At 42.9% G+C, this 61,228-nt stretch overlaps 2 protein-coding genes across 4 annotated transcripts in view; one reads left to right on the top strand and one right to left on the bottom strand.

Moving 5' to 3' along the window:
• The first annotated feature begins 17,536 nt into the window (after window positions 1-17,536).
• On the top strand, window positions 17,537-44,566 carry ITPRIP (inositol 1,4,5-trisphosphate receptor interacting protein). 3 transcript variants are annotated; one of them, XR_010794142.1, is made up of 2 exons: window positions 17,537-17,662; window positions 34,088-34,138. XR_010794142.1 is itself a non-coding variant. In XM_066621825.1 (2 exons), exon 2 carries the CDS (start codon window positions 42,686-42,688, stop codon window positions 44,333-44,335), a length of 1,650 nt encoding a protein of 549 aa, XP_066477922.1. In that variant the 5' UTR covers window positions 17,537-17,662; window positions 42,673-42,685; the 3' UTR covers window positions 44,336-44,566. The 3 variants fall into 3 exon arrangements, 2 of the variants coding, with proteins under 2 accessions (XP_066477922.1, XP_066477921.1); XM_066621825.1 differs by lacking the exon at window positions 34,088-34,138 and adding an exon at window positions 42,673-44,566; XM_066621824.1 differs by lacking the exon at window positions 17,537-17,662 and adding an exon at window positions 42,673-44,566 and having other exon boundaries at window positions 34,132-34,197.
• A 6,861-nt stretch (window positions 44,567-51,427) lies between these two features.
• Window positions 51,428-61,228, bottom strand: part of GSTO1 (glutathione S-transferase omega 1) — a 13,672-nt gene continuing 3,871 nt past the window's right edge. Inside the window, exons 3-6 of the mRNA XM_066620374.1 lie at window positions 60,223-60,445; window positions 56,865-56,966; window positions 55,687-55,793; window positions 51,428-51,894 (exon numbers count right to left, since the gene is read on the bottom strand). Coding sequence (XP_066476471.1) covers window positions 51,741-51,894; window positions 55,687-55,793; window positions 56,865-56,966; window positions 60,223-60,445 — 586 coding nt within the window. The 3' untranslated portion in view covers window positions 51,428-51,740. The remainder of the gene's footprint in view (window positions 51,895-55,686; window positions 55,794-56,864; window positions 56,967-60,222; window positions 60,446-61,228) is intronic.

Raw genomic sequence — 61,228 nt, forward strand, 5'->3', positions numbered from 1 at the left:
CCTTCCATGCTGAGCCACACCTGCCAACATTCCTTCTTCTAGACAGTGGTTAAAGGTATAGGCACTCTGTCCTCCATTGTATTTGGTCACCCTCCTACCATCTAATATCAATATTTTATGTCAGATGCATGGATCGTTTTAGCAAGGCCTGCCAAGATTTTGGACTGACGATCAGCCTAAAGAAAACACAGGTCATGGTTCAGGATGTGGACTCACCTCCCTGCATTACAATCTCTGCGCATGAACTGGAGGTTGTCCATGACTGTGTGTACCTTGGCTCAACGATCTCTGACACTCTTTCTCTCGATACTGAGTTAAACAAACGCATCGGTAAAGCAGCTACCACGTTTTCCAGACTCACAAAGAGAGTCTGGTCCAACAAGAAGCTGACAGAACATACCAAGATCCAGGTCTACAGAGCTTGCGTCCTGAGTACACTTCTGTACTGCAGCGAGTCATGGACTCTCCGCTCGGAGAGGAAACTGAACGCTTTCCACATGCGCTGCCTCCGGCGCATTCTCGGCATCACCTGGCAGGACAGAGTTCCTAACAACACAGTCCTGGAACGTGCTGGAATCCCTAGCATGTATGCACTGCTGAAACAGAGACGCCTGCGTTGGCTCGGTCATGTCGTGAGAATGGATGATGGCCAGATCCCAAAGGATCTCCTCTATGGAAAACTCGTGCAAGGAAAGCGCCCTACAGGTAGACCACAGCTGCGATACAAGGGCAGGAGGTCTGGTCTAGAGGGTAGAGCCTCCGTCTGCCTGAAGATAACATCCACAAGGTCGCCAGTTCGAGGCCACCGGCACTATGCGACCTTGAAGCAGCTGACAAGCTGAAGCCGAGCTATTCCATCTGCTCTGAGCGTGGGAGGATGGAGGCCAGAATGTGAAGCCAGATCGGAATGAAACACCTTGAATGTAGTGGTTCTTGAAAGAAAGAACCTTCTTTCAAATTGTAAAAATCCCTATTTAATAAGGAATTTAAATAAAAGCCTGCCTATGTAAACCGCCTTGAATAAAGTCTTGAATAAAGACCAAGAAAGGCAGTATATAAATACCTGTTATTATTATTATTACAAGGACATCTGCAAGAGGGATCTGAAGGCCTTAGGGATGGACCTCAACAAGTGGGAAACCCTGGCCTCTGAGCGGCCCGCTTGGAGGCAGGCTGTGCAGCATGGCCTTTCCCAGTTTGAAGAGACACTTTGCCAGCAGTCTGAGGCTAAGAGGCAAAGAAGGAAGGCCCATAGCCAGGGAGACAGACCAGGGACAGACTGCACTTGCTCCCGGTGTGGAAGGGATTGTCACTCCCGGATTGGCCTTTTCAGCCACACTAGACGCTGTGCCAGAACACCTTTCAGAGCGCGATACCATAGTCTTTCGAGACTGAAGGTTGCCAATACAATGTCGGATGCAAGGGAGGGCACCAGGATGCAGGTCTCTTGTTATCTGGTGTGCTCCCTGGGGCATTTGGTGGGCCACTGTGAGATACAGGAAGCTGGACTAGATGGGCCTATGGCCTGATCCAGTGGGGCTGTTCTTATGTTCTTATCAAAAAATATATGTCTGCACTTTGTACAGATTGCTTTTCTTCTTAACTTATTGGTTAATTATTTAGACTCCTCTCAATAGTTCATTTCATTTCTCTCTTATTCTCAAATTCAGATTATTTTTGCATTGTGTTGTGGCCGTGCTTGCAGCAGCACTTCCACACTAACATGTACATGGGGGAGGGGTTCATCACCATGTCACTTTTTCCCATCATTAGTTGGCAGGGAGCCCAGTAGCCATGAAAAGGTGAATTATCCCCTCTCTGTTTTCTTCCCAGTGTCTCTCCCCAATGAGGATTTTAAAAATAGTGTTTGGGGCAACTTTCAAAATGGAGCTTTTGCAAAGGAACAAGATGTGCAACCCACAAAATCATCATGTAAACAAATAAGAAGAAAATACACAGTCCTACAAAATTGAGGGTCAGAAAAGTTTTCCCCAAACTTTATGGTGGTTTGATATCAATTTGGGGTGCCGATTCCAAAAATGGCATCCATTTTGCCCCATCACATCTAGTTTTGGAGACACGGCATAGCCTCTTTAGTGAATGGTTCAAGCAGCTTCCTCATGAGGAAGCCATGGTGTAGACTTCCTCACAAGGAAGCTGCTTGAATCATTCACTAAAGAGACTATGCCGTTTCTCCAAAACTAGACATGATAGGGCAAAACAGATGCCATTTTTTAAATCAGGACCCCAAATATACCCAGGAATTGGTGTAACGTTTAAGGAAGCAAAATGTGTGTTGGTCTGTGATATTACACAACTAAATGCTTGAAAGTACACCTGTTTTACAAATAAATGTTTTTTAAAGGACCACAACTGACTGAACCAAAATGCACCCATCAAAAAAATAAACTTTTTAAGGTACTTAAAAACCTTGCTTCTGCATTTTTTTTAAAAGACCTGAAATAGGCAACAAAGGAAAAAGGGAAAAGCAAAGGTGAGCTCGAGTATAGAAGTAGATGGGCATTTACTTGCATCACCTAAAGAAAACATCATTGCACATGCACAAAGACATGCTCAAACACACTGCAAAACAGCAGTACAAAGGAAATCCACACCTGTGGTGATTGTGCAGCTGTTGTACTCCTGAAAAATGGGGTTTTCCATGCCAAAGAAAATGGTTAAGCCGACTTTGAACTATGCTCCACTAATGATATATAAACACATCACCAAAAGTGACTGTACTGGCAAACCAACACTAAGGTTGCAATCCTATACCCATTAGTTCCACTGACCTCAATTGGGCTTACTTTTAAATAGACATGCATAGAATTGTGCCGTAAACAATCAGTCTGGAAGAATCCATTGCCTTACATTTCTTCCTTTGTCCAAAAGGAAGTGTTCTGGACTCTCCAAAAGTGTCAGTGTTTATTTTCAGACTTCAGAATCTTCTGACATAACAAAATACCATATCAAAAGCTTGTTTAATTACTGTAGTTTGTCATCTAAAATTAGCTGATTGGTTTGTGCTGATTTGATGCAAGTGACATGACTGGTCTACAGTACATCTTCCCTGCATTATCAGAATTGAAAATATTTGGGGACCAGCTTAGGCACTGCTGTTACCCCACTGAACCTTAAATAGGATCAGTCTGAAGAGGGGAGAGTTCTGTGCTTCAGACTGAAGCACAAGAATGCATGCAGGCAAAGCTGAGGCCATTAACTCTTACTTTTCTGTCTCTCTTGCCCAATTTATGAGCAATTTCTGGGTATGTGTTCATATAATAATAATAATAATAATAATAATAATAATAATAATAATAATAATAATAATAATAAATTTTTAATTATTTTAAAATTATTTAAAAATTTAAAAATTATTTAAAACTATTATTATTATTATTAATATTATTATTATTATTATTATTAACAGTATTTATATACCGCTTTTCAACAAAAAGTTCGCAAAGCGGTTTACAGAAAAAAAATCAAATAACTAATGGCTCCCTGTCCCGAAAGGGCTCACAATCTTAAAAGATGCAACACCAGCAGGCAGCCACTAGAAAAGATGCTGCTGGGGTGAGGTGGGCTAGTTACTCTCCCCCTGCTAAATCAAAGAGGAGCACCCACTTGAAAAAGTGCCTCTTAACCAGTTAGCAGGAGTTTTGTATTGTATTATTCCATTATTCACATGTGAGAGGGCTGAGATATATGCCAGGTAAGCATACCTTGTCTCTCAATGTACAGCCCAATTGTTCTGGCATAAAGCAATGCAGGCAGGCACATCTATGGAGGTAACTAGTGAAAAACAGATAACAGCAAGCATTTATGTAGAGCTCCTGGAGTGTTCAAAATGCTTCATGTTCATTATCTGGATGTTATCCCCATAGCAAGCTTGTAGGGTGATTATTTTATCCCCATATTGCAACTGCGATTGAGAGCTGGGGGGGAGGGCTTGCTGCAGAGTTCATGGTAGAGGTAAAATTTGAGCTGAGAATGTTCTGATTCACAGTACTGCCTCTTTGTCCCTACAGGATAGCAGCTCAGGGAACAGCAAATGATGCAAGCTAAGTTTCTTTCAAATGATGCAGACTACAAGCTCAAAATGTTAGGCATATGTTATCATGCAGATGCTGCCAAAAAACTTTAAGCTGCTGGGTTATAAAGAGATTTTCTTTATCTGTTCCATAATCGCAGCTCTGCAGCAGGAGTTGAATGAGTCCGCTGAATTGCAGTGGCACTGAAGTGACAAATCATTAATAAGCTTCATGGCCCATTTTTAAGATAAAATGAAGCCTTGCCACAATCCTGCCTATAAATCTCTGGGGAGATGATATATTGCCTAGGTCCCCAAAAAAGCACTTGCTTATGCATTATTTTCATAAAGAAAACCACAAGGTGGCACTATAGAACCATAATATTATCAGCGAAGCTTATTGAGTGCCAATGCCTTGATGTAAAATTTGCAAACTACATTAGACAAATGGAGAAGACCTCCTTTGTGTATTTGCTACATTTACATGCTTTGCTAAGCATGAATACATGCTTTGCTTATTCATGAATGCAGGAAAACGTCAATCAAGAGGAATGTAAATGTCTTTTACAAGGAGCAGAAACTGTAACTCATTGCTTGCTTCATCTTCTGTCCTCTTGATCCAAAGCAGGGTAACAAAAAATTAAACTCTTCAGATCACGAAGTAGCAGTTCCTAAGAATATATAGGCATATGCAGTTTCTCATATATCTAAATAAGTAGGGTTGCCAAAAAATGATAAGTTTACAAATTATTCTTTACAATTGGCGTCATTTTTTATACACTGCCTGATCTTATGCCTTTAAACAACAGCCTGATGCTGATAAATCATAGCATGGAGATATGGTATCAAGTCTGCTCACCAAGCTGTTGTTAAAGGTATAGTTGGCAACTCTAATTGAATAGCCTGCATGAACTTTTTTTCAGATGGGGGCTCTGCTTAGTGGCCAGAAGCATTTCTAATCAGTTGCAGTTGTTATGCCACTTACTCTCCTTCCTGGATCTGGATCTTCACCATTCATGCTATGTAAGTGAAGGATTGACTATTGTGAATTGTTCTATGTAGGATTGCCATTGTAGATGGTTTAGAAGTTGCGCTGAAAATTGAATGCTCAAGCCCACCTGCTGGTGAGAGCAGGAAAGCAAGGCTATACCCATTAACTTCTCCATGGAATGTACTATCAATTCCTATCTTGGCTCAATTCAAACTTTCAGACTACTGGTTTTGATCTCTGAGGTCTTGGGTTCAACATGTTTGAAGTGACATCTGTTATGAGACTCTCCCCTTGAGATTCTCTGGAGTCCTTTCTCAAAGTCCTTTCTTTTTCAAGAAGTAGCATCTGCTAGGGAAGATTGTTGTGGCCCTAACAGTTTGAAGAAGCCCTCCTAAACCCACCTAAAGTAAGCCCACCTAAAGAAGCAGGCCTCCTCGGTCCAAATCCTATCCAACTTTTCAGTGCTGGTGCAGTTGTGCCCGCAGGGCATACACTGCATCCTGTGGTAGAGGAGAAGTCATGGAGGCCTCCTCCCAGTAAGGAAAGTTTTGTTCTTTTACATCAGAGCTCCATTGCAGCGGCACCAGCACTGGAAAGTTGGATAGGATAGGGCCCTTAATCTGTGACAACTCTTCTGTTTAGACTAGGTTTTCTAAGGAGAGATGATAGCTTCAGGACACTGAATTTCATACCCTTTGTTGTGTTTTGTTCTATTTTATTAATTTTGCCTTACTAGATTTTATTGATAACTTGTTTGAATGGGAGGAAAAAGCAGAACATAAAGTCAAGATACGAATGGTGAAAATACACCTAAGTGACAAAAGCCTATAACCATTTCTCTTTGCTAGACTCTCATATCTTGATTTCCTACAATGTGCTTGATGAATGGACTCTCCCACCTACTTATCTGCTGATTTAATATGAAACGTCCTCCACCGTCGCTTTCCTTTTTCTATTATCACTTTACAGACTTTCGTACACAGAGTGAATACAGTGCTTCTTATGTCTCCTAATTCACGACCTTGAAATCTTTTTGAAACTATCAATTTGCTTGACACTGCTCAGGATGTAGCGTTCAGGTCCCCCTGAGGCATCCTGTGAAGAGCACTTCTACATTTAACACTTAAAGAATATAATGAAATCACAGCAATTGAAGATGATTAAAAGGTTCAGATGAAGGTTGAAAGAGGGAATGCCAGATGGCCAGCCTGAAGTGAAAAAGGTGACTTAATTTTATTCATATGTTATCTGTGAAAGAATCGCTAAGGGCCTATCCATGCATTCATTTTGTGGCTTCTGAAATGAATCTGCTTCTATGGATATAATCTGCATCCCATATGTACTTTCTCCCTGCAGCACTTCCCTGACTGATATTCCCCCGCTTTCCTGTTTCTATAATACTAAGGCTGCAGTGTTCTGCATGCTGATTTGAGAGTAAGCTCCACTGAATTTTGTGGGACTTGGTTCTGAGTAAGAAGGACGTGCATGTTGTTTACCTGTGAAAAGCAAGTGTGGTGGTCAAGAAGAAATACTCCTGGCAAAACCAGAAAAAAAAATTATTAAAAGCCAGTCAGGTCTCAAAGCATTCCCATTATTAAAAACAGTGTGGATTACTATACTTGTGTCATGTTTAGCCCTTTCTTCTTCTATCCCAGCAACTAGTAGAGTACCTTCCACATCCTGCCAAGAGCCAAATAATTTTGAGTTAAAGAATGTGGTGTGGAATTGACCAAAATTTCAAATCAGTGGCAGGGGAAACCCTTCCCTTTTAGAAACCACATGCCAGAACAAAACTTCTAAATCCTATGCCAGGACAACTACAGTGGCGAAATATTGGCAGCTTGTTTACTTTCCTCCTTAAACCCCTTTAACTCAGTGTTTCCCAAACTATGGTCAGGACCCACCAGCGGGTTGTGAGCTGATTTTTTTATGGGTTGCAGAAAGTTTTTGAAACATTAGGGAAGAAAACCTTTGCAAGGACCTTTGCCCATTAGCTGAAGAAAATTGTTAGCTGGAATTCTAATCTGTGGTATGAGGTAATCTTCATACACTCATTAAAATGTCACATTTTCCCATTTTCTCAAGTAATTGGTATAATAATAATAATAATAATAATAATAATAATAATAATAATAATAACAACAACAACAACAACAACAACAACAACAACAACAACAACAACAGGTATTTATATACCGCCCTTTCTTGGTCTTTATTCAAGACTTTATTCAAGGCGGTTTACATAGGCAGGCTTTATTAAATCCCTTATTAAATAGGGATTTTTACAATTTGAAAGAAGGTTCTTTCTTTCAAGAACCACTACATTCAAGGTGTTTCATTCCGATCTGGCTTCACATTCTGGCCTCCATCCTCCCACGCTCAGAGCAGATGGAAATTGCTCGGCTTCAGCTTGTCAGCTGCTCCAAGGTCGCATAGTGCTGGTGGCCTCGAACTGGCGACCTTGTGGATGTTATCTTCAGGCAGACGGAGGCTCTACCCTCTAGACCAGACCTCCTGCCCAAGCTGTTGGTATGCCATAGATCACGTGTGAACTGTTTCAGCCTTTTGTCTCTCCTGAAATTCCTTAATCGCATCCTGCTCTCCAGTTCAGCCTTTATACCCTGAGATGACTAAAAGTTTGAGAGAACAGTCTTTGAACTCAATTTCTAGGGAGAGTATAGCAAATTTCCACACACATATATTATATGCAAGGTCTCTAGTAGCCCGAGGAGCACAGGACCCTGATTATTATTAATATTTCTTTCTATATCTCTTTTTTTTGTCTAGTGGGTCATGATAGATTGTCATTGGCAGTGGGTCCCGGTGCTAAAAATTTTGGGAAACACACTGCTCTAACCACCTTAACACATCTTTCTGCTCATGCAGAGGTTCTCAAACTGGGGCATCACGACACCCTAGCCTGAGAAGCTCTGCCTCTGTCCCCTTAAGGGGTGGGGAAGGGGAAGTCAGCAGCACGATCCCCAGACTTGGAAAACAGGAAGTGGGTTTTTATTTTTTTTATTTTTTAAAACTTTTTTAGAGGCTTGGGGGGGCTCTGCAGAGCTCCCCACACCCCCAGGAGGCAGGAGCTGGTAAGTGACACTCACCCCCAGTCAACCCTAGCAGCAACACAGTCCTGGGGATTGTGCTGCTACCTTTGCCCTGTCCCACCACACACTTACCTTGCTTCTCAAACTCCCAAGGAGTTTGAGAACCAAGATGCTCATGTATCTAAATGCCAGTGATAGGTGGACAGGATAGGTCATATTCCTGAGGACGCTTGTTTGTACTTGCAAATGTACCCTTGTATCTTACGGCTACATTGTGCTGTAGCTGTTCCTCCCTAGCACCAGCACAGGTGCTTCACTGGCTTTCAATCCCATTGCAGAGGCCACAATCCATATGCAAGAGCTAGGAGCATCATGGTAATCTTCTATATATTTTTCTTTCAGAGAGAAAATATTAGAGGAAGTGGTTAAATCTAATATTCAATGTGACATAGACAGTTATGCAACAGAAACAGATCTTGCATCAAACTGTGCAGTTAGGGAGAACTGAAGCTCCCTAGTACCAGGTACCTGTATATTCTAGTAATAGTTCCTGGGCCCTGTCCAATATGCTCCTTTTACTCCTACTAGTAGATTGCTGAGAGTAGGATATACTGTTCATTTTGTAGAAATAAGGCCTTGATCTTCTGAAAAAAAAGAATCTTGTAGCACCTTCAAGCCTAACCAATTTATTTCAGCATGAACTTTCTTGGTCTGCAGTCCACTTTGGAAGTGGTCTGTAGCCCCCAATGCTTGGGCTGAAATAAATTGGTTAGGCTTTTATGCTGATACAGAACTCTTTTGTTGTTTTCACTACACCAGATTAACATGACTGCCCTTCTAGAAATTGATTCTTTGAATGTACTGGCACTTTTAAAACTGTCCCTGTGACAATTTCCAGCAGTACAGATATTTTAGTTGTCTCCAGTGGTACATAGTAGCAAATTTGGAAGTGCAAGCACTCTCATTACACCCCTAATAGCCAGGGCCCACTAAGGGCCCAATCTGATCTAATTTTCCAGTGTCGGTGCAGCTATGCCAATGGGGCATGCACTGCATCTTGTGGTGGGGCAGCAGTCACAGAGGCCCCCTTAAGGTATGGGAACATTTGTTCCTTTACCATGGGGTTGCATTGTGGCTGTACGGGGACTGGAAAATTGGATAGGATTGGACCTTATTCAACACCATAAATCAACTTTAAATTTCTTCATTAGAGTATTTCCTTCTCCTGCCACTTCTTCCTACTTTGACATTTGTTATATTTCATTAAAAGATCTCTAGATTGTTGTTCCTGATGTAAGAGAAGGAGCTCCACCCCACCCTCCCACAACACCCCTAGTTGTCTGATATGAGCCAAGCCACACTGTGTTTATTGCGGTTATGTCCTGCCTGCCTTCTGTCATGGATTCAAAGCAGCATATACAGGATGAAGGGTGTGATCCTAACCCCTTATGTCAGTGCTTTCCAACACTGGCATAAGGGCAATGCAGCTCTGAGGTAAGGAAACAAACATTCCCTTACTTTGAGGAGGCCTCCATGAGTGACACCCAACTGCAGGATGCAGCACATGTCCCATTGGCTGGATTGGCCCAGTGCTGGAAAGCGCTGACATAAGGGGTTACGACTGTGCCCTCAGTCTCCCATGTTGATACTAACCAGACTGAGGCCCAGGGCTAGCCCATCCATAAGGCCAACTGAAGCAGTCGTCTCAGACAGCAGTTTGGTGGGGGACACTCATCTCTGTCCACTTATTTGCCTTATTTTACACTGCTCCCCCTTTTTCTTCCACATCCTAGATTGGAAAAGGAAGGGGGGGCAAGTAGGAAGTGGAAATGTGGAAGGGAGGAGAGTGCTGAAGTGAGAACATTGGAGAATGGGAGAAGAAGGGGTTGGCACATCATTGGCTAAGGCAGGGGTCTCCAAGCATTTTGGCCAGAGGGCCGCATCAAATACCTGACACGGTGTTGAGGGCAGGAAAAAAAATTTAAATATAAAATTTATATAAATAAATTAGAGATAGAACTTAGATGAGTGAATAAAAGAATGAATGGGCTCATTCTTTCAACCTCTTTGGCCCTTAGAACACCCTCCAGACACAACCAGAGCATAGTTCCTCTCACGTTTGGCCAAGCGGGCCAGAGGCTTTCAGGGGACAAGAGGCTGGCCATGGGCCGCATCTGCCCCCCGGGTCAGGGTTTAGAGATCCCTGGGCTAAGGAGAGAGCCTCAGGTCTTGGGTCAGCTCTGTCTATACTTGCTTAACTTCAACAAGCTGGCTATATTGTGTGCCTTCAGACTATGATCTGGGACGTTGTCACCTCTTGTCTGTTGCCTTTCCTTCTATGTCTGTTCCCACTTAACACAATGATACATGGCACCCAGGTGAGCATAGTTTTTACCTGTTATGTTGCATATCCATGTATTTTTTTTTGTTTTGATTTGTTATTGCTTAAAAAGTTCCATCTGTTCAAACAATGTGTTCAAGTGAGCATTTTCAGTATTGATATGGTGCATTGCACACTTCTCAGAGAGATTAAGGTTGATCTTAGCTTTTTACTACACCCAAAGCCACCCAACCATTGCTGCCCCCTCCCTTGCATGCTGTAGTGAATACACGCTTGCTTCTGTGACAGTGAGAAGAGTTAATGGCACCACACTGAGCAGATGCCATAAAATAGTCATCTATGCATTTGTTACCATCATGAAGGTAATGTTACCATCACTGAAAGCCACTGAAAGCATGCCTGTGGCCTCACCAGGAGAATGTTGGATCCGATGCCAGTGCAATTGCTCTGGAAGGCATGCATGGGTGGCAACATTTGGAGAGATAGTTATTGACACCTCACTGCTCCCATGGTAAAATGCACGTGGACACCTTTAAGGAGCATAATTATTGTTGTTGTTGTTGTTCAGTTTTTCAACCAAAAGTTGTTCATTAAAAGATTTACATAGCAAAATATATTGGTAAGAACAGCTGTCTGAATGTGCCATCCTTAGACTATTTTAATTTATTTGAAGCATTTCAATGCAGCTCTTCAACCAATAAGTTTTCCAGAGCAACTTGAATAAAATTGAATGAAGTCATCACACTGGAAAATCATGAGTGTCTTTTCTCCCTCCATCCAGCTCTTCACAGGGCAGTTGATGATAATACAGCCTACAGCCTGATCCTATGCAGAGAGATGTAACTAAGCTCACTGCTTTGCTCTCTCTACAGATATACTATGTTAGGTATTGTTAGGGAACAGGCTACTAATCAACTGCCTGATGCAGCAGACTTGCCGCGCAGCCCTTGAGGGAGATTATTCTAAAACAGGGGTCTCCAAACCCCAGCCCGGGGGCCAGATGTGGCCCGCAGCGAGCCTCTATCCGGCCCACGGCCTCTGGCCCACTCAATTGAACATGACCAGAGCTGTGCTCTGATTGTACCTGGAGGGTGTTTCTGAGGACTGGAGAGGCAGAGTGAATGAGCCCATTCATTCATTTATTCATTCATCTAAGTTCCATCACTAATTTATTTATTTAAATGTTATATTTAAATTTTTTTGCAGCCCTCAGCACTGCGCCAGATATTTCATATGGCCCTCTGGGCAAAAAGTTTGGAGACCTCACAAGAGTGAGCTAAGGCCAACATAAATACATACCCAAATCATGCATCCCTGGGGATTTACCCTGGTGACACAGGGCCCAATCCTATCCAACTTTCCAGCACTGATGCAGCCACAATGCAGCCCCGAGGTAAAGGAACAAATGTTCCCATACCTTGAGGAGGCCTCTGTGACTGCCTCCCCACCACTGTATGCAGTGCACACCCCATTGGCACAGCTGCACTGGAAAATTGGATAGGATTGGGCCCACAAACTGGAACATGGTGCTTTTCTGCAACTTTAATCAGACTATAAGACTCTTGTCCCTTTAACATTCAACCCTTGAGCAGGGCTTATTCCTAGCCTTTGTTTGATTCTGGATACCTGCTTATGCCTTGCCAGAGCAACCATATGTTTTGTTCCTTCACTGAATGAATTGTAATGTTGATGCTTTGTATACAAAGAAGATTTTTTCACATGCCTTAGGTCATGCTTTTTGGCCTGCCTGTTGTGCCTCTAACATCTGCTTACAAAAGTTACTCAATTATTTAGACCAGAGAGTTGAAACTGCTTCTATTACAACAGATGTTTTAAAAACATCTGTATGGTTTACAGCACCGAGTGCATTGTTAACCTAAAAAAAATTAAAACAAACAGTAGTGACGATACTTCTAGGCTGAATCAAAGGAAAATGGAAAACTTCAAATCCTGTTGGAAGATTCATATCTGACTTTCTTGGTGAGTACATATTGGCCTATGATCTCTTACCACTTTCCCCTGGGTCACTTACACTGGAAATGACCCTTAGAGGATAACAGTGCTATTATATATATATGTGATGAATACAAATCAAGCACAACTATGAACCTTCCTTATAACAAGCAGATCAATGGTTTAGTTAGCCCAGTACTGTGTACTCTAGCAGTGGCTACATACAGTATATATATACACCGGGATATTTCTCATCATTTGCCATATGACCTTTTTTAAAGGGGAAATGGTGGAGGTTGAGTCTGGGACCTTCCGCATACCAGCAGCAGGGATTGGAAAGAATTAGCAGGCAAAAAAAGAGTTAAGCACATCTAACCACACAGAATTCTCCCCTGCAAATCTCACTCTCCACCAGCTCTACATCTCCATTAACCAGCGAACATACAAACCTGATGAAGGGGGGCAGAGGGAAGATTCCCAGGGCCTGGACTCCCAGGGGCCCAGTAATTTGTACTAAAAAAATTTAGTAAAGGGGGACAATCGGGCATCTTGTCCCAGGCCCAATGCCAGCTCTCAGCAGCCCAGCGAACGTATGATTGAAAAATGCATGTTTGCTGAGGGAGAGTATAGTTCCACCCTAACTAACAGTGCAGATACTATGCCAAGTTAGGCACACCTACACTGGCTGAATTCCAGATACAGATCAGTCATTACTCTTATTTAATTCCCTTATATGAAAATATTGAAGACAATATTTAAATATGCAAATATGTCCTCATTCCTCCTCTTTTGTGCATCAAGTAGTTTGTTTGATTTCAGCACTCTTTGGGCTCTGTCCTATCCAAATTTCCTGCACTGGTGCAGCTATGATGCAGCCCTGAGGCAAAGGAACAAATGTTCCTTAACCTTGTGGAGGCCTCCATAATTACCCTCCTATCATGGGATGCAGCGCACACCCCACTGGCATGACTACACCAGGGCTGGAAAGTTGGATAGGATTGGGCCCTGTGTCTCATGTCATAAGCAACACACCAGCTTTCTGAACCTTGAAACCTATAAACTTTGGGCCTAATTCTACCAAATTTTCCAGGGCTGATGTAGTCATGCCAACAGGACATATGCTGCATCTGCGGTGGGAAAGGCAGTCATGGGGGCCTCCTCAAGATGAAAACAATTTTTTATCTTACCTCAGGGCTGTGCTGTGGCTGCATTGGTGCTAGAAAGCTGGATAGGATTTGGTCCTTACTTGGAAACCTTCTGGCTGGGCTAAAAAAATTTCTCTTCCATTTGGCACCCCCCCCCTCCCCAGCCAGAGCTTTTTGCTGTTTTTTAGTTGCTGTTTCATTATTGCTAGTTGCTCTGTTTTTTTCTTTTTTTCCTTCTGCTTTTAACTGCTTTTTAAATTATTTATTGTTCTGTTGCCTTTAGTTCTTAAATGATTTAATTGTAATGTTTGAATTCTTGTTATTAGCCATCTTGGGCTTCCCATGTTTTGCGAGGAAAGGCAGGATATAAATATTTTAAATAAATAAGTCCTATTAAAGCCCATTGGACTTACTTATAAGTAAAAAATATACATCTGACTAAGCTGCACTTGTCAGTGTTGGAAACACCAGGCACTACGCTAAAATGTCTATATTGCAGATCTTCAGAATTTAAACAAAAAGGATACCAAGTCCTTTTTTTATGTGAGTTCTATCTCAGAATAGTGTCTTTGTGGTTCTTAGGCAGTTGTTGTCTAGGTCAGGGCTGTCAAACACAAGACCCATGGGCAGCATGTGGCCCCTAGAAGCTCTTTATCTGGCCCCCATGATAATTGGGCTCTACCAGCATCACCTTTTCAGCAGTGCCACTTCTGCAGAGACTCTGGGAGGAAGAGATGGAAGGTGGTCTCAGAACACAAAGAACGCTATGAGGTAAGGGACAGACTAAAAAGGGGGGGGAGAAGAAGATGCTGCCAAGGCTCTAGGAGAGCCCAATTATCACATGGACTGCCACTTCTGCTGAGGCATCACTTTGCACTGACACTGCAGCAGAAGTGGTGCTGCTGAAAGGTAAGCCCAGGTGATAATTGGTCTTTCTCAGCAGGATAATTGGGCTATCTCATATCTTAAAAATATGATCAACATTTGCTCATTTTCTTTTGTCATTTGCAGCTAGTGAGTTTCTGTGTGAGAATAAAGTGTTTCTTTCTGGACATCAGCTGCTTAATTACATCACTTCCTGCTTAATGATGTCACTTCCAGCCCTCATCAAGCAGCATGACTGATGACCTGGACCCACTATATGAAATGAGTTTTGACACACATACCCCTGTAGTTACCAGGTCAGTTTGTGATATTTCCACTGTATGGACCTTTATGTACCATTCTCTTGGCTTACTACAGCTTGGGAGCCAGGGTGGTGTAGTGATTGGAGTTGTTTGGTAGGCCTTATATCCTTATTTTTGCTTCATAGATGGGGAGGGGGGGATAACAACCAATGCTGAGAAAATGATTTGCCCCCTGGCCTGAGCAGAGCTAATCAGTTCAAGGTAGTCATGAGACTTGAGACACTTCCTCATATTTTACTAAATCGTAATTGTTACTCTGGTTTACAAAGCTACTACGAGGGTCGCCCAGAAAGTAATGCACCACATTTTTTTTCTCAGCCTACAGTAATGGTATGAATGCGAAACTTTAGGTATACATTATTTGAATTTTCAGGAGTGCGCACACAAATTTTTGGTTTCTTCAGACAGATAGCGTAGCTGCAGCAGTGTTTCGAAATGGCGTCTGTAAGTGATGTACGTTACAAGCAGCGTGTCGTCATTGAATTTCTCACTGCGGAGAAAAACTGTTGGGAACATTCACAAACGTTTGTGTACAGTTTATGGAGAATCTGCAGTCAACAGAAGTACGGTTAGTCGCTAGGCACAGAGGGTGAGGCCGTTAGAAGGCGGTTCGGCAGAGCTCCAAGATTTGCAGCGTTCGGGGCGGCCATCCACGGCTGTCACACCTGACAAGACGCAGCTTGCTGATGTGCTCATTCGCGAGGACCGACACATAACAACTAGGCAGTTGGCGCTGAAGCTGTCAATCAGCAAAGGAAGTGTGGATGCAATCATCCGTGCTCTTGATTACTCAAAAGTGTGTGCACGATGGGTTCCGTCCGTGCTGTCTTACGGTGGACCACAAATCTCTTAGAAAAAACATTTCTTCTGAGTTGCTGAAACGTTTTGAAGATGAGGGGGGAGCGTTCTTGTCCAGGATTGTGACAGGTGATGAAACCTGGGTTCACCATTTTGAGCCCGAAACAAAATGACAGTCGATGGAATGGCGTCATCCTCAATCTCCACAGAAGAAAAAATTCAAAGCAACTGCTTCCGCCGGTAAGGTCATGATCACTGTGTTTTGGGACTGTGAGGGCGTCATACTCATTGATGTGATGCCAAGAGGCAGCACCATTAATTCTGAAGCTTATGTGAAGACATTAACCAAACTCAAGAAGCGCTTCCAGCGACTTCGGCGCCATAACAACCCAAGTGAATGTTTGATTCAACATGATAACGCTCGGCCTCACACAAGTTTGAGGACTTCAGAACACATCACTAAACAGGGTTGGACTGTGTTACCCCATCCACCCTACAGCCCTGACCTAGCTCCCTCAGACTTCCACTTGTTTGGGTCATTAAAGGATGCCATTCGCGGAAGACATTTTGAGGATGACGAAGAGGTGATTCGCACAGTGCAGAAATGGCTTCGTGACCTGAACAAGGAGTGGTACCGACAGGGCATACATGCCCTTGTGTCTTGCTGGAGGAAGGCCATAGAACTGGACGGAGATCATGTGGAAAAATAGGGAGTGTAGAAGAAACATCATTCTTTCTTGTGTGTAAGTTTCATTGTGTTCAATAAATAATTGTTGAAGAAAAAATGTGGTGCATTACTTTCTGGGTGACCCTCTCGTATTCCCTTTTAAAAAGTCATTTAATGGATCTGGAATTGACGTGGTTCATAACTGGCAAGAATCAAATTTTGTCAATCATTATGGCAAAGGACCTTTACTGTATTTATACAAGAATTGTTTCAAGAAGTTGAGTCAAATTAATGTATGATATAGATATTTTTTGTTTAACACCCTGGCTTTATTGTTTATGCCAACAGAGGTTTTTGATTTGATCTGATATGCTTTTAACAATGATAGTAATAAATGGGACTTACTCCTAGGTAAGTGTGGGTAAGATTGCAGCCTAGAATTGTTAAAAATGTTCTTGCTTGATGACGTCATTTCTGCTCATGACATCATTTCTGCTGCGTCCTGACTGATTCTCATTTTAAAGAGTGGGTCCCTCCCTATGCCAAAAGTTTGAGAACAACTGTCCTATGTACATTGTAGCCTACAAGTGTGTCAGTGCTCTCTCTCCCTCTGCCCAATACTAGGCATGTCTACTCAGACGTAAGTCCCAGTGCTTTCAGTGGGATTTACTCCCAGGTAAGTGTGGCTAGGATTACAGCCTTACACTGTTAATGTGAAACCTTCTTAATTATAGTGGTGCCTTGCCTGCCCGCCCTGCAAGTCGGAATAGCGTTCCAGTCTCCCAGTGCAAGCTGGGCTGGGCGGAGTGACCGAAAGCAAGCCCCAGGAGGGACTGGAAAGTGTCTTTTGACCCACCAGGCTTGAGTGGAGATCAGCCCGCAAGAGCTCGCGCGCTCCAAAGTATTCCATCAGAAAACCAGGCGCCCGTGCGGGAGACCTGCACCGCCGCTTGCATCTCGTCTTGCAGGACCACAACAAGCTCCGCGGCGGGGAACCAACTCCGGAAAGTTGTCGCTTGACTCTTTCCTCGCGAGTTGCGCAACAGGCAGCGTTTTTAAGGCCGTCCAGTGTCATCCCTGCCAAATCCTGCCTGAGGACATCATCAACTCGCTTCCTGTGGCTCTTGGGTTGAATTTCCCCCCAAAGGGGGGGGGGATTAAATGCTGGAGAACTTTTCCTCCTCGGAGTTTGCAAGAGCGACCTGCTAAAGCCCTCCCCACCTTAAGAGAGTCCCGGGACTGGGTAGAAAGTTGAGCTCGTCGGTGTTGCTCTTATAAGGAGGGGGGGGAGTGGAGTTCCCTGCTAGTAAACCACCGATCTGCAGGAAATGAGTAAGCCAGACCGTAGCAGCGCTAGTAGCTGAAGAGGAACAGGCGCAGAGGATGCTCCGAGAAAAGTGAGCGAGCTGCAGTCCACCCTCTGGTCGAGCACACAAAGCCCGGGCGCCAGCGAAGAGCGCCTAAAACGTGTTCGCAGGACATGCGTGGCTGGGCTTAGTAAGTACCTACAACATCTTTTGCCTGGAGAGAGTGGTTTGCAGCGCAATCCTAGGCAGGTCTACTCAGAAGTAAGTGTCGTAGTGGTCACTGGGGTCTGCTCCCAGGAAAGTGTGCACAGGATCCTAGCCTATGTTGCTTCTTTTCTCCAAACTCTGCCCTAATTTTGATGCTGTGGTAGAAGGTAGGAGTTTGCAAGAGCGCACCACACCTCCATCTTCGGAGAGGAGGAAGTGGTTCTTGTGCTTTCTCTCTGGCCCTCCACGCTGGGAAATCGCCTTGGGGGGGGCAGCAAGCCAACAGAGGTACCCCCCTCCCTTAGCTTAGGATGCATAGTGGAGGGGGGGGTGGGCGCTGGAATTCACATTGTGGCTGGGCAAAGCCATCTAGGGGAGGTCTGTGCGCTTCCATGTCCTTGGAGTTAGCCTCATTTGGGCACTTTCCCAAAAGGGGGGGACAACCAGTGTTTTGTGAGCTCAGGAACTGGGAGTGGAGGTTGAGGAGCAGCACATCGCCTGGAACTGCACCCTTGGTTGGAAGTCTCCTTTCTCCTTCCCAACCCATGCGCTTCACCGCCAAGGAAATGTAATTTTGTATCTGGCTGGCGGATGTGTGTCTCCTTTTTTCTGCGATTTCCAAAGGGAAGCAATTGGACCTCGTTGGAGGCCTTCTGCCTTTCCCTGTGTCTCAGCTCTGCTTTGCTGAACTTCTTTCTTCTCTCCCTTTAAATCAGGAGAACTTCAGCAACTGGCCTTTAGTAAATGCCTTTGCACAAAGGAAGCCCTGTTGGTGGCAGCGTAACTTCATTTCAAAAAGCTGTGCCTCTGATCAAAGCCTTCAGCAATGCATTTATTATGTGTGTGTGTTGGTTGGTCTTCAGCAGTGCCACATTTGATTGGCATCTTTGGAAAATAGAGCTTGCCCCACATAAAATATGAAGGGTTCCATCCTATCCAACTCTCCAGCACCAATGCATCCCCAGGGTTAGGGAACAAACATTCCCAGTGCATACCCCACTGGTACAGCTGCACAGGCACTGAAAATTGGATAGAATTTGCCCCTAAGACAACTCTTTTCACCCTTCTTCATCCCATGGCACACAAGGCACTCAATATGTCAAGGTACACCATCAGTTTTTAGACAGTTGACAAGGCCCACCATGCTGCTGCCAGGAGGCTCACATCCCCAATGGCCCTACTAATAAATGACCCTACCCCAAAGTACTGAGGCACACGTGCAAACCACCTGTGGCACACCAGTGTGCTGTGGTACACCAATGTGCTGTGGCACAGTGATTGAAAATCGCTGTACAAAGACAGGGCTCTCATACGTTTTCTTGGGTAAGCCCCAGATAATGGGGAGGGGGAGGGGGAGAGGTTGCTTACTTTTGAGTAGATATATGAGTTTGTGAAGGCTGTTTCACAAATTAAACACTAATTCTGTTCTGGCAGTCCTGATCCTTGACAGATTTGTGCAGTATCCTTCAAAGGCTTACCTGGAAGGAAACAAGTGCCATTGCACTTAGTGAAGTGTATTTCAGAGACATTTTCTGAGAACTTTAATTCTACAATAAACAGTCTGTTGATGCTTTTGACAGTAAGGGACATTAATATACAGACCAACACACATTTTGCTATCTTTAAAGTTAGACCTGTTCCCAGGTTTATTTGGGGTGCTGATTCCAAAAATTGCATCAGTTTTGCTCTATCACATCTAGTTTTGGAGATACAACATTGCCTCATTAGTGAATAGTTCAAACATGGCTTCCTCATGAGGAATCTGCTTGAACCATTCACTGAGGCAGGGCCCAATCCTATCCAATTTTCCAGTGCTGGTGCAGTCCGTGTCAATGGGGCATGCGCTGCATCCTTTGCTGGTGGGGCAGGCACAGAGGCCTCCTCAAGGCAAGGAAATATTTGTTCCCTTAACTCAAGGCCACATTGCTGCTGCACTGGTGCTGGAAAGTTAAATAGGATTTGGCCCACAATGTTGTATCTCCAAAACTAGATGTGATAGGGCAGAATTGATGCCGTATTTGGAACTGGCACCCCAAATTCATATAAAACCATCATAAATTTTGGGGGAAAAGTTTTTTCTGGCCCTCAATTTTGCAGGCCTGTGTAATCAGGCTATGAATATGTCCCAATCTAATTGCACAGCATTGAGAACATTTCAAAATGTTACCTCAAGCAATCTGGAGACTAGAATCTGAAGGTATTTCTTTAAAAATATAAAGGTTTCCTCATCTGTACTAGGTTTCTGAAACTTTGGTCTCACTGTAACCATCTGTTAGAGATTTCCTGTGCAGTTGCTGAAAATTAAGTGTCTTGTCTTTATTTGGATCTTGTGGTTTTTATTTTGTAAGACTTTGAGAAAAACCTTATTAGCTTATGTACAGGTACTGATCCAGCAGAGACTTTGAACCCTCCATTGTCATTTTGGAACATGCACCAAGTGTAACAGACTCCAGTGGCTTACAATAATATATGCTCATTCAGAATGCTTCAAACCTTTCTTATAATGATGTGTCTTGGGGAACAAAATGGGTCTAGGTTGAGAAGTATACAACTACATTACATAAACAAAAACTTTGATGGTCCTCTTTCTCTTGGGGAGAAAAGGTTGAGGTAGGATTGCCAGCCCTCCAGGATTAGCTTGAAGTCTCCTGGAACCAGCATCAATCTCCAGGTGACAACTGAAAGCAATTCTGGAGCTTTTAAGAGACCTTCTAGGAATGTCCAACATTACAACATATTGGAAAGAAAATCTCCAGAAACATATTCAGCCAGAGTTGGCAACCCCTAGGTTGAGGAAAGGGTGAAGGAGGAATATTTAACCCTTCTTTCTCCACATTTTTCTGCTACATCTCCCTCCCAAGTTGCTTTGTCACCTCAGTATTCCAGACATACTTTTGGGAGGATGTGATCAGGCAGTTTGCTTCAATCCTTGGAGGACTCTTTTTGAAATGGGGCAGTTTGCATTCTTTCATAATACAAAAATGACTAGAAACTGCTATATTTAAATTATGTGTCCTGGGGTGTACAGCAAGTTTGTACATTCCATTATGGCCATGCATGTGTTTTCTCCAGTGGGACAAATGTCAGGGGTTCCCCCACACCAGGGAGTGAGGCTTAGGACAGGAAAATGTTGTGAAGAAAGTGATAACTTCCATCACTGGGGTTCTGATCAAAATTAGAAATCCCATTACTGCTGCTAAGGAAAAGTGCACAAGCAGAAATGTCTTTGTGTACTTTGGTCCTTCCATAGCTATTCTCTCAGTGTCTAGACTAGTGTCAACACAGGAAGTTCCTGTAAAAGGAGGTGCCTCCTAGTATGGTGGTTTGAACCTGTGGTGTTAAAGTGCTAAGCCATGCAGATCCTACTGGTTCATTAACCAACAATGATTTTTAAAAAAGGACCATCAGCATATAGCCCCTGGTTGGCTTGTCAATGTCAGCTATGCACAGATTCAGTGCAGCTAGCATTCTCAGAAGCCCTATAGTGGCTGAAGGATACAGCCAGCTAGGATATAGCTAGATACAGCCTGAAGCATGAGTGGTAAAAGAGGGAGCCATCTGGACTGCTTTCATGGCCTGAAATGGGTTTCAAGCAAATCTGGCATTTGATACATCTCTGAGTAGTAATTGGGACTTGCTCATTTCTAACTGAAGTAAAAGATTTACTTGGGGTAACTTGGGGGGAAGGTGGAAGAAAGAGCGTCCCTCTTTCTTAACAATTATGTGCTTGAAAATACAGTTCTCCTTATGTGTGTGAGCATGCATGCTTTAACATCACCAAGTTGCATCAGTTCTGCCCAACACATATTTTCCAGTCCAGGTTTTTAATAGCTGGCTGCTTCCAATAGGTGGAGATTCCAGTTTAGGAGCTCTAGGTACGGAATTGGAACCGTTTGGGTGTGGTATGGGCAGGGATGCTGCTCTGTGCGAGGATGCCAGGCCCATGTGCTGCCCAAGGCAATAGCCATCAAGTCAGCTGTGGAAGCAGAAATCCTTGCCCATGTTTTTAGCAGAGAGGCAGTATCTGAGGTAACCAGTCACAAAGGAAGCACTGTGCAAGATGAGGCAGGTACATCTGGAGAAGACACATTTGAGAACTGGGTGCAACTGGGTTAAATTAACTGAAGTGATGTAAGCTTTGGATCTTTCAGCCACGCTTGCCTTTTGTCAGCGTTCTGAGGTAAATGCTGTCTTTCAGATAGTTTTTGCACGGTGAACCATTGCAGCACATGCTGAGATAAAAGTGCGTCTGAGCAGTTGGTTCTGTACTGAGGACTGTTCTAGAAACCCTTTTGGGACAGGGAGTCATTTAGTTATTTGATTTTTCTCTGTAAACCACTTTGTGAACTTTTAGTTGAAAAGCGGTATATAAATACTGTTAATAATAATAATTAATAATAATAACTGGCTGCTGCTATTTCAGCTTATATACCAGGACATGGCTTTTATTTTTCATGCTTCATGACTGATGAATGTTTCACTTTACTTCACATGGTAACTTCATTTTCAAATGCTTCCTTCTGGCAGATTAGAAAATATCAAGCCATGTGTCTCAGCTTACTGGGTATCCTGGGCCATTCAAAAACCATAAACCAGCACTCCATAAATAAGATTTAAAACACATAATGCAGTGGTCTTTTATTTGCCTTCTAGGTTTTAAGCTTTTTAAAAACAATGTTATGCCTTCTTAATTTGTGCTAGGAAAACATGTTTCTAACACTGGGACATGGAAAAGCTGAATTATTGTAACCAACAAATACAGAAAGCTGACCAAAAAATGAGAATTTGGTAAGGAGAAATGAGTCAATTTGGCCTTTTAAGCTGCTTTGGGAACATTTTTCTTGAAAAATGGTATGCTGCATAAATGAAACAGAGAAAATAACTCAATTTTAAAATTGAAACATAGGATGAAGTTTTCATTTTTGATGTTTGTGAAGAGGGGTGGTTTCAATAGAGCTTCATTATTATTATTATTATCTTCCAAAAAAAATGGGATTTTTAAAAATTACACTCACATTTGTTTGAAAAACCCAGGTTTCTCGAACTTCTCGGGAGTAAAACTTGCAAGGTAAGTCTTTGCGCGGTAGGGGGTGAAGGCAGCAATGCAGGATCCCTGAGTTTTAGAATATTGAAAAAAAGCAATTGCAAACCACTTCTAGTTTTGAGATCACGAAACCAGAAGTGGTTTGTGATATATGTATTTTTTTAATATTCAAAGAGTGAGGGCTCTGTGGAGGGCTGCGCGGGGCTCCCTGCAACTCCTACAGCTTGCAGTTGCCCTCATTATGTAAAAACAGCACCCCTTTGCCCCTATTAGTGACAGGAGCCTGGGGATCATGTCCCTGCCTCTCTCCTTCTCCCAGCCCTTAAGGGGCCAGGGGCTGAGGCTCGCAGGCAGGGATGTCATGACACCCCAGTTTTAGAACCTCAGGAATAACCTTATCAGAATGGGGATTGGAACATCAGATTGATTACCCGCTAACTGGCAAGGAGGCACTTTTTCAAGTGATGCTCACCTGATACTTAGCGGGGAAGAGTAATTGTCCCTAAGCAGATTCTTTTATAGTGGCTGTTTGCTGGTGTTTCTTCTGTATCATTTTTAGATTGTGAGCCCTTTGGGGACTGGGGACCATTTTGGGACCGGGGACCATTAAGTTAGTTGATTTTTCTGTGTAAACCGCTTTGTGAACTTGTTTTGTTGAAAAGCGTTATAATAAATCATCATCTAGCTTCAGAATGTACATATGTTGCCGTAACTAGAAATTGGCCATGGACTTGTAGAAAATGCTGCCAATAATTTACTTACCAACTACAGTACTTTTTTGGTTGCTATTTGAAAGTACAGTAGTTAATTCTCTCCTTCCTCCTATTCTTGGGTGAAATTAGTGTTTCTTTGCCATGAAAAAACTTCAGCAAGGATTTCCTGGCGACTGCCTCCTAACTTATGATGAAACCTATAAAAGTTTTAATCAAAACTGTAAAAGTTGAATTGCTTGTAGTTTTGCCTTGAGGCATTTACCTTCTTTGTATAACCTCAACTTTTTGTATAAACTGGGCAGGAGGTCTGGTCTAGAGGGTAGAGCCTTTGTTAGCCCAAAGATAACATCAGAAGGTCGCCAGTTCGAGGACACCGGCAGCTCCCTGAACGGCTAAGAATGGTGGGAACCTTGAAGCGACTGACAAGCTGAGCTGAGTGATTCCACCTGCTCTTGGTGTGAGCAAAGAAGCGTCTTGGCTGCCCTCCATGTGAGAGATGGAACTGCTTGTCAGTCTGCCTGGGAGAACTGGAGGCCAGAAGTGAGACCAAACCAGGAAGATCCATCCTGAAATGTTGTTGGTTCTTGAAAGAGAGAGCCTCTATGATTGTAAAAATCCCCTGGAGGGATTTAGAAACGCCTGCCTATGTAAACTGCCTTGAATAAAGTCAGAGGAGTAATCCGATGACCAGAAAGGCGGTATATACCGTAGATACTCAGGTATAGTAAGTGAAATTTTTGCCAAGTAATCAAGCTCCAATTCTCACTTTGCCCTATCTCCGTGTCCATCAGTTTCATTTCTCTGCCAAGCTTAGGCAGGCAGCTGGTTTGTTGCTATAGTTACTTTCCTGGGATGTTCCAGCCAAAGTTAACCTTTTATTCCCCTCCGTTCCCTTTTGCTGCTGCAACCTGATTCCCTTTTGCAAAGGCTTTGCATTTGGCAGAGGTCTTTTTTTTTTTCAACACCACAATGGGATCCTCTTTCCATTTGAAGCAACAATTCCCAGGCTACAATTCAATGCAGCATTACTTAAGAATAACACCCATGGAAAGTAGTGGGTCTACTTCTGAGTAAAAAGGGTTGCAAATATATGCAGCTGCATCTCTTTGCTGTGAATTGAATTGCACACTCTCAGTTATATGTTATGGGTTGTATGTTGTATGTAGAGCTTCTGGCTTAACACACCAGACACCTTAAAGGTGGATTTGATTCATGGTTCTCCTGCAGTGGTTGTCAACCTTTTTCACTTGTATATCCCTTGGCAATAATAAATTGTACCCTTCATAGTAGCAAAATGTTTGTAATAATACAAGGCCTCATCTCCTCTCTATGAAAACCCAGACTTCATGTATTCATCACAGTGTTTTCTCTTTTTATCTGTTTGAGGAACAGAAGATTCTGCCTTTGTACTGTTTTGCACCAGAAATGATGCAAATTCTGGGTGATTGATCACTTTCCATATTATGTTTCAGCTTTTTTACTGTGCTGGTTTTCAATCACTGGTTCATACATGAATTGATGACCAAAAACTAGCTGTTGGTGGGGCTTTCAAAGCCAACTAGCCACCTCCCTTCCTGCCTTGCTGGTCCTTGCAAGGTTTTCTGGAGCATGACCTGCCTTTTTCTACCATTATTCCGTTCTTTTTCAAGTCCCCCTAAATGTCCTGTTGAGTGTCCCTGGGAGTACATGAATACCGGGCTGGGAACCACTGATTTACTGGTATGTAGTTTACACTTACTCTGATAGTGTTTACAAAAAGGTGGTGAAGACCAGAATTTAAAAAGAATAAAAATGTATCTTATGATCTTTTACTATGTTTTTAATAAATTAGAGGCTACAGTTCTTAGGTAACAATTAGTGGTAGGTTATTTTTCAGGATCTGGCCTGGGGTAAAATCAGACAAAACTATAGTCAGACACCCCCCTGAGTTTAATCCCCGACTTATCTGAGGGTCATAGAAAATTCCATGATTGTTGGCTCAAGACCTGACCTCAACTTATCTGTGGGGTCGACTTATAGGCAGGTGTCTGCGGTGAATGGCTTATTATTATTATTATTTTACTTCCCCTTTTGTCTTTTAGTCTCAGAGTTTAATCTTGTTGAACCAGTTGCTTATTTCTGTTGGGTAAATTTGCATAGTTCAGCTTAAATATGAATAAAGGCAACACTATTGCTGCAAAGCCACAAATCTAGACCTTGTTGGAAATGGGAGGATTATCCTTAGTACAAGGATGGGCAACCTACAGTACAGTTTCTGCAGAATCTGTGCTGTTGGGGTTAACTTCCCTAAGCTTTGAATGTGGCTGGTAGACTCCACAGCACCAATGTAAACAAGTGTAATGCTTCCATCCTCCATTGAAAGAATGGTCCAAGATTCTTGCAGAAGGGAAGAACATAAGAACAGCCCCACTGGATCAGGCCATAGGCCCATCTAGTCCAGCTTCCTGTATCTCACAGCGGCCCACCAAATGCCCCAGGGAGCACACCAGATAACAAGAGACCTCATCCTGGTGCTCTCCCCTACATCTGGCATTCTGACTTAACCCATTCCTAAAATCAGGAGGTTGCGCATACACATCATGGCTTGTACCCCATAATGGATTTTTCCTCCAGAAACTCGTCCAATCCCCTTTTAAAGGCGTCTAGGCTAGACGCCATCACCACATCCTGTGGCAAGGAGTTCCACAGACCGACCACGCGTTGAGTAAAGAAATATTTTCTTTTGTCTGTCCTAACCCGCCCAACACTCAATTTTAGTGGATGTCCCCTGGTTCTGGTATTATGTGAGAGTGTAAAGAGCATCTCCCTATCCACTCTGTCCATCCCCTGCATAATTCTGTATGTCTCAATCATGTCCCCCCTCAAGCGTCTCTTTTCTAGGCTGAAGAGGCCCAAACGCCGTAGCCTTTCCTCATAAGGAAGGTGCCCCAGCCCCGTAATCATCTTAGTCGCTCTCTTTTGCACCTTTTCCATTTCCACTATGTCTTTTTTGAGATGCGGCGACCAGAACTGGACACAATACTCCAGGTGTGGCCTTACCATTGATTTGTACAACGGCATTATAATACTAACCGTTTTGTTCTCAATACCCTTCCTAATGATTCCAAGCATAGAATTGGCATCATCAAGAAGATGACTGCCGACAAAGTTTATGTGAAACTTTACTGCATTAGCTTCCATTCTGATGGGTGGTGTTCATTCTTCTTTGTCTTCTTATGACACACAAAGCTTCCAATGGTCTGATTCAGCAAACAAGATATCTACTGCCATCAAATGGATCAGACTCAGTAAATGATTTCCTAGATTTTTCAGCCGTTATTCTTGGATTCAGAATGAAAATGAAAAATTGCTATATTTTAATTTTGAACAGTAGAATCATCATTCTACTGCAGAATCATTGCAGTAGAATCATTGCAGAAAAGGGTCCACCTGGAAGATCTTGGAGCTGTCAGATGTGGTTCCCATGGTGTGGCAATGTCTCATCTTAATGGTACAGGGAGTCTCTTTGGCTATTGAACAAAGCCATGCTTTGTCACCCTCATGGTTGCAAACTAAACAAGATTTCATGCTCACCACAGACTGTCTCAAATGAGTAACGTGTGGCTAAATGCCTTGTATGTGGTGCTTCTGCCATGGAGACGCATGTCAAGTTTCTTCTCTTGCATTAATAACTTTTTCCTTTTACTGGAAGGAGCAGAGTGAATGTTCTTTGTGAAAATGGATGACATGTTTTGCTAGAACTCCTTTCAGATCTATTCCCATCCTCTTTTTACCCTGTCTCTGAAAGCTGACCATCTTGTGGTTTTCTAGCTCTTCATCTGGTAGCTGCATGCTGCTTCCGCTTTGATTTGTTATACTCAAGATTGTGTATACAGATTAAGGAAAAGTAAATCCAATAGGGTAGTGTTTCTCAAAGTGTGGGTCGAGACCCACTAGGTGGGTTGCGAGCCAATTTCAGGTGGGTCCCCGTTCATTTCAATATTTTATTAGAAAATTTCAATATTTTATTTTTAATTTATTAGACTTGATGCTACCATGGTGTGCGACTGCATTTGGGGAAATGTTATAGAGTTGCATTGCCCTTATGTCAGTGCTGGAAAATTGGTTAGAATTGTGGCCTAAATCTCAAACTGTGTGATTGATTTCCAACCTTAGTCCAACCTTATGCTACTATATACAGGTCCAGCCTATTTATACACAGATTTTTTTATACACGGATTTGACTCAACACGAATGGCCCCTGCAAATGAGAAGGAATGTGCTGGTCCCTGGAGAAGGGGAAAAATGCATCCCTTTAAAATCAGTTTAAAAAACTTTAACAACAGCCTCCTTAATGAGAGGGGGGGAAGCTGGCTGACAATCCATCAGTCCTTCTCTCCCCAGTGGACCCTTCCCTTCCCCCTGAGCAAGTGAAAGAAAGGTGATCCCTTTGCATTGGTGAAGGGAGGGGCTGAGTGTAAGCTCTCAGCAAGCTCTTGGAGGAGGGCTGATTGATGGATTGTCTTGTTAATGACTCTTATCTTACATCACAAAGGTCAGCAAGGCTGTTTTTAAATCACTGGAGCAAAGAAACTTTGTTTTTTAAATTGATTTGCTATAGTGCATTTTTTGCCATCCACTTGAGTGCTTGGAACATAATTAGTCTCAACCTGTATATTCTTTTAACAATGATAGTAAATGGGAATTACTCCTGAGCAAGTGTGGGTACTATTGCAACCCTGGACAGTTAAAAATTTTCCTGCTTGATGACGTCACTTCCGGTCATCACATCACATCACTTCTGGTGGGTCCTGATTCTCATTCTATGAGAATTCTCATTCTCAATCTATGCACCTGGTGGGTGCATAGATTCTCATTCTAAAAAGTGGGTCCCGGTGCTAAATGTGTGAGAACCATGGTAATAGGGGATAACTGGCAATGTCACCTAAGAAGAGAATGGAATTATTGTGTGTCATGGACTATGATCCAACTACAATAATAATACTTGATGTTTTTATGTAGCTGTTGAGAAATTCAGAGCAGTTCATGTACCTTGCAGGATTATTCAAAACAGTGTAAGTCAGTGTGATTATCTTTTTTTTTTTTAGTACAGATTTGTAGGAGGAATAGTTGGAGAAGAGTGCCCCATAAATGTGCACAGTAATACCTTCCAGAATGCTGCTTCCTTTAGCACTGATTTGTTCTTGCATAACAGATGGGAGTTAAACTTGCTGTGCTAGGTGAGAACTATGCTGCTGTTTGGACTCCGTTAGGATCATAACTTTGCAATATGCAGTGAGAATTTATAATACCTGTGGATTTTTCACAAAATACCTGCATTGGTTAGGATTGTAGCCTAAATCTTAGATTGTGTGATTAATTTCCAACCTTAGTCAAAATGCACATATGCACATTAGATCTATGGGTGGATGTACTATTGAAATGCTACTCATGAACACACCTGGGCCTCCAGGTAAGGTCTATACACTGGATGAGTCGGAAGCGATGACATGCTTGGGATGGATGCATGGATGACATGCTTGGGATCATTAGGAAAGGCACTGAGATTAAGACAGTGAATATTGTACAAATCAATGGTAAGGCCACACCTGGAGTACTGCGTCCAGTTCTGGCTGCCACATTTTGAAAAGGATATAGTGGAGATAGAAAAGGTGCAAAAGAGAGCAACCAAAATGATTACTGGGCTGGGGCACCTTCCCTATGAGGAAAGACGACAGCGTTTGGGCCTTTTCAGTCTAGAAAAGAGGCGCCTGAGGTGGGACATGATTGAGATATACAAAATCATGCAGGGGATGGACAGAGTAGATAGACGCTCTTTTTCCTCTCACATAACACCAGAACCAGGGGACATCCACGAAAGTTGAGTGTTGGGAGAGTTAGGACAGACAGAAGAAAATCTTTCTTTACTCAGCATGTCATTAGTTTGTTGAACTCTTTGCCACAGGAAATAGTGATGGCATCTTGCCTGGATGCCTTTAAGAGGGGATTGGACAAATTTCTGGAGGAATAGTTCATTACAGTTTACAAGTCATAGTAGGTATGTGCAAGCTCTTGGTTTTAGAAGTAGGCTGCCTCTGATTGCCAGAAGCAGGGGAGGGCACCGGGACGCAGATTGTTTCTGTTGTCTTCTGTGCTCCCTGTGACATTTGGTGGACCACTGTGCGATACAGGAAGCTGGACTAGATGGGCCTTTGGCCTGATCCAGCAGGGCTCTTCTTATATTCTTACATGTTCTTATGTAAGGGAGAATGCTGTCTTGCTCACTGTTATGCTTATGGAGCAAATTTGGGCAGAGGTGTTGCCATCTAAAGGTGCCCACAGAAACTGAACAATTCTGGCATAGGTTTTCATATTTTTATGTATCTTTCAGGACACAATTGTGTTGAATCCCTAATTAGCAAAGCACAAAGAATGCAGTGCATTGTTTTAAATACTTGCCTTTGTACTTATAAGCATTTCATTATTGAGGAGTGATGCATTGGAGTTGGCTGTCCTAAGAATTTGTTCGGGATAAGGTCTCTTTCAAGCAACCTGGCAGCTTAGTGCTGAAATAAATTGTAATGTGGACTCTTTGTAGATTTGGTCAGATAATCTTTATGAGATGGGCAATTTCTAATCCTGTGCAGGTTTACTCAGAAATACATCCCTTTGTATTCATTGGAGGAAAGCGTGCATAGGATTGCAGCTAAGGCACACCTTTTGCAGATATTAACACATTACTGCTTCTGTTTCGCCTAGAGGAAATTTCCTTAAAACTGCACAACATTGCAGATTCTATTGTTTCTGATAGGGTCAAATATTTTGACCCTCTTCTCATGTGGATTGTCAGTTATTTACGCTCTGGTTAAGGAGGAACCACTTTGAATTGCATACAGGAAGAACAAGAACATCAGGATTTCCATGACAGTTATTTATTTCTGGGAGTTGAAAGGGAGATGCTTTCCAAAAGGTCTCAGTATGTATGTTGGAAAAGATGGCCAGTGTGAGCCACATGACTACCCTCATGAGTAACTTGGCACTAGGTTATGGAAAACAGGATGTTCTTTCCTAGTGTTTATGATGGGTGACAGCAATTTGAGACACATGGCAAAGTGATAGCTTTCTCTTTTGCATTTCCACAAAGTTCTGTAGGTAAGGCAATCCATTGTATCAGTGTGAGCAGATCCTGTGATAATGGCCTCAAGTGGCCATATTGATGGAGAAGGGCAAAATAAGGAAGAAGGTCTTTTCCATTATCTTACTGCTGTAATTTTGTGGCAGTAAGTAGTAATTGGGACTGTTCGAATAACTTTCATAGTGGCAGAGAGCCAAAATGGGTAGCCATTTTGCCTGTGCCTTGTGTCTTTGTAGTCTTCAGTCGTAACTGATGTCACTTATGAAATTGTTCATGCATTCTGGCATGATGGGGAAAAGCTTCACATGCTACCTCTCTGCTGCTGTTATATCTATTGTACTAAAGCAGGGGTGCCCAAACCCAGGCCCAGGAGCTACCAATCTCGGGGAGTCCCCAGTCTCCAATGAGCCTCTGGCCCACTGAAGCCTTGCTGGAGCCTGTGCTGGCCCAACACAACTGCTCTCAGCGTGGGGATGACTGTTCGAACTCTGAACTGTGGGACAGGGTCTCCCTCTACTACTTGCTGTTTTGTGTCTGTGAGGCTGCAGTGGCAGCAAAGGAAAGGCTGGTCTTGCATTGTGCAGCAGTGGCAGAGAAGGAAAGGCTGGCCTTGCTTTGTCTTGAGCTACTGCAAGACCATCATTCATTCATATAAGTTACATCTCTAATAAATCCATTTATGTAAATTTAATTAAATTTTAAATGTAAATTAATTCTTTTTTTTTTACCTGGCCCCTGGCACAGTGTGAGAGAGATGATGTGGGCCTCCTGCCAAAATATTTGGACACCCCTGTGCTAAAGGTACAAGAGCAGGGAGAGGAAAATTAGCTAGGTGGGAAAACAAGGATCTTTTAATTTTTCTCCCTGCCCAATTCTGCATGCAATGAAAATAGAGGAATATTGAGGTAGAATTTGATAAAATACAAGGTGGTGTCTGCACACGAAGTGCCTAATCTTTAAAACATAACCTCCCAACCCTCCCTGGGTGAAATCATGACCACACCTAGTTATAATACTAGGTCTCTGATAATAGCAAATATAGTAAATGGAGAACACTTTTTTAAAAGTCCAAAAACAGGATCATCGTGCAGCAATTTCAAACCATTATGTATTGCTTCCAGATTTGAACAATGGGGAAGAGAGATCATTTTTATGAAGTTGCATGTCACCCTCCTTTGACAAATGGCTGCCAACAAATCATGAACTTGAGTCGAATGGTCTCTCTTTCCTTTCCCTTCAAGTTCTGCTAGTGATCCACAGACCATGACCTCACTGAATGTCCTTGTATTTGAATTATTCTCATTATAATAAGCACAACAGAAATTGGACTAGATCAGGGATGTCAAACTCATTTCTTACAGAGGTTAGCATCCATGGTGCCTGCTGAGGTCCAGAAGTGACTCATTATGCAAAAAGTGACTTGATTAAGCAGATGATGGCTAGAAATAAGCACTTTATTCTCTCTGCAAATGATAGAAGAGAAAATGTGCAAATCTTGTCTATATTTTCAAGATATCGGAGAGCCCAATTATCAAACTCAGTTATAACGGTGGCTGGATAAATTGCTTCTGGGGGCCACGTTCTGCCTGCATGCCTTATGTTTAATAACCCTGGACTAGATAATCTGTTGGATCTCTTCTAGCCTTGATACTGTTACCTTTTGTCGCGTGAGCATTAAAATGCACTTCACAAAGTCATGCCCTGCCATTCCCACTGCTGTCCATTCTCATCCATGTATCCTTGGCAGTCTGTTAAGATGGGAATGCAGTCTCACCATGATACCATCTACGACAAAAGCTTAAGCAAAGTAGTCAAAAAGTAATATAGCACTTGGAATAGTTGTAAGCACAGTATCTTACTGCTGCCAGAAGTAAACACCATTATTATCAGGGGTTAAAATGAATGTAGATGGTTAGTGCATATGTTGAGTACAAAAGAGTAAATGGTTTTTCCTTTGCTATAATCTTTTCTTATGTAACTATCTACCTTGATTGTCTTCGTTCTAAGCTGAAGTGTCCTAATCTTTTAAAGCGTTCATCATGCCACGTAAGTTCCCTCATGACATCATGGATGACTTGAATTCCCAAATAATAACTTTTATTTGACTTTGAATTTTATTTTATTTGGCTTTTATTTTACAGGCTTTGAAGAGACAGCAGATGTTGTTGAAACAGCTTATCATATAAAAGTGTTGACTCTCACTGATCCCCACATGGGTTGTATGTGGCAGTGTTTTAAGACTGTTTTGAAGTTGTAGTTTGAAACAGATTGCCATCTTATTTTTTGAAGTGGAGGAAGATCTCTATGATATTATTATTCACATTTGCCAGTAGGTGTGCCAAGGTCAAAACCTGGGTACTGCTTCACAAGTTTGGTGGGAGGAAAATGTATTTGCCTCCACATATACAGATGGCACAGAACCACAGCCAATCCTGGCTCCCTGACAGTCACAACTGTGTGATACGTATATCTAGAAACATGTGTTGGCTGTGTTTAGACATTTACATTTTTATACTGAGTACAAGAAGCTTTACATGTACCCATAAAATTGTAGAGCTGGTGTAGACTCTGAGGATACAGTACTGTGTTTACTTGAGCTCCTTCAGTGGGTGTAGAACTTTGCAAGGGTAAAATTGTGTGAAGCTGTGGAAAACCCAGTTATTTGCACAACCTAGGCAGAATGTCTTAAGTTTTGAAAAATTCATCTGCATAGAATGTTTTTTAGATGTCATGATGGGGAGGGTGTTAGTACAATAGACCTGTGCTTGGACAGGGCTTGTTCACAACGGAAACAAATCTATATAAATCATAAGTAGTTTGATCAGGCATTTGCTCTGTCACTGTTTCAGTTTCTCCCACAGCACTGCCAAGTCTTTTAAAGCAATCTGTATTACTCTCTAACTCATATGCTGCACAGCCATTATACTGTTAATTTACTTTCACTACCACCATCCTAAAAAAAATCAAATAAGTTCAAGATTCAAGTTAAGCTACTTGTCCATACAGAATAAGAAATTGCTGGGGACATGACTGGTTTTCTTAATCCTGGGGAACAGAATTTCAATTTCTTTGTCAAAGAATTTTGGTGGTATTTTAGCATAGGAACAGAATAGGAAGTACTCTGCTGCTGGGTGCAAACACAGTTTCCTTCAAGCTCAGACTGCAGTATGAAGGGGAGGCCGTCATTAGTTATATCACAGGTAACTTGCAGTTTACCCCTATTGTGCAATTGCCTGACTGGTATTGTAGCTCAGACACCCGTTCTAGAATCTTCAGGTGCCCTAACTTGCAACCTTTCTTGCAGAAAGGCCTCCCCAAATCTTCATACAATCTGCCCTTCCCTTCTGAGTTCACACATGTTTGTAAATCAGTGCAGAGTGTAGGAGGTGCTGGGGAAAATATTCAATCTGTGTATAACCCTAGGTGAAATCACATTTTTGCAAGAGTTCACCACTTCAAAAAACACAATTTTTTTGGCGTGAGAAGGAAGACTGCGCTGCAGGATCTCTTTTGACTGGCTATACTTTGCCTGTGCAGGGCTGGCTTCAGGATTTGTCCAACTTGGGCCCTGGCTATCCAAGTTTATCAAAGGCCCATGGCTGAGGCCCAGGGATGACCACCTAGAAGAACCTCATGCTACAACCAAGGTAAACCTCCCCCAATCCTCATGCCTTAGCAGGAGTGGTGGCTTGGAGTGCTCTTTGCATTTTCCTTTCCCTGCAATGCAGTGCCCACCACCCAGCAACGCAGTGGTGGGATGGCAGCATTGCATTGTAGGCAAAATACAGGACTGCAGCTACCCTAGCAGCCAAGAGCCCACACAGGTGCTTGACTGAGGGCCCCCATCAACCTGGCACTGGCACTGAGCCTATGTTTGAGCTTCTCACAAATGCTGCCCCTCCCAGGGAGATTAGCCTTTGTTGAGTTTATTACTAATTCATCCACCCTTTGTGGGTGTAACTCAAAGCATGGCAAAAAGGAAGTGAGGAAAATTCTGCTTGGATCCTTATGGCCCCATCATTCCTTGGAGGCATTTTCCTGTTTCATAACTGGCAACACAATGAAAGCAACTCATTTTAATCACTAACTAACAGAAGCGACCAGGTAACACACACATCCCTGAGGCTCTGTGCTCAAAGCCACCTTCTCTCTTTTTCCAGCACACCCCTTAAAATTAATTAGATAAACAAAGTATGAGGTGATGCTGTCACCTTGTTCGAAGTGATGGCGTTCACCAGCTGGCATGTATAGACACAGTGGGAACATGTTTATAAATACTAGTAATGCTTTCCTTGTGTGTGTCAGCACTGGGATTAAGGGTATCTGGCATCTAATCTCACACATACAAAAAGAGCAACCACACCTTTCACCCTAGAGATGAATACTGGTGGAGTATTAAGACACAGGTATGGCTCATCCTAGCAACACTTCTTGTTGAAATGAGCACATTTCTAAGGAGACACCTCCAGGCATACTGTGCCATGTTCCCAGTATGTGGGAGTCGAGCTTTGCTCATGAGGGTTGTTGCCATACACTGCTGAGGTTGGTGCAAGAGAATGAACTAGCGTAAAATGATGCACTTTTAAATCCCTTTAATTTCAGTGGAGGGGTGATTTAAGTAACTCTCCCATGAACTTGATGAGTCTTGGAAGTGCTTAATTTTTGCTGCATCATACTTCTCAGTCAGGACTTTTACTGGACTAAATGCATACCTGCTCCAGAGGAAAACATGATGTTTATAGGTCTAAGCAAGAAAAGCCCTTGAATCTGGCAATGCAAATTGCATAGTGTAGTAGATAGAATAAGTTGAGCTACATTGAAGAAGTTTACTTTTCCAAATAGATTTCATTTTTATGGCATTTTTATGCAGGCATGTTTTGTTTTGGTTTTTGCACCAACCAGAGTGGCAGAAGGAAAGGGGAGTATTTGTAGAATCACAGCCATGCTAGACTTGGAAGAATAAAACTGTTCTAAGAAAAAGCCGTGGAGGAAAATTACTGCTAGAAACAGCTAGGGAGTCATTCATGCCATCCATCACGTGGTCAGTTATCTGATGGAACATGGAGCTTCAAGGATAGAAACCAAGTTCTAGGATTAAGAGAGATAGCAGACACCTGTGAAGGAGAGTGACAGGATGATGGATGAGAGGTGGCATGATCCAGCAGGAATACTTCATTGGCTTGAGCCAATGTGGGATTTTGGGATAAAAGTAAGTGAAGTGAACCCACAGTTGTCTGTCCTTGGACCTTGGAGCAGACAGAGGCTTTGCCCAACTATTCTGCTCTGGGGACAACGGAATGAGTTTTTAGTAAGTAGCTTAGAGAGTTAATCTTTGTTCTTTTTTGTCATTCAGTATACTTACCATATACAGGTTCAACCTTGTTATGCACTGATTTTTTTATACATGAATTTGACTCAGCACAAGTGGCCACTGCAAATGAGAAGGAATGTGCTGATCCCTGGAGAAGGGGAAAAGTGCACCCCTTTAAAATCAGTTTTAAAAACTGCTTTTTACTGTTATAGGGAGACAGTCATGCAGGTGATTACAGGTATAACCTAAGTATCCACAGATTTTTCAGGGGAGAGGGGATCCACAGATTTTTCTGTCTCAAAACTGATGAGAAGTACCCTTTATTTAAAACAGTCTGTTAATGCGAGAGACTGTTAAGGAAAACAGTCTGTTAATGCAAGAGAGAGCAGCCAGCTGACAATCCATCAATCATTCTCTCTCCAGGCTTTACTCCTCCCTTCCCCCTGAGCATGTGAAAGAAGGCTAAAATGACAGCGATTATCACCCATTCTTTTGCCCTAGCTGGGGCTCCTGGTGAAGGGAGGGATTGCTGCCTCCTAGTGAAACCTAAGCATCTGAAGGGAGACTGATTGCCTCTGTGTGCATTTCAAAAGGTCAGCAAGGCTGTTTTTAAATCACAAGCAAAGAGACTGTTTTTTAAATTGATTTGCTTTAGTGTGTTTTTTGCCATTCAAGTGAGTTCTGGGAATGAAACCCTCAGGAATAATGACTCAGCCTATTTGCTCATTTTTTAATCTCTTCCTGCAATGGCTCCAAATCTAGAATGAAGTAGAATGTGGATCCCTTACTACTAACTGATTTAAGCTAATAAAACTTATTTTTATGTTTCAACAGTGTGTGCGTTTTGTGGTTGGCCAGGAGGGAATTGGGACCCACAAAGGACCTACTCAGTCAGCTGGTTATAGTGCCTCTTTGAATCCTCCTTTCAGTCTCCCCTTGCCTGTAGTGAGTGCTTTGGCAGAGTGAGCGCAGGTGGGACGGAGCGCCTAGCAGCTTGGCTGGGTGGACATATGGACAGCCCAATCCTATGCTGGGGCAGTGCCAGCAGCCCACACATTGCTCTGGTATCAGCTTTCAAAAGTGGCATAAGGCACTTTGCTGCCAGTGGGCAACACGCAGCACCAGTGGAGAGGCCCATGCCAGTTGGTGCTGGGCCCCCATGCCAGTGGGATGCTTGAGAAGAGAACCTAGCAGTAAGTATCCTCGCTGCTTGGCAGAAAGGCATTTTGAGGCAAGGAGGGCAGGGGGAAGGCGGGGAGGGGGCAAAACTGGGCTGGGGAGGGTCAGGCATTTGAGGGGGTTTGGGTCAGTGGCAGAGGTTGCCACCAAATCCTATCACCCCTCCCGAGCCACAGAACCTGGTACAATGTCCTTGGTTCTGTGCCACCTAAGTAGTTGGCACAGATCCAAGTAAGCATAGGGACCGCTGGAGTTCTACATGGGGTAAGGGAACTGATGTCCCTGTACCCTGAGGTAAAGGGCACAATACAGCAGCGGCCATTTTGTCACCACTGTACCACACAGTGCAGCCAGAGCATAGCATTGGGCTCTTAGAAGAAGGATGGATTGATATTTAAGTTGTGGAGACTAGGGAAATGGATCCCCTGCTGTTGTCCAGAGGCCAGAAACTTTCTGGGCACCAAGGAGCACTAAGACATAAAATTTTCAGCATTCGCAGTTCCAAATTGGTCTATCTCCCTACACATAACTCATTTGTTTTTGGTACATAGCCTTAAAGAGGTAAGAAATATCTCCTTTGCAAATGGCTATTTAAAATTCTCTGTATTCTTGATTACCTCCAGAAGTTCCATCTCTTTAATAAGGTAAAGAAATGGGAATGTCCCTGATTGCAGCCTGTTCTCTGGGTACTGTCAAATGTCTTCTCTACTCACGTCCATGTTGCAGGCGCCTTTAGTTAGTATTTCTAGACTAAAGCCCAGGCCTTGGCCCCCTGCCATGCTATATTTGAATCTCAAAACATACACACTGTTCCATAAAAGTGCAGAGCCAAGAAAAGGACCTTCGTGTCACTTCCTGAAGCTTTCTTGCAAGCGGATAAAGGCACTGACCTGCTGGGTGGCTTCTTGCTTATTTTTAAACAGGCTCAGAGGGGTTGGGCTTTGGAATAACTATTTCATTTTTATTTCAAGCGTGAGCTATTTAATTTCTTTTGGATACTTTCTAACTGAAGTATTGCATAAGATAATAAACACATCCAGACCATTTACTATCCTCCCCATTTTTTCAAAAGTTGTCTCAGCTGCTCCTTGTACAAAAAATCATTTCATGTCCTTGACCAAATTGCTCATTTTTCTCTTCTAACTCATTTAACACCCCAATCAAATTCCTACAAAGGCTTTTCATTCCCTCCTCCATTCCATGCATATTTCTCATCTTCATCTTCAAAACTCTTCTGGGCTTGCCCTATTTTGACTTGGTGGCGTCACTAGGGGGTGCAGGGTGTACCAGACAACACCCTTGGAGGGGGATGAAGACACTACTGGCCAAAAGTGTGAAAATCTTTGTATGTTTAAATACCATCATGTTATATAATGGAGAAATTTAATGCAGAATGCAGTGAAACAAACTGTGTTGAATTATCTGTATTCTATCAACAGTTAAGGCCAAATAACTAGAAAAGGAATACACAACTGCCTTATGTTACAGAAAGTGGATTTCCTTAACTCAAAACTGACCAATGAGACTGATTGTCCAAGAGCCAATGAGGTGTTGTTAAGACACAACAGGGAACCAACATGAGTCAGCTTTCATTTTCATGTATCAGAGCTCTTATTCAGTTGTGTGAGCGTCATCAAGTTGGCCGCTGGCTTTGGGTGACCTGTACTGTTATATATTAAAATAAAGTTACACCAACCCTAGTGATGCCACTGCATTTAGGCTTTGTGTATGTTACTATAATTTTTTCTATATGATCTGTTATGGGAGGAGGTCCATCATGGGGGTGATGTAAGAAGCTCTTGCACCGTGAACCAAATCATAGTGATGCCTCTGCTCTGTCTTCCTACCACTGTGTTCTTGCCCATGACCATCAATCCTTCCAATTTTACCAGCTTCAACATCACAAAAATCTGCCTTTTTAAAAATTCTGTTCATTCTCTCTAACTTACCTTTATACTCTGAACTTGGTCCCAGAATATCTAGGTAATATCACCAAACTTTTCTTCTTCATGGGCTGTGCAGTGACACAAGTAGGAATCTGCATTTGCGCAAATCTTCTCTTGGAGCCTTGGAATAAAAGGAAGTCAAGCTATTGCCTAGAAAAGGGCACCTTGCTTTTTACAAATCTAGTGAAAATTTTACAGTAGGATCTATTCATGAATTGAGATGGTATTTCTTCTAATAGTGCAAGTGAACTTGGAAAATGTAAAATTGTCCATTATTCCAACCTTCCAGTAAAACTGGAAAAAAATCATCAGTAGACATGTTGGTTCCAATAGAAAAAAAAACTTCAGAATCCAGAAAAGGATAATGCCTTTATTAGGACCTACTAAAATATCACAGTATTCCATGAATTCTCTTGCACCAAGTAAATAACACCTTTCAGATACAAAAGCAGCAGTAGAGGCAATGTTCATTGTAGATTCCACAGTAAAATGCCTAGTATAAATACTCCTGAACATTCTTGTACTGATGCTCTCTGCAGTTTACTGAGAAACTACTGCCTCTCCAAAGTAGCCAATTTCCATTCCCTGGTAGATGCCCCACCATTGCAAATTTGCGTCCTGGTTTATCATATATTGCTTGATTTTTCTGCTCTGGGCTTCACTGAAAAATATTGCTTTTGTTATGATCCAAGATGTACAGGTTCTGCCTGTGGCTAGCCAAATCTGCAAGGCACCATTCACACATGCAAGTACCTTGCTTCAAGTCAGTGAAGAAGCCAAGAGCAAAACTGTTAGTGAACTTGAACAAGCCAAGAACTTGCAGACTATGCAGTGGTACTTTCCAACTGTAAATGTCTGCATCTGTTGTATGCTCTGTTTTAACAATCAAGTAGCTCAGGGCTGGCCCAAGACTCCTGGTACCTAAAGCAGCAGGTGCCTGCGCTACCTCAGTCCTCCCTAAATTCTGCCTTTGCAATTGCGCGCGCGCACACACCCACACCCAATGGATATGGGGGAGGGGGAGGTAAGGCCTGTCTCCCTTCCCTTTGCTTACCAGGAGCATAGAAGCCTTCCCAGCTTCGTGCTTCTTCTGTCCAATATGAACAAATGCAGTGCAGTTCCTGGCCTATACCGTTATCATTAATATCAAATGGAAGCGGTGCAGGGAGCCTACACTGTGCTCCTTGTGTAGACTAAAGGGAAGGAGGAGAGGGCTCCAAATTGTCTGTCCTTACCTACTTGGTGCTTTGTAAGCACCAAGCACCCCTCCCCCTTTTCTTCCTGCAGTGCTGGACAGATTAGAGGTGGGAAAGCCATCTTACCTCCTCCCTGCACTCTGTCCTTGCATGGAGTTTAAAGTATGAGTATGATACTGTATGAGTACAGAGCAAGGACATGAGGTAGCAAAGTACTCCATTCTTGCACTGCATTTAAAATTTAAAGGGAAGTATTTCTGTTAAATTTTAAACCCTGTACACAGATGGAGCATGAGGAGGGAAGGGGATGATCCGATTCCTGCTTGCATTTAGTGAGTGGGGGTTGATCCGCGTGGAGGGTACCCTGAATCTGTCTCTCCTTCCACCACCTACCTTGGTGCAAGCTGCATCACAGTGTTTCATAGCTGGGTTGGCTATGAAGTAGCTTGTTGTAAAGTTTCTCAAGCTTCTCAGAAGAACTGAGAAAGGACCTCTCCAGGAAAAAATGAAGAAGGGATACTAGAAAAGGAGCTGGGAATTGTTTAAGGTAAAAGAGAATTATTTGATATTCTCTTGAATATTATTTGATTGTTTAATACACTTTAGGTTAAGCAGGGATGTCAAACATAAGGCCCAGGGGCCGGGTGCGGCCCACGGAAGCTCTTTATCCGTTCCTCGGGCTCTCTCAGCACCACCATCAACTGCTCTCAGCTGTTGAGCTGTACGGAGGTGTCACTGCTGAAAGGGCATCCTGTGTGATAATTGGGCTCTCCCATATCTTGAAAACATGAACAAGATTTGCGTATTTTCTCTTCTGTCATTTGCAACTAATGAGTTCCTAAGTTAGAAAAAAAGTCCTTATTTCTGGCCATCCGCTGCTTAAGGACCCAGTCCTATCCAGCTTTGCAGTTCCAGTGCAACCATGCCAACAGGGTGCACATTGCATTTGTGGAGGGGGAGCAGTCACAGAGTCCTTTTCAAGGTAAGGGAACATTTGTTCCCTTACCTTGGGTATGCATTGTACCTGCACCGGCGCTGGAAAGTTGGATAGGATTGGGCTCTAAGCCATTTCTGCCCAACATTGCATATACGCAACAGGGATCTAATGCGTATACCTGTGGGCTGGGCAAAAATGTGTTTTAATGACATCACTTTCAGCTTAATTACATCACTTCTGGCCGTCAGCAGGCATCATGGATGCTCTTTGGCCCGTTGTATGAAATGGGTTTTACATCCCTGAGTTAGGGGATTATCTGAAGGTTTTTTGTACATTGTAGAAGTAAAACTCTGGATTTGATTCTTGGGAGTAAATGATGTTATGACTTAAAAAAAAAATTAGCTGTATACATTTATAGGAGAAATTGAATGACTAATTTTTGAGAGGGGTTTGTTTTCCTCAGCCAAGGTACACATCTGTGAGGAAAGGAATATCTTTTTTGCCATACCCTCTCTTGTTACCATGGTAACTAACTGCCAGCTGAGGGCAGGAGGTGGTAGTTGGCAAGAAGGTGAGAGGGACTTGACTGCCTTAAGAACCGCAGAGGACAGGAAGCATCATTAAAGCTGCTCATTTGGGAGAAGTTACTTGCCAGGCTAAATATGCCATGCCATAGGAAGCAAGTGAAGCCAGGCCTCTTGCTGTTACATATTGAACTAACACAGTACCTGGCTTTATCCGTGGCTTCTCCCTGTTGTCTTAAGACCTTGGACAACATAGAATATGGTTGCCAGATTGAAAGGTTAAACAGAGGGCTGCCACTGAGAATTACTCCCATCTAGTCTTGTGTGGTTCATTTAATTAAATATCTTCATGCAGGACATTTCTGACATGACCTATATGTGCCAGCCCCCTACCACTAGTAGTTCAATTGCATGGTTGTACCTTCCTTGGAGTTCAGTCTTCAGGTTTTACCCCTAATGGGCTCCATGCTATAATCATACGGTGATGTCATGTTAAGGTTTGGGAAGAATTCCCCACCCCCATGTAATGGAGGTCATTCAATAACACTAACTGCTGCTCTTTCTGGGATTCTAGCGTATATTGCAACAATCTACCACTTGCTAGGGGAAAGGTTTGCTGTGGTATTCCTGAACAGAGCTCTGTTGATGATTATGAGTGTGCTGGGGTCATTCTAGTAAGGAGATACAGTAATAAACTGCAACTAACAGCCCTGCAGATTACATTCTGACAAAATAGAACTGTATGAATGTACTAAACAATAATTTATTGGATCTGCTAAACTTGCTCACCCTTTTCCTTCAATAAATAAATGAATTTTTTTTTTTAGAAGCATGTATTCCTGTAAGACATGCCATTAGACAATACATCTTAGGTACTCTCTTGGATCTGGAAGTTCAAAAACATTTCTAGGATTAGAGGGAAATCTTGCCATGGCAAAATTTTTCCCAGTGAGAATTCACTTCATTCATGTGCCTATGTGTAGATATAAATAAAAGCTGATCCTGTGTTTTTCTCCCTTTTTCTCACAGGAAAGATTTTGTCATGCCAGCGGGAATCTTCCGGGTGTGCCTTGTGGTTATCACAGCTATTGTCAATCATCCACTCCTCTTCCCAAAGGAAAATGTCACTGTCCTTGAAAATGCAGAGGAGGTCATTCAGAAGATGAAAGAACGTGAGGAGAACCTGAGGCTAGAGCAACTTAAACTGGAGCAGGAGATTGCAGATCAGGAAATTTTAGCAGAGACTTCAGGAAAGGTCACAGAGTCGGAAAATCAATACAACCATGATCCCCTCTCTTGGAATTTCTGGACTGCTTTGTCCATGTTGGTTTTCCTTCTGATTGAACTCTGGAGGCAGGACCACCAGGAAGGAAACTGGCAAGATTATGCAAATGAGGAAGATGAAATTGCTATTCTGGGCAAAGCATTCAAGGGGGTTGTCCTACCAAACAAAGACACACTGGCCAACTTCTATGAAAGATGCCTCCAGACTGTGACCAGTGACATCCCCAGGAACAGAGAACTTGTTGAAGGCTTTGCAGATGACTTATTAGAAGCTCTGAGAAGTGTGTGTAACCGGGATGCAGACATGGAAGTAGAGGAATCCATAGGAATTGGGAGCATGTATGAAAACTGGAGGGCTCACAAGCCTTTGGCCTGTGACTTCATTGTCCCTTTTACTCCTCCAGAGCCATATTGTTTCCAGTTGGAGACGTGGTGTTCAGGAGAATCCGTCCCACCAGACAAACAAGGTTATGGGATGATTAAGATCTGCCGGGCAGATGAGAACTCAACAGGCTGTATCTGCGACAAGACCAAGCTGGGAGAAGACCTACTGTGCCTCCTTCATAGCAAAATGAGTCAGCCTCAGCCCAGCCACCATATGGAAGACCTCCTTTGCTACAAAGGCACTCGATACCTTGATGCTGACCAAGTTATGACATGGTTCCAATTTGCACTTACCAAGGCATGGAACAAGATTTCACACAAGTATGAGTTCAACCTCACTTTCAACATCCTCGACTACCCTGGTGCCTTAAAAATAAAGTTCAGATCTGGAAAGACCATTACCTTCAATCTCACCCCTGTGGTACAGTATCTTGATTCTGATGTATATTTTATCTCTCATTTCCCATGCAGTAGCTTGGCAGAGGACCCCACTTCCAGCATTCACTGGTTTCTCACATTTGCAGTGTATGAGAAGAGATACATCCAGTTTGTTTCTAAAGCTCTGCCTTCTAACTCGTGCCACCTTAGCTGCCTCCAGGTTCTGTCTTTCCTTCATGAAAAGCAGTGCAGTCTAACGGGACCAAGCAGCCTTACAAACTATCACTTAAAAACAGTGATGCTGCATTTGCTGCAGGTTCATCCTGGTTTGGACTGGGCCCCTGGAAACCTCGGGGCCAGACTACAGGACATGCTCAAATTTTTGGAGAAAAGCTTGCAGGAAAAGAAGCTTTACCACTTTTTCATTGGAAACAGGTATCTGCCAGAGGAACTGGGAGTTCCTTTGGGGTTCCAAATGGCAGAACCTTTAAACCTTTTCCGTCCCTTCGTTTTGCAGCGAAGTGCTTACAGAGCAACAATGGACATGTTTCATGAGATGCTAAAGAATACATCGGCTTTAATAAACGAATATACCATGCATGTCCCCAATGGACGGGCAACCCCACTTAACAAAGAATCTCTCTAGTTTTCAGAGATTTGGCTATGTATAATATGATTAAACCTCCTCATGGGGGAAAACTGAGAATGCGCTGAGGTCTGCAAACAGCTCCAAAGGTTGGGAAGAGAATGTTTCCATTCTTTTTGTGTTGTTAGCTGATATGTACGCAGCTCTTCAGCTTTTAATGTTTCTAACCATTGTACTGTATATAAAGTTTGCTGTGAATAGTAAAAGGGAGGAAAGGCTTCTAATTTATTCCTGTATGTACAATAGTCTTTTGCTAATTTTAAAATTTTAAAACCTATTTTAAAATCTGTCTGATTTGTTTTACTCTAAGAATGACAAGTCTGCAAAAAAAAAAAAATCCGTATTTAACAGATACAGCAGTTTCCATGGGTGAAACATAGTTTAAAGGCTATTGACAATGCTGCAAATCGATCACAAATTCATTTCAACACTGTGAGGGAGAATTCTTTTTGTTCATCTTAAAATTATTAAACTAACAGGAAAAGCCCTAGTACTGCATCAACAAAAAAGCAGTTTAATACTGCAGCTAACAGTACTGGTACAGTTGTAAAAGCTGTAGCTCAACAAAATTGTTAAGAACATAAGAACAGCCCCACTGGATCAGTCCATAGGCCCATCTAGTTCGGCTTCCTGTATCTCATAGTGGCCCCACCAAATGCCCCAGGGAGCACACCAGATAACCTCATCCTGGTGCACTCCCTTGCATCTGGCATTCTGACATAGCCCATTTCTAAAATCAGGAGGTTGCACATACACATCATGGCTTGTAACCCATAATGGACTTTTCCTCCAGAAACTTGTCCAATCCACTTTTAAAGGCATCCAGGCCAGATGCCATCACCACATCCTGTGGCAAGGAGTTCCACAGACCAACCACAAGTTGAGTAAAGAAATAGTTTCTTTTGTCTGTTTTAACTCTCCCAACACTCAATTTTAGTGGATGTCCCCTGGTTCTGGTGTTATGTGAGAATGTAAAGAGCATCTCTCTATCCACTCTGTCCATCCCCTGCATAATTCTGTATATCTCAATCATGTCCCCCCTCAGGTGTCTCTTTTCTAGGCTGAAGAGGGCCAAACGCCGTAGCCTTTCCTTCTTCCTTATAAGAAGGATTACTGGGAAGGTGCCCCAGCCCAGTAATCATCTTTTAAGGTCATTGAACATAATGACCATCAAATGGGTCTAGAATTACTATCTCTTTAAAAAAAATGTGTTGATGAATCCATGGAACTCATTCCCAAAGCCATCCAAAGTAATGGTGCCAATGCATCATGTTGGAACTGGCTTGTCAACATACCTTTTCTGCATCATATGAAAAACCCCTAAAACAGTTGCAAAACAACCAAACTTTCTTTTCGGGTTCCTCTTTGATCAGGTTTAGTCTTTTAAGCTTCTCTTAAGAAACCAGCCAGGGGAAAAACCTAGTCCTTGGCACCAGACTTGGCTGGCAAAATAGTTCCCAGAACTGTTTAAAGAATGCGCCAAAAAAAAAAAAAAACACACCTTGAGAACTACTATCCGAAACAGTTCATTACACTTGTGCCAAGCAGCTGTGTTTTACAATATAGAGCACATGTTGTGGCCTATTTTGATGTGTGTCACAAACAGACCACAGCCGAAAACTACTCTTCACAAAGAAGCAAAAGTGTGAGCAAAAGTGTGTTCATGTATATTCCTGACAGGAGTCTAACTCAGGGTATTAGAAACACCAGATTCCAAGAGTTGATCTCCTGAACTAGTGAGGGACAACTTGGTATAGGGTGCAATCATAACCAACTTTCCAGTACTGAGGTAAGGGCAATGCCAAGGGAACAAACATTGCCTTACCTTGAGAATGCCTCCGTGACTGACCTCCAACTGCAAGATGCAACATGTGACCCATTGGCACAGCTATGCCAGTGCTGGAAAGTTGGTTGGGATTGCGCCCTTAGTGTCGTCTCAGAAAGAAGGAACAAAATAACCTATTTTTAAAGGATTTCTTTTATTGAGGCAAAGTTGGCACTCCGTTTCTAAAAGTTGCTGTAAATATTATCTGATGATAATATTTTATTATTATTGCTGAGATTTTGTCTAGTTAAGTAGGTGAGATAGATTATAAAACTGCAATATTACTTGGGGAGTAAGACTTGCTAACTTTCTTTGACTCTACTTCTGGGCAGCTGGGCCTTCTGTTCTGATAGGATTTGCTAATTGTCAGCAAGGAAAATAACTTGTGCCACAATTGCATGTTTCTGTTTTGTGGGCATATCTCCTAAAACAGGCCTGCTGCAATGGGAACCAGATTTCTTCAGAAACTGAAAGTATTCCACTGCACTTCCAAAGAATGAACTATTGGGATAGGACAGGATCTGTACTATGCTTAGTAAAATCTTGTCTCTTGTAAGATTAAGTAGGTCTTGCTCCAGCTACATGCACAGAAGGTGTGGTTCCTGCCACCACAAACCTCCATCCACCAGCCAGAGTTCTGCATGCATAGGCACGGTTGCATTATAACTCGGAACTCTGCTTCTCCCCCACCCACCTGCCTAAAGTTCTTTGGTACTGTTCCAGATGATCTAGCTGGGCTTACAGCACCTTCTTTTATGTCCGTTGCTGGAAGGGGGCAACAGAGTTTTTTAAAAGTCTGTGTTTCAGTTCATTCAGTTCTGCCCTTTGCCAACAAAAGCATTCAAGTGCATCCTTAACTGAGAATATGCTACAAAACATATTTTTGTATGATGCTAACATATTCCAGATAAGGAAACAAAAATATGTAACTTAAGAATTCCAGAACCGATAGCTTAGTGCAGCCCACTGTATCTACAAATTATTTGTCAGGGTGTGGTGGTAACTGTCTGTTCTGTGCTGCAGCCCTCGGTTTTTGCTGCCTATCTTCTCAGAAACTCGGGCCAGGCAGTTGCTTCTGCTGCCCATCACCCCAGAAGGCTTTGCACCCCAATTTCCAGGCAGAAGTGGCTGCCTGGCACAAGTTTCTGAAATCAGCAGCAAAAAGAGGGCTGCAGCATGGAATGGAAAGCCTCTGAACAGGTAATTTTGGGATGCCAGATCTGGCCCATGGGACGTGGTTTTGAATGCTGCTGGTTTAGTGACAGACCCCAATAGAACAGCCTTGTGCTCATGGACCCTACTTTAAGTGGCTCTTATTTCACCATGTTAGAATGGTGTGCCTGTTACCTGACAAACCCTGGAACAATGAAAGCTGAGCAAGTACAATCTCTAGCAGAAACTGGTGCTGAAATCTCACCAAATCAGCTGTAATGTACTCTTCTTGGCTCTGTTTGAACCAGTTAATAATAGAGCCTCCAGGCAAAAGTGGAAGAAAACAGTTAAAACCATTTTCTGCTTGCTTTTTTTAAAGACTGAGGTTCTTGCAGAAATGACTAAAAGTCCTCAGAAGCCATAAAAAGAGATGCCAGGCACCCCCCTGGAATACCTTTCCTTCAAGCAATTTTTTTTGGGTAGGGAACGTACACATTTTCAAGTTGTAATGTTTCTTCCATTCTTGTCAATGTGCTCTATGATGGACTCCTTGTAAAACGCTGGCTCCAGTTAATAGGCCTGTTAAGCAACTCATTGTGACTTCAGTTATTTTATTTTAAGTAATTACATGGTTGAAGTGGAAAATATCTATCTTCTGTCCCAGTCAGCAGTATTTCTAGTTTTGTTACAGTCTTGAAACAACCTCTCAGAGGAGAAACAAATCCAAATGTTTATGGTATAAAACTTTTCTGAGTTGTGGTTTTTTTTTCCAGATTGTACTTTCAAAGGAGTTATCACTACCTCGGGCATTACCCAACACCTGTGAGAGGCTTTTATTAAACTGCAGCTTTAAAATTAAATAAGGTTTTAAAACACTCCGAATGCTTAATTTAGTCAGCCTGCATTGAGACATTAAAGAAGCAAAATGAAATCCATAACAAACCAAAAACACAATTCAGCAGTCTCACTAGGCTGTAAAAACGTTTAATAGGAACATTGGTTTCTTCCCTTTCCGTTTCTGGCATATGCATATGAAGATAAAAAGTCGTGATTAATCCTCATACTGCAATGATACCATATAGCACTTTCAAACGCTCTAGTGGACCTTTTTGCATTCCGTGGTGTGGGAATAGGCTTTTCTTCTACGATACACACATCAATTCAGACGTCTACAACCACCATCTTCCCCATACTACTGTGAGCCTTGCCTTTTGACAGGTTGCTGTGTATGAAGAGTAAAACTCTGCTCTCTTGTGCAACACTAAAAGGTTCAGAAGTGTTCCCAGCACCTGACAGATGCATCAGAATGTATGCAAGTGAAGACTCTACTGCATTTTTTTCCCTCTTTTTGTAGTTCCAGTCTTGTAAATGCTTTGGAACACACCTGGATTATACGTAGTTTACCACCTTTTTCATAACTACTTCCAAACCTGGGCAAAGTACCTTTTTGAAGCTGCATGTGAGGACACAATCTTTAGCTTCTTTTGTCCTTGCAACTAATAGGAAAATACTGCCTGAGCTCTGCCCTAGAAAAGCTTATGCCACAGTAAATGTCAGCTTTAATCACTGCAGGACTATCTTATACCAGAATGACACTTGGTAAAATTCTGTTCTCTTGCAGCGCTTAAAAGATACAGAAGTGCCCCCAGCACCAGCATCTGCCAAATTTCATAAAATGGGGATTTTAATGTGATGTCACTCTAAACACTCCCTCCAAACATTGCATAGTACTGGTGCCACTGCCATGTTTTATGCTTGCCAATCCAAGTAAGTATCCGGCTTTCTATGGGCACAATCCTAACTTTGTCAGTGCTTTCCGGCACTGGCATAGCAGTGCCAATGGGATGTGTGCTGCATCCTGCAGTTGGGTGTCGCTCACGGAGGCCTCCTCAAAGTAAGGGAATGTTTGTTCCCTTACCTCAGAGCTGCATTGCCCTTATGTCAGTGCTGGAAAGCACTGACATAAGGGGTTAGGATTGCACCCTATGTGTCTTAAGTTTGTGCTACTGAGGATCAAAAGGGTAGAAATTTTAACAAGTCAGTGGAAGGGCCCACAGAGCTACAACAGAGGTACCGGCAAAGGAGTCAAACAGGGTGAAGATCATGAGAAAGGAGCATGCAGTCTTAAAGTAGAACAGGGCACAACCATCTACAGGAGTCTCCAAACTCTGGCCCATGGTGTTACAAAAAAATGCCCCTCAGGCGTGGTGCAGGAATAGCCTTACCATTCTGCACTGCAGCCTGCCATCTTCACTGCTGTAGAAACTCATTCCAGGCAGCTGCCTCCACTGCCAACTGCTCCAGAAGACTGTCAGATTTTCCAGGGGAAGCAGCTGCCAGCACAAGTTTCTGCAGCAATTAGCTACAAAGATAGCAGGCTGCAGTATAGAAAGGTCAGGCTGCACCACTGCTGCATCACGCCCAAGGGGCATTTTTTGTAACACCAGATCCTGCCTGCAGGCTGGAGTTTGGAGGCCCCTGGTCTAGAATAACTGGTTAGCAGTAGTTCAATTACAAGATGGTTTCAAGGCAGTTTTCATGCTTGAAATGCACTAAGCAGGGTTCTTATCTTAGCAATTATTTGAGGTGAGTTGGCTCTGGTTAGCAACTGTGTCACTATTAAACCATGATTATGGCTGACAAGGAAGGGAGAATTCATGTCAGAGATGGGGAACTGGGTTCCAAGCTGATTTGCAAATTGCTTTGCAGGGAATGCCCCAAGTCATTTAATGTGGCAGATGTCAATGCAGTAGGTATTATGCAGCAGTTCAAAATAGTTTAGCAGTGACAAGAATATGTGAACTAGTCCTCAGTATTGCATCAAGAGAGGCTGAACAAGATTTATGTTCCATTACTCAAATTCACCAGTGTTTAAGCATAGAATATTCATCTCTTGTTTTCCATCCTTTTGGCTACAATACTGTAATTTCTTTAGGCAAGTGAGTTACTTTATCATTTAAGCAAATCCAGCATTGTACGGTACATCTTTGGTATTAATCCTAATTTTAAAAGACTCCAAACAAAATCAATTGATTTTTCTACTGTTCTTCTATGCTTGCTGTAATTGATGCAGGATAATGGCTGACACTGTTGCGTTACAGAGTACTATATCCTATTTGTTTCTCTTCCAGTAGCATGTTTATTAAAAAGGCAGCAAACTGTTCTAGCTAACAGTACTTGACCATGAAAACTTTTGAATAATAAAACTGTAGTCACCTTATCCTTTGGTATAGTTTATGATGGAGCATCTACAGCTACCTTCCTTGGGAACAGCCTCAACAAATTTGCATCATGCTCTTGAAAGACAGTTCACAATATTTTAATTGGTGCATTTGCAGCTTAAAAGCAGCCCATGAAACTAAGCTGCATTATGTTCAAGTAGTATGCTGGCTCCGAGTACAAATGTAAAATGGTAAATAATTGGGGTACTCCATGGACCACTATTAGGTCCATTCCCAGCTCTGAAAATCCAATCAAAGTTTTGCCTCTGCCAAACTGAAGAGTAATATTAATGAAGAACTATGAATATTCTTTGTGCTATGAGACAGTTTGTAAAAGAGCCCCTTTTTCCTTAAAGGTAGAGCAAGGACAACTGTTTTGCTAGTTCTTAAGGCTCTAGTCAGTATAGGGGGATGTACAGTGAGAAGGAAAAACATGTATTTTCAGAGCTGATTACTTCTGTTTTAAGGTTTATTTTAAACTGATGAAAGTACCATCTAGAGCAGGGGTGCCCAAATACTGGCACTGTTCTCAGCATGACAGCCAACTGTTCACATGAGCTGTGGGACGAGGGCTCCCTCCACTGCTTGCTGTTTCACATCTGTGACGCGGCAGCAAAGGACTTTTATAGGCCTTGAACTATTGCAAGACCTTAATTCATTCATGTAAGTTCAATCTCTAATATATTTATTTATGTAAATTTATTCAAATTTGAAATGTTAATTCTTTTTTCCTGGCCCCCAACACAGTGTCAGAGAGATGATGTGGCCCTCCTGCCAAAAAGTTTGGACACTCCTGATCTAGAGCAATTGTTCTGACACACCAAGTTTAGCCTTGCATATATCACATCTCCAGTTGTATAACTTGGCTAGCTGCACAAAAGAGGAAACAGGAAGTGTCTGTATGTAAAGTGTGTTTATTCCTGCAAGGTATGAACAGTGACAAAGCCAGTGCAGATACCCGCCCAAAACTGCTAAAGAAGATAGGCGACACTTTGGCAGCAAACAAGAATAACCAATCCCCCCAACCCCCTCAATTTCCTGCTTTAGATTTAAATCAGCTGCCCTGTCAAGTCAGCACAGCTGTACTCTCACTGCACATCAAACAGAACCATACTACAGCTCAACAACTGAATTTACGCACCAGATACATGCTCTGGAGCAACAGCTATATAATACATCCTGTCACCCATTGAAGGTTTCCACCAACTCAAAGCCCATAGTCACAGGCCTCATGGCTGTTCTTGGTATAGAGCTCCAAGTAGCCTTTGTATGTCTGAGCATCTGTTATGGTAGCCTTAACAGCAGGATCCAGCTTCATGGCTTCCACCCAGTGTTTCAGTGCTGGGGTCTGCTCCAGACAGCTGCAGATGAACAAAACACAGCAGTTCTATAAATTAGTTCTGTCTTAATCTCAACTTGTCTTTTTCATAGGGGGCTTGCATTGTGCTCTTTAAAAAGGATGAACTACTCCCAACAGGCACTACTAGATTGTTCCAATTTAAGCATCATGCAAGTCTGTTCATCACTTCCCATTATAGCCCTTCTAACTACAGAGTTTCCCCCAACCGATGTGGCTAACAAAGGCTAGAGCAGAGCTGTGCCACCTGAAGTGACTGCTTCCCACAGCGAGTCAACTCTTCTTGCTGGATCAGATCAATGTCCTCCTAGTCCCATCTTTCTATTAACACCGGCCAGCTGGGCAACTAGAAGCTCCTAAGCAAGGCATGAAGGAAGTAGTATCTACAGAATCTGGTACTTGGAAACACATTGCCTCTGACCCAGAAGGGTTCTGCTGAGTTAGCATGTGGCCCTAAGTTAATGTGGCCCAGGGGCATTTCCCTCCCCAGTTCTATATTAGGAGGGAGACTGAGGGAGAGTGTGTGATATGCTTTTTCTTGTCTATTCAGTAGTTTGTATTTTAATATTGTAAGCTGCCTTGACTCTTTTATCATTAAAGAGAAAGGCAGGATAAAAAATTTAAATACAGGTCCAGCCTATTTATACACTGATTTTTTATACATGAATTTGACTCAACACGAATAGCCCCTGCAAATGAGAAAGAATGTGCTGATCCCTGGAGAAGGGGAAAAATGCATCCCTTTAAAATCAGTTTTAAAAACTGAACAGTCCTTTAACAACAGCCTCCTTAATGAGAGAGAGAGAGAGAGAGAGAGAGGGCAGCAGGCTAACAATCCATCAATCCTTCTCTCTCCTTTGGACCCCTCCCTTCCCCCAGCATGTGAAAGAAAGGTGATCATTTTGCATTGGTGAAGGGAGGGGCTGAGTGAAGTGCTGATGGATTGTCTTCTTAATGACTCTTATCTTGGAGTCAAAAGGTCAGCAAGGCTGTTTTCAATCACTGGAGCAAAGGAACTTTGTTTTTTAAAATTGATTTGCTATAGTGCAAATGCACAGCCTATTTTTTTTAATCCACATGAGTGCTTGGAACAGAACCCACAGGAAAAATTAGTCTCCTAATTTTCTAGTCTCCTAATTACAGGTTAGTCTCCTAACCTGTATATGCAGCACTTGGCTGCCTAGATGTCAGGGGAAAGGAAGCAAACTACTATCTAGGGCAGGGGTCTCCAAACCCCGGCCCGGGGGCCAGATGCGGCTCACTACGAGCTTCTATCTGGCCTGCGGCCAGCCTCTTCTCCCCTGAAAGCTCCTGGCCCACTTTGCTGAACATAACTGGAACTATGCTCTGGTTGCATCTGGAGGGTGTTCTAAGGGCCAGAGAGGGTGAATGGATGAGCCCATTCATTCATTTATTCACTCATCTAAGTTCCATCTCTTATTTATATAAATTTTATATTTAAATTTTTTTTCTGGCCCTCAACACTGTGCCAGACATTTGATGCGGCCCTCTGGTCAAAATGTTTGGAGACTCCTGATCTAGGGAATATTCCACAATTGCGCTTCTTAACTAGTAGCACTTCATTTTTTAAAGAGAAAAAAAAAAGTAGCACTTCACAATATGGCAAGAGATACTTGACAGCATTGCTATAGTGACCACATGGTACTGCCTTGCCTATCCTGGTCCTACTGAAAGCAGAGATGCCTGGACCAGTGGTGTACCTCAAAAAAAGCCCCAAAATTGGAGCAGGCCACACTTACTTGCAAACTGTCTCTAGTGGTAGAACTCTCAAAAAGTGGTTCCACAAAAGTGATACTTAGAAAAATGGAACTTCCAAGGGAAAAACAGAAAGGGATTGAAAAGCTCAACTCTACAGTTCTTGCTTCCTCCCCCAGACCCTACATTGGCAGGGGATGGAGGGAAAGTCAACTATTGCTCTAAGGTATTTAGAGAAGGTATTCCCTTTATAAAACCAAAGACCAGATTTTCTGTTGGATTATGATTCTGTACCAACAGCTGAGCTGAATTTGGTTGACTCAACTCTATAAGTCTAAAAAACTTAATTTGCTAATAAATGCTAGTTCAAAAGAGAAAGGATACCTCCCTCCTGTTTCTTTGTATGCATGCCTCTTGGGGTAGTGGGCATCAAGTGAGAGCAAGGAGGATGATCACTCCTGCCTCCCTGGCCAGGGAGAGCATTAAGGCCCAGGGAAGTAAGACTATGCAATTACTTCATGTACACATACACTAATATCACCCTATAGCACCCCTATGGGTGCTAATATCACCCATAACTTGGCTTCCTTTAGCACTGATTTATTACTGCGCTTTTTGTCCTGATGTATGGCAGGACAGTTACTTTGCATGCAGAAAGTCCCAGCTTCAAACCCTGGCATGTCTAGAAAAGATGGAAAGACCCATATCTGAAACCCAGAATAGTCACTGCTAGAAACTGTTGACAATACTGAGCTAGATGGACCAATGGTCTAAGGACGAGTCAGTTTCCTGTGAACAGAGCTGAAGCCAAAAGCTACACCATAACATACCACTGAGTAAGCTCTTACCCTAATTGAATTTTGCATAGAATACCAGAGTATTGAGCCTGAACTAAAGGGGGGGAAGTCAAATTCTCAGGGGAGTCTGTTCCTTCTCTAAATACCTTAGAGCAATAGTTGACTTTCCCTCCACCCCCTGCCAATGTATCAAGAACAGCTTGAATCTTTCTACAATAAAACTAGTCACATAAGTAAATAGCAGGTTCTTATATGTGCCACAGGTTTGTCCTCTGTAATTCACATGGCAAACTATCTCGCATTCCAGAGAGGTAGCTGTGTTAGTTGTAGAAAGATCTAAGGACATCTTAAATGACTAACAGATTGTCCTGTACGATACAAGTGTTCATGAACCAGAATGTGCTTTGTCAGAGGTATAAAGTGTTATGCACCCTGTGGGATGCTCCCCCACTACTTTCAAGTCTCAACTGAAAATCCACCTTTTCTAGCAAGCCTCTGACACCACATCATAGTTCCCTACTTCAGCTTAAGGACAGGAAACAAAAAGAATTGCATGTTTCCCCTATTTACCCCACCTCCATGCCTCTGTTATCTCACTTTTGCCACTGTAACACCCTTGAGGCAGGAATTTGTATACTTCCCCCCTCTATGTAAAGAGCCATGTGCATTGATAGTGCTGTATAAAACAAAAACCAGGCAGACATATACGCTCTCGCTCTCTCTCTCTCGCTCTCTCTCTCTGTGTATTATTTGTAACTTGAATAAAATGTATATATATATATATATATGCGCATAGAAATATACAGTCCAAACACATCCAATATGATTACTTAACGGTAACACAGGTTCCCTCCCCCCCCATCTATGCTGTGCTAACTTACTTCTGTTGTGGGAAAGAAACTCAGTCTAGATTTAGTCTAGATTAAATATTGCTTTAATCACTGTGAGCTGCCTTGGTGTGTTTAAGGGAAAATGGTATATCAAGTTTCTAAAAAACTTAATTTGCTAATAAATGCTAGTTCAGAAGAGAAAGGATACCTCCCTCCTGTTTGTTTGTTTGTATGCATGCTTCTTGGGGTAGTGGGCATCCTCAAGTGAGAGCAAGGAGGATGACTCACTCCTGCCTCCCTCTCTCAATCATTTCACTACTTTGTGAACAGAACTGGCTGATGCAGACCCGTCCCATCAATGGCACTCATCCCTCTCACCAGTTACCCGAGGCACTGGCGTAAGGTGGTTTGTTGGAAAATTACTTGGAAGCGATAAAGACTCAAAAGGCTTACTCATGTACTCCAAAAGGCTCAAAACGCTCAAACCAAGGCCAGATCAGATAGTCAATCATGGATACAGAATTCCCGCCAAGGAACTTGGTCTTCTGGTTGATGAGAATCTAAAGGAGAGAGCCAGTAGACATGCATAAACAAAAAAGAGAAACACTCTGAAAACTTGCAGAAACAACAGAACACCACGATAGGGCACCCTTCTACATTAAGCCAAGTACCGTTTCAGCACCCTTCATCGACTATGGCAGACCTCCTTAACCACCACCTGCCTCCCAGCATGTCCACTCTAATGCCTGAAAAGTTTGTTAAAATTATTTTTCCCCTCTGTGGCTGTGAGCTCTCTCACTGTCTGATCTCAGAGCTGAAGTATTTCTCCAGCCCTATTATATCTCACCTCCATTGTGTGTGGCCCTGCTCTTTACTGAGCCTTTAGGTTTGTTTTTTTTAATGTCTGTTTAGATGCTATATGCTACCCTTTATCTTGTGCTAACTACACATAGATCCATTTGACTGCTTTGACCTTTTTTTTTTTTTAAAAAAAAAAGAGACAGGTAGCTATCTCATCCATTATATGAAAGCAAACTATTAAATCTTGACCAGTATTTACAAAGTCCAAAAAACCAAACTTTTTTTCTGGTCTTGAGGACATGCCCAGGTTTCCTAGAACAGATCCATACAGATGGAAACAAGTGTGAGGATGGCTCCCTCTAGTGGACAGCAGCAGAAAGCTTTCTAATAACTGAACTTGGACAAAATCAACAAGTTACAGTGAACCCTCAATTTCACAGAATAAGAGGGGAGAAGGATGTCCGTCAATGCCAGAGTCTGTTAAATTCAAATGCGTTTATGACAATGCACAAGTCCCAGCACAACATATCACTAGCTTTTAAGGAAGGAAACAGCCATTTCCAAATTGAGGGTTGACAGTATATGGAAGAATCACTTATCTCAGTGCAGCTTTGCCCAGTATCATTAGGATCAGGGTATCTGGCCTCCGTTAAACTCATGTAGTAGAGCGTAGTCCTTAACACTCTACCCAAGCTCTCTCGGAATAGAGCAGAAAGGCTATTCAAGGGTCTGTTTCATCAGAAAACCCAACGGATCTTTTGCCTAGTCAATAGGAAACACATGACAGAACACTAAAGCTTTCCTGGGAGGAACAGCGATCACCAGCTCACCTCTTCAAGTTTGAGAAGCTTCTCACAGAACTCGTCCTTCACAGCCGATGCATTCTCTCCATTTCTGATGGCCAAGAAGTATTTGTAGCACAGAGGAGCTAGCTAAGCAAATCAAGATAATGCCTTCTTATCAAGATGCAGAATAATTTCAGTTTCTTTTGAAGAATGCAAGCTTGCCAACAAAATCTAGGCTGCTGTCATTATTTCCTCTCAACCTCAGCTGCAGCATGCCAATAAGTCCCACAAACCTACGGAGGGTGGGGGAGGCACAATCATCCTAGCTTTTGGTGGTGGCAGTAGCAGGATTTTTCTGTCCTTTTTAAAGACTTTGTTTTGCCAAACAGGTAGCATTTGTCTTTTGCCCACTGTGCCCTTTAGTGTCAATTTTGGCACTTCAAAGAAAAAAACCTACTGACTGATACAAAGTAGTCGACAGGCAAGCTATCAATGAATCAAGCATGATAAAGTTGCCACTGCCTAAAAATGGTTAAAAATAAATCCCACCACAGCCACTCATAGTTTCAAGGTCACCAATGGCGACTAGGGAGAGGGATCACAGACATGACTATCTTAAAGAGTTGTTGTCAGGGTAACAGCAAGACAGTACATGTGAAGCACTCTGAACCCTCAAAAGTCTTGCTATTATTTACCTGTTTGAATTAAAACCCACTCCCTTTCATACATTTAGAGCGCAATCCTAACACCCCTTTTGGCCTGCGCAAGTCCTTTGTGCCTGCCAAAGGGTGTTGTGAAAGTGCTTTATGGCACTTTGTGGTAAGGTGGTTACACACAACAGAAGATTCCCCTTTGTTCTATCTATGCAACAATGTTCTTTTTAATGTCTACAGATCCAATAAGCTTTATTGTAAAAATAGTAAAATATTAAGAAATTAAAATTAAATTAAAAAATTAAAAATATTAAAAATAGTAAAAATGTTCTTTTTAATGTCTACAGCAGGGGTGCTCAACATGTCGATCGCGATCAACCGGTCAATCGCGAGGCAAAATGAGTCGATCGCGGAGCCCTTAGTCTAGTCTATAGAGTCTATAGACTAGTCTAGTCTAGAGTCTAGACTTTTCCCCACTCTACGGTTTCAGGGCAGAGCTACCAGGTGAAATGGGGCGGGGCGTGTGAGCCCAAGTCGGCGGTGGGGGGGAGAGGAGGAGAAGAGTACGGTGGCCGGGAAAGGCCAAAAATTGGTGGAGGAAGCGTTGGCGGCAGCGGGAGCGGCCAGCTGAACCGGCCTGGCTCTCTCCTTCCCCCCCCCTTTGGCGCCTGGCTGGTGCATTCGCCATGTCGCTGTTCCAGTCGGCGCTGGACTTCCTGTTCGGACCAGGCTCCCTGGGGGCCGCCAGCTGGGACCAGAATGACTTCGTGGGGCAGGTGGTGGAGATGGGAGAGATGAAGCTGCGCATCAAGAAGGTCATCGCCGAAGGTGCAGGGGGAGAGGGAAGCCCCCCCTGGGATGAGTGGGTCGTGGAAGGGCCCCTCACGAACCTCTTGGCCCCCCCACCTTCTCTGTTAGGGTCCTTGGTTGGGGTCAAGGAGCCTTATAGGGTGAGGTTGTGGTGGGGGCTCAGCTGCACTGGGGAGGGCTTCCCAGCGCTGGCTTTGGGAGCTTTGGACCCCCCCCCCCGTTGGCAGGGAGGTGGGGTGGGTGGGGAGGCAGGTGAGGCAGGGCCTCCCCACAGGGGTCCTCGAAGAGCGCTGCCGCCGTGTGAGGCACCCAAGCTCTGCACGTAGGTGCTTGGGTGGGTGTTTGTAAAAAAACTCTGGTAGATCTCCGGGCCTTGCTGGGTTTCAAAGTAGCTCTCGAGCCAAAAAAAGTGTGAGCACCCCTGGACAGATCCAATAAGCTTTATTGCAAGAGGTGGATGTGAATGGCATTAGGAAGGCAAGGGAAAACAAGATGAAGGGAAACAACCAATGGAATATGTATGAAGAATGTTCCAACTCCAAAGAACAGCAAAAAGAAGAGCATGCCAGAATACTTTCTATTCTGTGCCAGCACTGTCATGAATATGTACAGTTTAGGCCTAGTAGCATTGCAAAGCCTGAACCACAGTAACCCAGTAACACAGAAGGGGCTTGCAAGGGGCTTGCATTTCCTAGCTGCTAGGAATTTACAACTCAATGGAAGGTGATTATGTAGCACCTAGGCAGTCAGAAAGACGCCCATCAAGGATGGAATGCAGCTGCAGATCTCCAGGGGGGAGGGAAGAGCTGAGAGGGCGAGCTTCCAGCCCCACTTCTGGAGGACAGGGTCTTTGGTCTTTGTTCCTTGTCTCTTGGTGAGATAGGTGGGTGCACATCCTGCCCCGCGAGGACCATGTGGCTTTTTAGGTAACTGACCTGAGGATCTACAAAAGAAGCTGACCCAGGTGAGAGTAAGGAAATAATAGAGATAGCCAGTTAGCTTTATTATTTTATGCTGATATATTTCCTAGAAATTTTTATGCCTCTAGCATTTGCTGCCTTTTGTAACTTTTTGTAACCCTATGTACTTAAAAAAGTAAAAATCCTTTTACCATGTTGGTTCATTGTCTGTTGGGGACAAAGGTTCAGAATCCTGCCTAGCCATTCAGCAAGCTACCAAAAATCCTCATTGTGGACTAGTAACTTGAGGACTGAGACTTTAAGAAAGTGCTCAGTGCCTACAAGGGATATAGTTAAGCCTAGAGGGTCTTGGTTTCCCTGGACTGAGACACTGGCTCTTACAGGGTGGTGGCAGTACTACCGAACAGGGATCTTTGAGGGCTCTAGGGTTCAGAACCAACAACTCTGAGCAACCCAAAACCCTGGGAGTGAGAGCAAGTATACAACATGGTGGCCTAGCGCTGGGATCCGACTGAACTTTGTTCCCAAAAGTGGTTACACTTAAGGCAGAGGCAAAACCTCTACAAAGATTTCAGTGGTTTGTTATTTTGGCAGTAAGGGCTGTTCTGCCTCAGCAACGTAAGCAGAACTAGCATAGGGTAGAAGACAGCAACATGATGTACAGAGATCAGTTGTATGCTGTTGAAGAGGTGGAAGGGACTTTGGGACCGATCCCAGTCAACATACTGGAGTCCCAATCCCCAAGCCTGTTGGAAAGGGCTTACAGAACTGAGTCTGTACCACCGAGGGCTCAGACTGACCCACTGATTTTCCACTCCAATGCTAATCATAGCATTCCTAGACATCTTTCCAAGTTTATGTATTCATGATTCCTTGGTTGAATCCAATGTTTCCTTCCCAGCACACGATTTAAACAGGACATTAGCACTGCCAAGCAAATTGTGTACAAACAGACCAATCCCTTCTTAGGTATTAGTCTTCTACACTATACCTGGTTCCCTCTGTCAGTACAGTACAAACCTTGGAGAACTGTTCCAAGAGCATCTTCTGAGACGCTTTCTCAAAGGGGTCTGAAGGATACAGCTTCTTCTCTGGATAGGCTTCATCCAAATACTCACAAGTGATTGGAGACTCAGAGATTAGCTGACCCTTGCTAGTCTCCAGCACAGGCACTAATCCAAACGGGCTTTTCTCAAAAAACCAATCTGGCTTGTTTTTCAGATTGATATTGACAGTTTCATGCCTAGAAGGTACAACACAAAAACAAAAAGCAAAACCACTTTTGCCAGCAGTCCCCTATTTTTTGCAGTCAACAGTGAAGTTTTTAAGATACATCCCAAAGCTCCCAAGCACGTGCTATTTTCTAAAAGCCTACATGGTTACAGATATCCAACTCGCCACCCTAGGGTGACAGATCTTGACTTTAACTGTGTATTTTGCAGGCTGCCAACACAGTTACAACAATATAAAAGGAAATTGCTCATGTATATAGAAAGACTACCAATTTCCACAGCCACAGATTAATTTATTGGCCATTGCAACACAGAATAAGCTGATTTTTCTTGACCTATTTCAGGGCTTTATGAAGGTAAATGGTACCAAGGAAGGCAGGAGCACCCCATCAGGGAGTCAAATACATAAGAATGATTAGGGAGGGGGAGATCATCTCCAATGCAATGAGAATAACAATTTACATTGACAGCTTGTTTCTTTAAAAAAAATAAACCTGTAATTGATGTTCAGTTCTGTTGAAACTCGTATAGTAAGGCACATCCTATGGCTAGCATTCCATTACAACCAGAGGTTCCCAAACTGCACCAAGGGATGTCCCCAGCAACCACTTATTCCAGCTGTCCTGCTATCTCCATCTTGGATCACACAAGATCTTACACTATCCAAGATGGCAGCGCCTGGGAGAGCTGGGAAGAAGAGGCTGCCATGAAAGAAGGGTGCCATGACCACAATAAGTTTGGGAACCACTGCATTACAACTTACTACAGAGCAACCACTGGGACAGAAATATGCA

This window comes from Tiliqua scincoides, chromosome 3 (assembly GCF_035046505.1).
Source record: "Tiliqua scincoides isolate rTilSci1 chromosome 3, rTilSci1.hap2, whole genome shotgun sequence".
Taxonomy (NCBI): Eukaryota; Metazoa; Chordata; class Lepidosauria; order Squamata; family Scincidae; genus Tiliqua; species Tiliqua scincoides.